Source organism: Scyliorhinus canicula, chromosome 13 (genome assembly GCF_902713615.1).
Source record: "Scyliorhinus canicula chromosome 13, sScyCan1.1, whole genome shotgun sequence".
Taxonomy (NCBI): domain Eukaryota; kingdom Metazoa; phylum Chordata; class Chondrichthyes; order Carcharhiniformes; family Scyliorhinidae; genus Scyliorhinus; species Scyliorhinus canicula.
The window spans coordinates 54,574,037-54,646,125 of NC_052158.1; the positions used below are offsets into that span (position 1 = coordinate 54,574,037).

At 45.8% G+C, this 72,089-nt stretch overlaps 1 protein-coding gene across 2 annotated transcripts; it reads right to left on the reverse strand.

Moving 5' to 3' along the window:
• Positions 1-22,200: 22,200 nt before the first annotated feature.
• amotl2a (angiomotin like 2a) lies at positions 22,201-56,733 on the reverse strand. 2 transcript variants are annotated; one of them, XM_038815546.1, is made up of 12 exons: positions 56,512-56,730; positions 51,473-52,314; positions 47,729-47,978; positions 44,072-44,216; positions 43,299-43,391; positions 34,506-34,651; positions 34,257-34,406; positions 32,891-33,081; positions 31,579-31,713; positions 28,502-28,719; positions 25,268-25,462; positions 22,201-24,891 (listed from the first exon to the last, which is right to left on the reverse strand). In XM_038815546.1, the coding sequence occupies exons 2-12, from the start codon at positions 52,288-52,290 to the stop codon at positions 24,803-24,805; spliced, it is 2,430 nt and encodes an 809-aa protein (XP_038671474.1). In that variant the 5' UTR covers positions 52,291-52,314; positions 56,512-56,730; the 3' UTR covers positions 22,201-24,802. The 2 variants fall into 2 exon arrangements, with proteins under 2 accessions (XP_038671474.1, XP_038671475.1); XM_038815547.1 differs by lacking the exon at positions 25,268-25,462 and having other exon boundaries at positions 56,512-56,733.
• Positions 56,734-72,089: the final 15,356 nt, after the last annotated feature.

Below are 72,089 nucleotides of genomic sequence, written 5' to 3' on the forward strand. Positions count from 1 at the left end.
ACCTTACTTTTTAGGACACTATGGGCAATTTAGCATGGCCAATCCACCTAAGAGATACAGGAGAACAGCTAAGGTTGTCCGCCTGGTAGCGAGTGTTGACCTTGAACTTACTTGCTTCTGGTGATGCTGGTGGATGGGTCTCTCCGCTTTGAGAGCCAAGTGCAAGAGAGCGAATCTCTCGAAGGGTTCCTTCTTATACTTGGAGGGGCTTTGCGTGCTTTTAGGCAGGCCTTAAACTTGGTCCCAATTAATTGGGCAGCTTCTCGATCATTGTTATCGGTTTTAACCAATAAAAGGGGTGGGTGCCCAGATGGCTGGGCGTGTCTTAGGTGGCCGTTGGCTTTGCTTTGTTTGTGTCTTTCTGGCGCCTGGATGTCTGTAACAGTATCAACTACCTGAGTGTTAGTCCTTTGTTCCTTGGAGATGGGCCATCAATATGCTGATCGACCCAAAGTTTCGATTCCGTCTGGTAACTGCTTCCCAAATATAGATTCAGGCACTGTGCCTGCTTGCTGTCTAGCATTGTCCACATTTCCCTACATTCTTTGTGAGCGTCCATTTTGTATTCTGGAAGTGGCCATCCCAGATGGCTACAAAAGAGCCCTTCACATGAAAGCTAAGAGCTGCAGTGACTTTGAGAGCCACTGGAAATGGATATCCTCCCAGGTCCTGCAGAATGTGACAGATTTAAGCTGTCAGATCTCTGGACAGCTGGACACTGTCTCTCACCCATCTGCAGAAAAGGTATCTTATGTACACTTAAGTATTGAGAGCTGCCAATGTACAATGTTTCTGTGAACCTTATCCCCTGTGACAAGAGGGACAGCCCCTTGCTAACGAGGATGAAGCTCCTCCCTTTGGCAAGGCTGGTGCTGCCAGCGCAATCTTCTCCATCTTACCCATCTTCTCTCCTTCGATATGCGATTATAAGAGGCAGCAATAAATCCTCCTGCTGATCCATTAGCCTCCAAAGATCCTATTTCGGTCAATGACTACCCTGACGTTGTTGGTTCAAGGGCATGCACCTATATGTCATTAAAATCCAGGCCAGCACAAGCTACGTTTCAAGATGCCTGGAGTTCAGTTACTAGTGGTGTACCGCAAGGATCTGTTTTGGGGCCACTGCTGTTTGTCATTTTTATAAATGACCTGGAAGAGGGTGTAGAAGGATGGGTTAGTAAATTTGCAGATGACACGAAGGTCGGTGGAGTTGTGGATAGTGCTGAAGGATGTTATAGGATACAGAGGGACATAAATAAGCTGCAGAGCTGGGCTGAGAGGTGGCAGATGGAGTTTAATGAGGAAAAGTGTGAGGTGGTTCACTTTGGAAGGAGTAACAGGAATGCAGAGTACTGGGCTAATGGCAAGATTCTTGGTAGTGTAGATGAACAGAGAGATCTCGGCATCCAGGTACATAAATCCCTGAAAGTTGCCACCCAGGTTAATAGGGCTGTTAAGAAGGCATATGGTGTGCTAGCCTTTATAAGCAGGGGGATTGAGTTTCGGAACCACAAGGTCATGCTGGAGTTGTACATAACTCTGGTGCGGCCGCACCTGGAGTACTGCGTGCAGTTCTGGTCACCACATTATAGGAAGGATGTGGAAGCTTTGGAAAGGGTTCAGAGGAGATTTACTAGGATGTTGCCTGGTATGGAGGGAAGGTCTTACGAGGAAAGGCTCAGGGAATTGAGGTTGTTTTCGTTAGAGAGGAGAAGGCTGAGAGGTGACTTAATAGAGATATATAAGATAGTCAGAGGGTTAGATAGGGTGGACAGTGAGAGTCTTTTTCCTCGGATGGTGATGACCAACACATAGCTTTAAATTGAGGGGTGATAGATATAGGACAGATGTCAGAGGCAGTTTCTTTACTCAGAGAGTAGTAGGGGTTTGGAACGCCCTGCCTGCAACAGTAGTAGACTCGCCAACTTTAAGGGCATTTAAGTGGTCACTGGATAGACATATGGATGAAAATGGAATAGTGTAGGTCAGATAGGCTCCAGATGGTTTCACAGGTCGGCGCAACATCGAGGGCCGAAGGGCCCGTACTGCGCTGTAATGTTCTATGTTCTATGCCCTTATGCCCACCCATCCGCCCTTTATATAACCGACTGCTGTGAGAGTGCTTTGACCAAGTGCTTGGATGTGCAGCTTTCAGGCCAGGCACTGGGATTCTCATTCACTGCACTCAAACAATACACATTTTGTAATACACATGAGGCAAGATGTTTAGTGATCCTGAGATTAATTAAGGTGGGTGGGAGGGTGGCCTACCATCTGCATCTTGTCCAGTCACCAATTTTCCTTTGACCTGATTATTGCTCTGGAGAAATTGATGAGCGCCACAATTCAGGATTACTCTCACATGAATGCTTCTTGCTCCCGATTCCCTGCATTGTCATTAAAAGGTTCCTAACATCTCTCTGCTGTATCTCTATCCTCACTTGAGAATACCCAATTCAGTTGGGTGCCCCTTTAATTGGTCCCCTAGTTTAGTATGCCATACTTCCAAACAGCCCTCAGAACCCTCACCAGCAAAGGTTTCCCTCACTTTATATTGCATTATCACTTTGGGTTGCAAGGTGATTGTACAGATCTTACTAGCAGACCTGTGTGGACACTCACTGTGTGCCTGTGGAAATCCTTCTCATTGTGCTGTACGCGCATACTATTCAAGTTTCCCTCCCTCCAAGAACAATCAAGCCTCCCCCACCTATGCTTCACCCCACTGGGATTGTGGTGGATATCCCTTTGTTATATTCCGAATCGATTGAGGTGGATGTTCCTATTCCCCATGTGGACCTTACCTCTTGAGGCTGGCTTCACTGTGAAATAATGAGGCCCACCCCCACCGTGAGACATTCAAATTCTCCGACGCTAACTTTCTCCCATTTATAAGCTGCAAATGCCTCCCCTGACTGTGAGTGTGAACAAGGAACAATACAGCTCAGGGACAGGCCCTTCAGCCCTCCAACCCTGTACGAGTCATGATACCACCTTTGGCCAAAACCCTCAGCACTTCCTAGTGCCGTATCCCTCTGTACCCATCCTATCCATGTATTTGTCGAGATGCGTTTTAGACGGCGTTAATGTATCTGCTTCCACAACCTCCCCTGGCAGCATGTTCCAGGCACTCACCACCCTCTGCGTAAAACACGCTCATCTCCTCTAAACTTTTCCCCACGGACTTCAAACCTATGCCACCTAGTGACTGACCCCTCCACCCTGGGAAAGAGTGCCTGCCAACCACTCTATCCATGCCCCTCATAATCTTATAGTGTGCCCAGTATGATTTCAGAAACCCCTGGATCGACATGCCTGATGTGATGACCATGCCCTGCATGCAACATGCTGGGTACGATTGACACTGGGCTGACATTCCTCCCCCTCCCTGCACTGGGATGAGAACAGTCTTTGCAAGGTCAGCAATGTAAACTGAGGTGCTTCTTTAACTCTGTCACCCTTCCATTCTGGCCCCCACTCACTTATGTCCCTCTGTAAGAGACTCTTCCACATTCTGGCCCAGAGAACACCACCACCGACCTCATCGTGCGTTGAATGTAGCATTGATCACTCTATCCGCACCCCCCTCGCCCCTGCGCCCGATCCCCAGGCTCCCCCAGCCCTTTTCCTTGCTTTTGAACAACCCCCCCCCCCCCCCCCCCCCCCGCCCCAACACCTGTCTGGTCGGTGGAGCTTGTCCTGTGTTACCCCCGAAAGTGAAGTGGTGCTTCACTTTCTGTCTACAAGTCTGGCATGGAGTCCAAGATGCCACACATGCTGTGTGATGCAAGAATTAGAAATAGAATTAGAATTAGAATTAGAACATTACAGCGCAGTGCAGGCCCTTCGGCCCTCGATGTTACGCCGACCTGTGAAACCAATCTAAAGCCCATCTACGCTATTCCATTATCATCCATATGTTTATCCAATGACCATTTAAATGCCCTTAATGTTGGCAAGTCCACTACTATTGCAAGGTAGGTGAACAAACCTCAAAGCCATGATTGGAGTACAGATCGTCAGCTGCATGTTGCTTATATCCAGTAGTGAAACATGTAGGTTTGATTAGACGCAACGTACCCTGGAGATCCAGTGTGAGGTGGGGGGTTGGAGGGTGAATAAGGTGAGTATTCATCATACTTACATAGTAAAATCATGTTCCCAACATGGTGCGCCAACATTAAGGTCTACAACAGACCTTTGCAACTTGTTTTCCTGCCGACGTAAAACTGATACTTTCGCTCTTGTGATATTTTCTTGCCGCCATGATGCCCGCCGTGGGCAGGAGCGGAAAATCACGGTCACAGTGTGCATGGTGCATGTTAGATACATTTTTAAAGAGGGAAGCAGGTGGAAGCAAGGTTACCACGGGAAGTGAAGAGGAAAATAAGATTTGCAGACGGTTATGAAAGTAGAATGGTAGAATGGTAGAATAGAATAGAATAGAAAACATGAAAAGGAATCCAAGAATCTTTCACCAGATTGGGGATAGCAAGCAGGTAGGAAGAGATGGAGTGAGTCCTCTTCGGAACAAAGAGGGTAATATATATTTGGAATTACACGGCAAGACTCATATAGGAACACTTTGTATTTGTGTTTACTAAGGAAGAGGGTGATGACAAAATATCGGGAGAAGCAGAGGTAGTACAATGACTGGATGGAGTGAAAGCTGATTGGCAGGGTGTACTGCAAAGGCTGGCTATACTGAGAATGGATAAGTTGCCTGGTCTGGATGGTTTGCATCCCAAGTTGTGAAAGGAAGTGAGAGTGGAGATGGTGGAGGACTTGCTAAAAATGTTCCTATCTACCCTGGATACAGGGTAAGTGAAATGAAATGAAAATCGCTTATTGTCACGAGTAGATGATAATGGAATAGTGTAGATGGGCTTTAGATTGGTTTCACAGGTCGGCGCAACATCGAGGGCCGAAGGGCCTGTACGACACTGTAATGTTCTAATTCTAATTCTTGCATCACGCAGCACGCGTGGCATCTTGGACTCCATGCCAGACTTTGCAGGCGGCGCCACACCACTTCATTCACCCGAGGAAGGAGCAGTGCTCTGAAAGCTAGTGTTTGAAACAAACATGTTGGACTTTAACCAGGTGTTGTAAGACCTGGTTAACCCAGTCAAACGCCGGCATCTCCACATCATGGTTGTTCATATGAATTTAAGAGAGCATTTGACAAAGTACCACATAAAAGGCTAGTTCACAATATTGTGATTCGCAGAATGGGAAGGTCGCTGTCAACTTAGATAAAAAAATTGGATTAAGGATAGGTGCGATTCTCCCCAAAAATTTCGAAGTTAATTTGTGGCGGGTTTATCAGGGAATTTCCCGCTGGCTCTGCCAGTGAGTTGCCTACCACTGTTCAATGGCACTTCGTCATTTTTGGGCCATGGGGAGTTTCTCACCGGTTTATCCCACACTTAGGAGGCGCAATCTTCCAGCCTATTGACACTCGGGGGCACGATCTTCCAACCTCGTGACACTCGGGGTCGTGACCTTCGTGATACTCACACTCAAGCGTAATGAGGCCAGTGATATCATTGATCCAGAAACCAACCATAACCCCTGGCTATTCACCTTCCACTCTTTCTAATGTCCTTTACCCAGGCAATACCTGTGAGAATTCTGTATCAATGGTTGAAAATGTACCTGACCCATCAAAGCCCGGATAAATATTGCATTTCTCTATTTTTCTATGCCTTCATGTGCATTAGGTGTGGCACAGTGGTTAGCACTGCTGCCTCACAACAACAGGATCCAGGGTTCAATTCTGGTCTCGGGTCACTATCTGTGTGGAGTTTGCACGTACTCCCCGTGTCTGCGTGGGTTTCCTCCATGTGCTCCGGCTTCCTCCCACAGTCTAAGATGTGCAGGTTAGATGTATTGAACTTGATCAATTGCCCATCAGTGTCCAAAGGTGGTTAGGTTACGGGGCTGTGGGGATAGGGACGGGAAGTCAACCTCGGTAGGATGCCCTTTTGGAGCATCGGTGCAGACTAGATGGACCAAATGGCCTCCTTCTGCACTGCAAGAATTCTGTGAGTAATACCTCATATCGCCATGGCTGTGCTGTGAACCAATGTTTTTCAAAGTGTGGGTTGCGACCCGTGGATGGGTTTGGGAGGGTTGGCAAGCACCAAGAAACATTCCACTAAACGTGCCCAAAATGGGACTCTGTTCCTGTCCCGTTAAATCATGACAAAAACGGCACGAAGGAACTGACTGAAGTCTGTACCTGCATTTCCCTCTCCTCCTTTGAAACTGATTCAAGTGAGATGGTGAGGACCAACCTGGCTCCCCTTTCGCATTAAAGGTAAGCCAACGTGGTGTGTGCCGCGAGGGTTGGTCAGCGAGGATCCTGATGGCCAGCTGGCTGGCAAAAGTGGGTCCCGAGAAGAAAATTGTTTGAACACGCTGCTCCAGACTGTGTCCTCCCCGCAATGTTGTCATCATCATTGGTATTCCATGTTTGAGTTCTGGAGGGTGACAGTGCCTGGCGCTCCTGACCTGCTTCATGACCACCCACTTACTGAATCCTCTACAACTGATTGGCTGCATGATGCTGGAAATGATCCTCACCCTCTACACCCTGCAGTGACTCCAGCTGTGTGAACTCAAGTTTGAGAAACTGGGCATGTGGCTATCCAGGATATGCAAACGTTGGAAATGTGCAGCCTATTGATATACTGCACGCTGCAACAATCTGCAAGGAGATAATCATCCTGATGTAAATCAGAGTTAGAACACATCAAAAGCCAGAACTGATTTTGTAATGTTATGGTTCTATCAACATATAAAACGAGAGCGGGGCTCAGGGCTGTGGGACGGCGGGGAGGAGGGTAAATCTTGACTTTATGCGATACAGAGATAAATGGCTATGAAAACAGAGGGATGTAAAATAACCAATTTACACAATCACAAAATGTCATAATTACCCCTTCGAGTGACATTTGTGTTATTTGTTTTCAATATGCTGAGCATGATGTCCAGTGCCTCAGATGAATGACATTCCTGATTCGTGACTCCACAGGGAGGTGGACAAGCCTTTGTCAGTCTGGTGTATTTTAATCTGTTTGCAATTGGTGTTGGAATGTTTGATTGAGTGAGGTATGCCATTCTCATTGTCTATCGCAGCAGGTGGTAATGGGGCCTGAGCCTTAAGTTGCTTGAAGGGAGTTTTGTAACAAAATATCTTGACATCAGATATAACGTAACGTGCCACAGAACAGGAATGTGTGGGTTTAGGCCGAGGGTTGATGCAGATCAGGTGAAAATTTGTTGTGTTGTTTGCAAAGCTGAGTGCAATGTGAGTTCTATAACCCGTGGAATGGTGGCATTTGGTAATGTTACTGGGACAGTCATCCAAATGTTCAGACTATAAATCTCCTGAGACAGTTAGTCTCACCACAGCAACTCAAAAACTTAAATTCAATTAATCACTCTGGAATTTAAAATTTAGCCTCGCTAATGGAATCTTGATGAACTTTAGGAAAGGTACCTTCAGTTGCATTCTGGCCGATATGTGACTCCAGACTGACCACAGTTGACTCTTATCGGCTCTAACAAGCCAATCGGTTGAATCAAACCGCTACAAGAGAATTGAAGCCAGGCAGATTGCCTGGCATCGACCAGGTGGGCGATTGTTGCTCTGTTTATTTGCTATAAATATGGCGGTCAATATGGTCGCCTTCCTTAATCCTAATTATGTTTACTTTCAGAGTCGCCAGGTATCTCTCGATACCGCCACAAGGTTCAAACCGAATACCGATCAAAGAACCAGTACATCAGTTAGTTAGTTCAAAGTCAATACTATTTATTTACATACAGAGTAAGATCTACTCATACACAACAGTACTACAGACTAAACTATCTCTAACGCTAACGCCTATACTTAACTTCGGGTGCCCACTTAGTCAGAGGAACAATGGCCGTTGTTCTGATCTGAGGCTGTTGGGTTTGAAGAGATACAGGACAACAGCTAAGGTCGTCCGTCTGGTAGCGAGCGTTGATCTTGAACATATTGCTTCTGGTGATGCTGGTGGATGGGTCTCTCCGCCTGAGAGCCAAATCCAAGAGAGTGAATCTCTCGAAGGGTTCCTTCTTATACTTGGAGGGGCTTTGCGCGCTTTTTGGCGGGCCTTAAACTTGGTCCCAATTAATTGGGCAGCTTCTCGATCATTGTTATCGGTTTTAACCAATAAAAGGGGTGGGTGCCCAGATGGCTGGGCGTGTCTTAGGTGGCCGTTGGCTTTGCTTTGTTTGTGTCTTTCTGGTGGATTGGCCATGCTAAATTGCCCGTAGTGTCCTAATAGTAAGGTTAAGGGGGGGGAGTTGTTGGGTTACGGGTATAGGGTGGATACGTGGGTTTGAGTAGGGTGATCATTGCTCGGCACAACATCGAGGGCCGAAGGGCCTGTTCTGTGCTGTACTGTTCTATGTTCTATGTTCTATGTACCTGAGTGTTAGTCCTTTGCTCCTTGGAGATGGGCCATCAATATGCTAATCGGCCCAGAGTTTCAATTCCGTCCGGTAACTGCTTCCCAAATATACATTCAGGCACTGTGCCTGCTTGCTGTCTAGCATTGTCCACATTTCCCTACATCTCTGTGAGCGTCCGTTTTGTGTTCTGGAGTAGAACGCTATGATCGTTGTGAAGAGTAGCTATGATCGGTTGTCTGCCGACAAACTAGTTCCTTTAACTGCCAGTAGGCGTTAAAAGAGTGGCGGCGTGGGGCCATGAAAACTTTAAGTGAACAAACAACATTCCACGTGTATAGTAACAAACATTTAAAGCAACAAACTAACATAACAAAAAGCGTGCAGGTTCCATCAGAAAGGTCATCGTAAATCTCCATTGGTTCCTTTTTGCCATCATCTGGACACCTCATTGTTCTATAGTGAACAGAGTTGCAAAGGGGTTCGTCTGGTGGGAGACAGACTCTAAGTCATCACCTTCTCCCGGTTGCCACACTCGTGACTGGAGTAGTCATACCAAAGCTGCGTGGGGTGAATTGGGGTCCATCTCATCATTCGGGATGAGTCTGTACGAATTGTCTCGGTGCTGTTTTGTTTCGAGGTTGGAGGTGGAAGGGGGCAATCCATAATCGTCGGGCGGTGGGTCAGGATCTAATGTACGTGGCCTCAAAGGGTACTGGAATCTTGTTTGGAGTCGCTGGGAGTGGGGCCTGGTGCAGGGGTGTAATCATGTTGCGGCGCTATGGGGCTGTTGCTATCGCTATCACTGTTGCTGCTGGTCGGAGGAAGGGAGAGGCGGAGTCGTGCCTCTGGGGGTGGGGTCGACGTAGTGTCTGAGGATGGGTTGGACTGGTTGGGGGAGGGTAGGAATAGGTCGTCCGTGGGCGGGGCGTGTTCATCTGCTGCTGCAAGTGAGATTTGGTGTGAATGGTTGTTCTGTGTGCCATAAGCCTTAAACTGGTTTATGTAAAACCATCCAGACTTGCCATTGGGATAGGTGATCTTATATACAGAGGGGCTGATTTTATCAGAAATGGAGTAGGGTGTTGCAAATTTGGGGGAGAGGAATGAACTGGGGTTGTATAGGACTAGCATGACCTGCTGCCCTACTGCAAACTCTGTGGCGTGTACCGTCTTGTCGAAGCAAACTTTACTTTGCTACTTGCATGTCCCAAGCCTAATAGCTGCAGCGGGCTGGGCTACTTTTACATTTTCGATAATCTGTTGTGTTGCTTTCTCATGGGTGAGGGCGGTGACTGTGGGGCTGGCCAAATCGAGTCCTAACAAATATTCTGTCTCCTTCATGGGTCCTCCGGTCATGAGGTGTGGGGGGTGTATACTGTCAACGTGGATACCGTGTTCCTTATGAACATTAGTGCAAAGGGGAGAACTGTGTCCCAGGTGCTATTGTGCTGGTGCACCATTTTCCTTAGGGTTGCTTTGAGAGTCCTATTCATTCTCTCTACTATTCCGCTTGATTGGCGGTGATATGCAATGTGGAATTTTTGTCTGATTTCGAAAATTGTGAGGACGTTTTTCATCACTCGTCCTGTAAAATGTGAGCCTTGTTCTGACTCTATGCTGCGTGTAAGACCCCATCTTGTAAAAATGTGCTGGGTTAGGATCTTTGCTGTCGCTTTAGCCGTGTTCGTTCTGGATGGAAAAGCTTCCATCCATTTGGTGAAGGTGTCGATCACCACCAAGACATACTTAAAACCATTCCTGCAGGCGGGTAGTCAATCTGCAAATTCATCCAGGGTCATTAACGGGGTGGGTGTGACTAAGCTGACCTTTCCTTGCGTATCTGTCCAGATTGTTCTGGGCGCAGATTAAACAGTTTTCAATGTAGTGCATTACATTGGATTTCAATTCGGGCCACCAGCAGAGAGGTCTGAGGTGGGCGAGGGTTGCTTCTATGCCTTGATGTCCATGGTTGTCATGGAATTGACAAATAATTTGGTTTCTGTCCTGAGTGGGGACCACATAAATACCTTCTTTTAAAATTATACCGTCATGTGTCGTCAACGTGTTCTTGTATTCATCGTAGGGGCTTGGAAGTTGCCTTTTAAAACTTCCCTGAGCTTCTCGTCTTCCTTTTGGGCCTGTGCAAAACCCTGAATGTTGGTCTGTGAGTCCTGAACCGCGTGTACTGGGGCACTCTCGGGGGGATTCCAAAAGTGACCGTGTCTGGAACCTGTCTTTGCTAGGGCGTCTGCCTGAACATTACCGTGGGGGAAGAACGATGGTGGATACGAACTTTAATAATATCATATTTCCGATCTTTAGCTGTCCTTAGAATATGCTGGAGTAATGGGGCTGAGGGTAGAGGTTTTCCATCTGCGGAAACAAAACCTCTAGATTCCCACAGGGGCAGGAATTCTATTAAACTATTACCAACATATAGACTGTCGGATTATATGTCGGCTGGGGTCGGGAATGAGTCTGGGTGCTCTACAATATACGCTACGGTCTGCTGCCTCTGAGCCTAGATGTCCTGGCAATTTCAAGGATATCTCCTCTAACACGTGTCCCTGCGCGTCCTCTACATATATGCCACAACTTTTACCATTCAAAACTGTGGAGGAGCCATCCACATAAATCCTGAGGGGTGCGTCTACGTCTGTGGGCTGGGGTTTCTGGGGTGTGCTACCTGGTTTCGGGGGAGCTGACTTTGGTACAAAGGGTCCTGTGTTGTGTTTGGTGGAGATGGTTTCATATTCATGTGGTGTGCCGGCATATGTAATGTAAATTGTCTGCGAGGAAAGTGTGTGCTTTTGTCCTCTTTACTATAAGAGAAGGGTCCACTGGTGGGCACGAATTTGGCTGACTGTGCTGTGGTTTGGTGTACCATCTAGTAGAAGTTGGGTTGGGGTGTGCTCAGTTAAAATGGTGACGGGGTTGAGCCCTGCTTTGTAGGTGAAGTATTGAACTGCCCAAAAAACTGCGAGCAGGTGCGTTTTGCAGGCAGAAAATCCTTGCTCTACTGGATCAAGCACTCGTGAGGCGTATGCTACGGGGCCTAAACAATTGTGTCTTTCTTGGAGGAGCACGGCCGAAAGGTTTTGGTTGGTGGTTGCAACTTCAATTGCGTATGGGGAGAGTGGATCTGGGACCTGTAATGTGGGGACTGTACTGAGGGCTCTTTTTAATGCATCCACGGCATCCGTGTGCTGTGGAAGCCATTCCCATGGTGCTTGCTTCTTTAGGAGTTCGGAAAGGGTCGCTCCCTTTGTGGTAAAACCGTCGATGTGATTCCTACAGTAGCCAATCAGTCCTAGAAATGACCGGAGGGCTGTGACATTATGGGGCAGGGGTGATTTGACAATGGAGTCGATGTGTTTCTGCTCGATCTCACGTTTGCCATGGGTGATGACTATTCCTGAATAAACTACTTTTTCTTGTAGAATTTGGGCCTTTTTGGGGTTCATTTTACATCCCATTTGTTGAAGGAGTCCTAATAATTTGTTGAGAAGCGAAATGTGTTCTCCCTTAGTGTCTGTCTGTAGAAGCAAGTCATCTACATACTGGACAAGGAAATCGGGGCGGGAAAATTTGGCTAATCCATTCGCCAGCTGTCGGTGGAAAATGGAGGGGGATTTGTGGAAGCCTTGTGGAAGGCACGTCGACATATATTGCTGTCCCTGGAAGGTGAAAGCAAATTTATATTGGCACGCTTTATCCAATGGAATGGACCAAAAGCCATTGCTAATGTCCAAAACCGAAAATTATTTGACTGGAGTCCCTGTTTTAACATTGTCTCATCACTCGTGGCTATCGGGTTTCCTGACGGGCCAACCAATTGGCCAACATTGTTTGTTGAGGCTATTGAACGGAGTACGGCTTGTTTGAGCGAACTCTGGATAACCTTTGAGATTTCTCCCTCTGCTTCTTGGGGAAAACCGTACTGCTTTTGTGGTCGGTACCTGAAATGTTCACTAAGCCAGCGATCTTGCCACAGACGTGCTTGTGCTGGGCAAATGTTGCTTTGTGTCACTGCAAAATGTCCCTAACCTCTCTGTTCTGACTAATGGCTTGAGGGTCGAACCAGAATACTCCAACTGCGCTAATTCTGTGTGCGTAGTCTCCAACTGTGAGCGTGGCGAGGGCTTGTGCGGCCTTTGCCATTCTCCACACACATTTGTTTACGGGGTTGAACGATAGATTGTGGGAGCTCATAAAATCTATACCTTAAATGTGTTCGGCTGTCTGGGGTAGATCGACTCGAACTACGGGGATTTTAGTTTTAATGTTCCCTGTCTGAATGGCTACAGGGGCTGTAATTGATCCTGTATCAAGTGTCCTGTGAAACCGCTGAGAGTAATGGTATCTCTGGTGGGCCATGTGTCTCGCTGAAACATTGTGGAGGAGTTGAGCGTGGTGCGGGACCCTCCTGTGTCCCAAACAAATTCTGCGGGGTGTCCCCGAACTGTGCCTGCAACTATCGGTCTTCCGGACTTGTCCCAAAGGGTGTTGCAGACCCAAGTTGGGGAGTCCGAACACCGTCAATCGGTGCCGTTCATATCTGTGTTATCAGAACAGGCGCTAATACTATGAATTGACTTGGCCCTCTTCTTATTCAGGGTGTTTGCCTGTTGGTTTTGCTGCTGTTTCTGGGGAGCATTGCACTCTCGTGCGTAGTGTCCTAATTGTCCGCAATTGTAACATTCTTGGGATTTAGTCTGCTGCGGGCTGTTACTTCCATCATTTACCCATGTGGGGTTCTGGTGCGTCCTAACTGGATGCATGTTAGCATCTGCCTGCTCTTCCTCTGCTTTACCGTAAGCTGATTTTCCCTGCATGTACTGTTCCCAAGTTCGGGATAATCTCTTTAGTACCTACTTCTCATTGTGGGCCTCGTCTGAGGGGTCGTAATTTGCGCAAGCTCTCTGTCCTGCCTCTGTCGCATGAGAGACTACGATTCGAGTCCATTTGGCCATGTTGTCTGGGGTCAAATGGGCGTGGGCTAACTCTCCGAATACTGCTGTGAAATGAATCCACAAGCATCCAGCTAACGTTGTGGGGTGCTCTGTCTTTTTCTGCCTACATTTGTTCAGGCCTTCTACGTGGTCTCCTTTGTTGTAGCCAATCGCATCTAGGATCGCTGCATGCATTTCTTGGAGGGTGCCTCCTCCTACATTTTGTGGGTTGGGAAGGGCTGCTACGACTGAGGGGCCGAGGCTTAAAACTTCGAGCTTCATTTGCTCTCTTTCATCCAGGCCGTACATGATCGCCTGTTGTTTTACTCTTGCGAAATAATGGTGTTGGTTCGCTGTGGGTAGGAACGGTGTTATTTTATTACACGGGCCCCTTAATTGAGCGACGGTCAATGGGGTGGTGTTCAGAAAGTCTGGGTCTCCATCTGTTGTGGCCCTGCGCTGTGTGGTGATAGGTTTCATGGGGTTGTACTCTGCCTGTGCAGTCGGGGGTGGGGGTGCTTTTCTCTTCTGTGGTTTGTCCTGTGTACATGTGCTATGTACATATCTGTGGGCAGTCTCATTTAACTCCTGTCAATCGTGGCCATTTTCTTGGTCTAATTGGGGCCTCTGGCGCCCCCAGGACCGGTGTTGGCGTCCACATGTCCGACACTGACATGGCTCCTCATCCATTGGTTCTGGAGAAGGCTTCCTTTGGTGAGGAACGTCCGGTGGCTACTGGCGTCGATCCGGACACCGCCCCACCCAAGGTACGGCTGTGGTGCGGGAAGACGTTTTTGGACGGAAGGGGTTGTGCCCCAAGGCGTGCACCTCCATTCCCTGTAGCCCCTGCACTCCCCATTCTGCGCTCTCTCAGGACAATACTATTGAATGGCCTGTTGAAAAGTCAATGTTGGCTCGGCTAACATCTTCCTCTGTTTGGCCGCGTTGTTAATACTGCAAACCAAATCGTTGTTTAACATTTCTGTCAAGGTCTCACCATAGTCACAGTGCTCCGCAATCCTGCTTAGCCTGGATAGAAACTCAGCAAGGGATTCTCCTGGGGTCCTCTCAGCGGTATTAAACCGGTAACACTGGACTATCGTGGACGGGGTTGGGTTAAAATGTTGCCCTATTAAGGTTACAAGTTCATCAAACGTCTTGGTGTCCGGTGCAGCTGGGTACGTAAGGCTCCTAATCACCCCAAACGTATGCGAGCCGCAGGCAGTGAGCAACATGACCACCTGGCGCTCTTTATCGGTGATGTTGTTTTCCCGGAAATGGTAACGCATCCATTGTGCATGCTGGTTCCTACTTCCCTGCGCAGTATCAAAGGCGTCCAAACGTCCATAAAGAGGCATGATGTAACAGAAAAACAACTTCCAACCTGTATCGAACAAAAATCCAGGGAAGTGGCTTCAGCAGCATAGACAGCTATTCACTGTAACCCTCGTCGCCAGTTTTGTAAGCGCCACGGAGAATCCAGCACAAGTTTGAAGAATAGAAAGAAATAACTTTATTTACAATTACACACACACACACACACACACACACACACACACACACACATATATATATATATATATATCTACAACAGCAGCAGTACTCCCTTGCTGCTCACTCTTCTCTCGCTGGTTCCATACTGGCCAGCTCTATTTATTCAGGGACTCTGCTAATGATTTCTTCGCCCCCCCTCATTGGGGAAGCTCATACTCCCAAGGGATTGTGGGATTGCCATTGGTACCCAGCCAGTGGTAAGCAGGCAGGTTATAACAATCTTAAAGGTGCTTTACGTCCATGTTCAAAAATTGAAATAACAGAAATGAAAAGGATTAACAGGAAGATTCTTACAGAAGAAGCAGGGGTAGCACTAAACATACCTAAAATTGAGATGTCAACTTGGTTAAGCTATAACACAGGACTACTTCCATGTTAAACAGTCATAGCAGTATGCTAAACAGAGGAATGTGATAACCAATGATTTGCAGTCCTGCCACATGCGGCATGAGTGATGATGGATAATTAAACAACTAATCAGAGAAGGAGGCTCAGCAAATAAAGGGGGCTCAGCAGTCCCAACAATCTTTGGCCAGAAGTGCCAAATGGATGATACATCTTGACCTCTTCTGGAGGTCCCCAGCATCACAGATATTAGTCTTATAGTTAACCAATTCGATTCAATCCACGTGATATCAAGGAACAGTTGAAAACCACTGGATGGACCCTGATAATATCCCAGTTATAGTACGGAAGACTTGTGCTCGAGAATTAGCTGTGCCCCTAACCAAGCTGTTACTGTAAAGCTAGAATATCGGCATCTGTCTAAAAATGTAGAAAATTGCCCAGGTATGTCCTCTTCAGGAAGAAGCAGGACAATCCAAACTGACCAATTACCACCCCATCATTCTACTCTCAAAAACATCAGTAAAGTGAAGGAACGCATCATCGATAGTGCTACTAAGCAGCACTTACTGAGCAAATAACTCATTTACTAATGGTCAACTCACAAGTGGTCATAGAATCTTAGAATTTATAGTGCAGAAATGGGACCATTTGGCCCATCGAGTCTGCACCGGCCCTTGGAAAGAGCACACACCTCCACCCCATCACAGTAATCCCACCAACCTTTTTGGATACTAAGAGCAATTTCGCATGGCCAATCCACCTAACCTGCGCATGCGGGAGAAAACCGGAGCACCCAGAGGAAACCCTCGCAGACACAGGGAGAAAGTACAAACTCCGTACAGAAAGTGACCCAAGCCGGGAATCGAACCTGCGACGTTGGAGCTGTGAAGCAACTGTGCTAACCACTGTGCTGTCCTGTGGTGCAGTGGGTAGTCCCCCTGCATCTGAGACAGAAGCCTAAAGTCCCACTCTAGGACTCGATGACCACAGAAGGCATGTTCAGAACATGGCCAAATAGACTGATAATCGACTTGTAAAACCTTCCAAAATACACCATTGACTGGTGGTAAAAGCAGGAGAGACACCTGGTCAGCCATCTGCAGAAGTTAACAGCAAATCACACTACTGCTCCAAACATAACCAAGGACCAACATTGCCCATGGTGCCAACACCCGTTCAGAACATTGTACCTGAAGAGAGAAAAATGCTTAATTTGGATTCTGCCAAGGCCCATCTGTCGCTTATCTCATTACAACCTTGGGCCAGCAAAAATAATTGAATTGAAGAGGTGAGGTGAGAGTGGCCATTCTTGACATCAAGGCAGCATTTGAGTGAGTATGACATCAAGGAGCCCGAGTGAAACTGGAGTCAATGGGAATCAGGGGGGGAAATACTCCACTGGCTGGAGTCATACCTGGCAAAAAGGAAGATGATTGAGGTTGTTGTAGGTCAGTCGCCTCAGCTCCAGGGCATACTGCAGAAGTTCTGCAGGGTGTCCTAGGCCCAACCATCTTCAACTACTTCATCAATGACCTTCCTTACAACGTAAGGGAGTACACCGATGATTGAATAATGCTCAGCAATATTCGCAACTCCTCACTCTGTGCTTGCATGGAGCAAGACATGGACAAGATCCAGGCACAGGCTTTTGAGTGAGAAGTATCATTTGCACTAAGTGAGGGCTTAAGTGGGTCGGTGCAGACTTGATGGGCTGAATAGCCTCCTTCTGCACTGTATGTCCTATGTATCTATGGTGGCAGTCATTAACAATCTCCAATAAGAAAGAATCAAACCATCTACCTTAGACGTTGAATGGCATTACCTTCACTGACTCCCTCACTATCAACATCCTGGGAATTACCATTGACAAGAAACTGAACTGGGTTAGCTATATTAATACTGTGGCTACAAGAGCAGGTCAGAGATCAGGAATCCAGTGGCGAATGACTCGTCCCCTGACGCCCCAAAGTTTGTCCAGCATCTGCAAGGCACAAGTCAGGAGTGTGATGGAATAATTTCTATTTGTGAGGATGAGTGCAGCTCCACTAAACCTTGATCACCACCTATCCACCATCTTAAACATGCACTCCCTCCACCACCAGTGCACAGAGGCTGCAGTGTGTACCATCTACAAGATGCACTGTAGCCCAACGCCCACAGCCTCCTTTGATAGCAACCTTCAATCCTAAAGCCTCTACCATCTAGAATGACAACGGATGCATGGGAACAACATCCCCTACAAGTTCCTTTTCATGCCACACACCATTCTGACTTGGACTTTTTCACCAATTCATCATCACTGGGTCAAAAACCCTGAAACTCCCCTCTAACACCACACTGGGTGTACCTACACCACAGGGACTGCAACAGTTCAGGAAGGTAGTTCACCACTACCTTCTCAAGGGCAAATAGAAATGCTGGTCTAGCCAGCGAAGGTCAAATCCCAAAAATGAATAAAATGACCTCAAAGAAGCATCACGATCTTTGCCCATGAGTTACATTGCCATCCTTCCGGGAACGTCCTGGTGCAGAAGCTTTCAAACCTATTTTATATAAGGAGTCTTACAACACCAGGTTAAAGTCCAACAGGTTTATTTGGAATCACTAGCTTTTGGAGTGTAGTTCCTTTATCAGGCGAGTGCTCAAGATGAAGGAGCTACGCTCCAAAAGCTAGTGATTCCAAATAAACCTGTTGGACTTTAACCTGGTGTTGTAAGACTTCTTTCTGTGGCCACCCCAGTCCAACTCCGGCATCTCCACGTCATTTTATATAATGATAACCTGCAATTGTCTTGCACCATTAGAACAAAGAAGAATACAACATAGGAACAGGCCCTTCGGCCCTCCAAGCCTGTAACGGTCTTGATACCAACCTTTGCCAAAACCCTCAGCACTTCCTTGTGCCATATCCCTCTATACCCATCCTATCCATGTGTTTGTCAAGATGCCTTTTGAACGTTGTTAATGTATCTGCTTCCACAACCTCCCCTGACAATGCGTTCCAGGCGTAAAACACCTGCCTTGCATGTCTCCTCTAAACTTTGCGCTACAGACCTTCACCCCTGGTGACTGACCCCTCCACCCTGGAAAGAGTGCCAGCCCATCCCCTCTATCCATGCCCATCATAATCTTGTAGACCTCTAGCAGGTCACCCCTCAACCTCCGTCTTTCTAATGAAAACAGTCCGAGTCTATTCAGCCTCTCAATATGGCTAACACTCTCCAGGCCACAGGCAACATCCTGGTGAACCTCCTCTGCACCTTCTTCAAAGCCTCCACATCCTTTTGGTAGTGTGGTGACCAGAATTGTGCGCAATATTCCAAGTGCGGCCTTACCAAGGTTCTATACAACTGTAGCATGCCTTGCCAGTTTTTATACTCGATGCCCTGTCCAATGAAGCCAAGCATTAGTATGCTTTATTGACTACCTTATCCACTTAATAATAATCACTTATTGACACAAGTAGGCTTCAATGAAGTTACTGTGAAAAGCCCCTAGTCGCCACGGCATGGGAATTGAACCCACGCTGCTGGCCTTGTTCTGCATTACAAGCCAGCTGTTCAGCCCACTGTGCTAAACCAGCCCTTCCAGTGGCAATTTGTGTTGTCACCTTCAAAGATCTGTGGACCTGCACACCCAGATCTCTCTGATTTTCTATATTCCTATGTATTTTACCATTTACGGTATATTTCCCCTCTATGTTAGAGCTACCAAAATGTATTAACTCACATTTGTCCAGATTAAACTCCATTTGCCATTTCTCTGCCCAAATATCCAACCACCCCATGTTCTGCTGTATCTTCTGACAATCCTCAGCACTATCTGCCACTCCACCAACCTTGGTGTCATCCACGAACTTACTAATCAAACCGGCTACATTTTCCTCCAAATCGTTTATGTGCACCACAAACATCAGAGGCCCAAGCACTGATCCCTGTCGAACACCACCAGTCACAATCTTCTATTCCGAAAAACACCCGTCTAGACATAGACGCAGAACATACATACAGTGATACAGTGCAGAAGGAGGCCATTCGGCCCATCGAGTCTGCACCGACCCACTTCCACCCTATCCCCGTAACCCAATAACCCCTCCTAACCTTTGGGCAATTTAGCATGGCCAATCCACCTAACCTGCACATCTTTGAACTGTGGGAGGAAACCGGAGCACCTGGAGGAAACCCACGCAGACACGGGGAGAACGTGCAAACACCGCACAAACAGTGACCCAAGCCGGGAATCGAACCTGGGACCCTGGCGCTGTGAAGCCACAATGCTAACCACTGTGCTACTATGTTACCCGTTGCCTTTTGTGACCGAGCCATCTGTATCCATCTTACCACTTCACCTCTGATTCTGTGTGACTTCACCTTTTGTACCGGTCTGCCATGAGGCACCTTGTCAAAGGCTTTACTGAAGTTCATGTAAACAACATTCACCACCCTCCCCTCATCAATCATTTTTGTCACCTCCTAAAAAAACTCGATCAAGTTAGTGAGGCATGACCTCCCCTTCACCTGAGGAAGGAGCAGTGCTCCGAAAGCTAGTGTTTGAAACAAACCTGTTAGACTTTAACCTGGTGTTGTAAGACTTCTTACTGTGCTCACCCAGTCCAACGCCAGCATCTCCACATCAGTATTCTGGGATAAATCCCATCCAGCCCAGGAGACCTATCTACCGTAATATATTTTAAAAGACCCGATACCTCTTCCTTTTCGATGTTAACATGATCCAGACTGTCCACACACCCTACCCAAGAATCAACTTCCACTCTTTAGTAAACACTGATGCAAAGTATTCATTTAGTACCTCGCCCATTTCCTCTGGCTCAACACATAGATTCCCCCCACTCTCCTTAAGTGGTCCAATCCTTTCCCTGGCCACCCTCTTGCTTTTTACATATGAATAAAAAGCTTTGGGATTCACCTTAATCCTACTTGCCAAGGACGTTTCATGACCCCTCCTAGTCCTCCTAATTTCCCACTTCAGTACCTTCCTACTTTCATTATACTCCTCAAGGGTTTTGACTGTTCCCACCCTTCTAGACCACACAAGTCTTTTTCTTTTTGACGAGGTTCACAATATCCCTCCTTATCCAAGGCTCCCTAAACTTCCCACACTTATCCTTCATTCTCTCAGGAACATGATTTTCCTGAATTTTAATCAGCAGTCACTTGAAAAACTCCCACATGTCTGATGTTGAATTACTATGCAATAGCCGCACCCAATCCAAATTCTTCAATTCCTGTCTAATCGTCATTTGCCTTTCCCCAGTTTAGCACCTGAACATGAGGGTTACCCTCATTGCTGTCCAAAATTACCTTAAAAGTACGGAATTGTGGCCACTACTCCCAAAATGTTCCCCTACTGAAATCTCAACCACCTGTCTCGGCTCATTCCCCAATACCAGGTCTAGCACTGCCCCTTCTCCAGTTGGACTATCCACATATTAGATCAAGAAGGCTTCCTGGATACACCTTACAAACTCTGCCCCATCCTAACCCCCTAGCACTAAGCGAGTCCCAGTCAATATAGGGGAAATTTAAATCCCCTACCATGACAACACTGTTACTTTTGTACCTATCCAATATCTCTCTACCTATCTGCCCCTGCCCCTCTATCCCTCGCTGGCAATTAGGTGGCCTGTAATAAATGGCCAACATTGCGATTGCCCCCTTCCTGTTCCTGAGCTCTACCCAGATTGCCTCATTGTTTGAACCCTCCGAGGTGTCCTCCCGCAGTACGGCTATAATGTTCTCTTTAACCAGTAATGCTACTCCCCCACTCCTTTTACATCCCCCTTTATCTCTCCTGAAACATCTATACCCTCCAACGTTCAGCTGCCAATCCTGCCCTTCCTTTAACTAAGTTTCTGTGATAGCATAACATCATAATTCCAAATACTAATAAGTGCTCTTAAGTTCATCTGCCTTACCCGCTATACTTCTGCCGATGAAACAAATACACTTCAAACCACTGCGTTTGAGCAGACAAGATGATGTTCTTCTCTTATTTTTGTTCTCTATTTCCCCTTCAGTTATTACACCTTATAAACTACCTCTCTGGTTCCTACCCCACTGCCATACTAGTTTAAATCTTCCCGACTAAGCGCAGATTTAATAGGTGTTCAGAATCAGAAGGGATGTGACAGAATAAATGAAGATAAACTGTTTCCAATGACATTATTCTCGGGTTGATAACCAAAGGCGACAGATTTAAGGGGTGAAGGTGGCATCACCGTCATGTCACTAGACACGTAATCCAGAGGCCCAGACTTATGATCTGGGACAAGGGTTCAAATCCCACAACTTCAGCTGGGTGAATTTAAATTCAGTTAATAAATCTGGAATATAAAGCTGGTCTCAGTAATGATGACCATGAAACTATTGTTGTCATAAAAATCCATCTGGTTCACTAATGTGGTATTCGGTAAGGAAATCTGCCGTCCTTATGTGAACCCAGACCCACAGCAATGTGGTTGACTCTTAAATGCCATCTGAAATGGCCGAGCAAGTCACTTGGTTCAATGGCAATTCGGAATGGGCAATAAACGCTGGCCCAGCCATCGACCCCCACATCCCAGAAAAGGGAATTGGCAAAAGAACCAAATGTGATGAGTTTTTAAAGACAGTTTTTCTATCTGGGATGCACTGTGTGAAAGGATGGTTGAGCAGATTCAGTATAACTTTCCAAAGAGAATTGAAGGAATAAGCTGCAGGGCAATGGGAGAAAGGGAGGGGAGTGGAACTATTTAGAAACTCTATGACACACGCCTGGTGAATGGCCTGCTCTTCAACCACAACTCAGAGCCCCAGCCAATGGTATTTTACATTTTGGTGTACATGCGCTTCAGTTTTTTTATTGCTTAAAGGCAAGAATCAGACAGAAAAGGATGGAGTGATAGTTACTTTTCATTTTATTCATGAAATGTGTACTGACATTCCAATACAAAAATCCCCATGTCTGAGAGTTCACATCAATAATTTCAAACGACTGCAAACCATACAGAATGCTGCAGCAATCTCAGGATATGGTGCCTTAACGCAAACCCTAGAGTTTACATTTAAATACTTATATAAGTTACTCAATAATAATGCAGTTTGTCATCTTTGGCATGAAGGTCAATGGCACTAGAATGCAGCCGGTGTCAGGTAAATATATTCATACAAAATATATTAACATTTTTTTCTTTTTTTTTTGCTTCACAATATTTTTTGTAAACTGTGTGAATGCTGTCATGAAGTAAAGGCAATGGCCAGCAATTGCACATTATTATCTGAGAAAAGATCAAAATCTAAAAAGCTTAGCAATTCCAACTAGTGAATTCTGAAGTGATTTTCCCCCTGCTGCTCAGTTCCCAGTCATTTCTGATAGGCTTGGACCCTCACCATGTATGGTGAAAATTGATACCCCGTCACACACAGGTCCCTTGGATAAAGATCCAGCAAATTACTTTCCAGCCCAAGTGTTTTGCCAGCTGGCTATCTGACCATGTGGGGCATCGCAGTCCCATACTCAGCTTACAGCTGCAGCCACACGCTTCCCGGAATGTGCTATTGGGCAGTCACCAGGGTTTGGCTGCAGCCTGGCCCAATAGCTGACAAAGGGATGAGCAGATGGTCAAATGGAGTCTTTAGTTCCACTTGGTCCACACACCAGGCTTCCAGGTTTTGTAAATGACCAATACTTGTCATAACGGCAGAAGCCAGCTGCCACAACCCTGTGCCTTGCACTAGTACTCTGCATCCTCCTGAACTGGGATTGATGGGCTGCTGTATCACCCGGGTACCGAGAGCATGGAATAAACACCGGGACACATGGCCACGGAACACATGGCCACGGAACACTGCAAATTGAGATATGCTCTTGTCAAACCCAATGATAAACTGCAGCCGAGCAGACAGGCAAAACTATAAAAGTTAAAGGCGGAAAGGATCCCCACCCCTGCAAATTCACATTTCCAGTCACTTATACATGAAATAGTGACCAGTCACATTATCAATTGTGTTGCCACCTCCTGAATCAGCTTCCACTGTCATCAATTCTAACCAGAGTGAGGGACGCAGAATCACAAGGCCTGAGGAACACACAAGTAGAATGCCACCCACAATCTGAAAACTGCAGGCTGAGTCACCACTGTACAAGCAGTGTTTCTCTAAAACGATGACAGGAGACAGGCAGGAACCCACCTCCACAGCGCGGCTCAGAAGTCTGGCTGTATTGGTATGTGAATGTTGGAGTAACAGATGGTCAAATACCCGACAGCATTGTGGCTTTTGATTAGAAAGAGCATGGGGCAGTCTGCACACTGACATATCCCATTATAATGCGCTGAAATAACTGTTTAAATATTATTACAGAGGTGTGATGGAAGTTGAAGGTGAGATGTAAATATGTCTCTATCCTGCTCACTGAACTGGAATCTATAACTGACAAATGGTTCCATGTTGTTGGGAGCATGCATTGCTGTTAAGGTGCAGCTTTCAGTTACTGTGGAGACACTTGCAGATGGCATCAGTTGGCAACAGCAATTTAATTTTTCTCTTTTAGAAAGGTTTGCCTTATTGAGGAAGGTGCAGATTGTAACACTGACTGATGCCATGCCATTGCGTGCACACAGGTCGCCACTGGCAGAATGTTATCCCAAGAAGGGCTCAGTCGTGATAGTGCCCCCTTTGTGGAAGGCAGTCCAGTGAAGCCTGATTGCGACAGACGCAGCATCAATTGGGGCTCAGACAGTGTATGCAGCCTGAAAAAGCTGCTTTGATTCACGTCCAGTAAAAACCGAATGCAAGAATCTCCCAGACACAAATAGAAATCTTGGGAACCATTCAAATCAAAATAGAATTTATGTACTCCAAATATAGCTGTTGAGCAATAGTTCCATGGAATAGGACAACTGAAGAAAATAGAAAACATACATCTAAGCAAAGGAGGAGTGAACGTGTCTACTACCAGCAGAAAACTGAAGTTAGCTTTTAAAAGATGTCTTTAACAGCAGAGTCTAAAGCTGAAACAAAAAAGGTGCGAAAAAGGTCAGATTTACAGCAGTATATGCAGTATATATTATGCATAGCACCGTCTAGTGCTATGTATTTTATTTATATATATTTATGTTGCTGTGAAGCTTTTATGCTTGGCAGTTACGTGTAAAAATACTGACTCCTCCTACGAGACCTTGTTGTCCGTCACAGAATTCAGCTTCACAGCAATTTGAATCATTTGAGTTAGTTCATGAGGGGTACACACTTGGCACAAAGAATAGCTCAGCTCTTCCCATGTGTACAACAGTCTTTATAGCAGCTTATGGATATGGTAATTTAGGCTACATCTCCCCCGACTTTCCCCAAATATAAAGTTTAGTCTCAAAGTCTTTCACGTGCAGAACTCTCATTTTCATGTTGTTCTGACATCTGGGTTGAGGGGAGAATAAGGCTTTCTAAAGAAGGAGATATTTATGTTTCACAGAAATCCTTCGTTTCCTGCCACAATAGTCCTTGTCAGATAAGAATTTCAACCATTTCGCTGTCTGACGAATCCTGGTTTCTGGTACTGCTGGGAACTATCTGAGCCGCTGGCTGCAAAGTATCTGTGAGGATGAAAAGCAAAGAAACATTCCTCGTCAAACTTTCCTTCTCTTCAACTAACACAAAGACCTTCTCCCCGGCCTCACCCTCATGCCGCCCCTCCCCCCCCCCCCCCCCCCCCTCCCTCTCAAGGGTTTCAGGATCACCTGCATCCCATCTAAACTGCATAGCTGGAATTCCTCAAGATTAATCCAATCTGCAGGGGTCTAATGTGAAGAGGCCAGAAATGGGAATCAACACAGCATCCAAGTTTGCAATCTATGGCTAGATTACTGGGCAGTGAATCACAAGCCATGTGGCCCATAGCAAAGCCCTCAATCCCCCCTTCTGTCTGACCTCCTCTAACTAAGTGACACTGGCAACCATACGGGCACTCACTTGATGAAGTCACTGGAGGTTTGATGACCCGCAGGCTGACTGCACCCTCACTATCCTGCGAGTTTCCCTGGGCTGAGACTGCAGATTCGGTCTCTCCCACTTTCTCAGTCTGCGTGCTGCCGTCTCTGCTCCCATGTTTGGAATGGGATGCCACAGGATGGGAGGTCAAACTGGCTGCCTGATCCTCTGCGAGGTCTGGAAAGATGAAGAGATTTTCAGCATTTTATTGTGCTGTAAAAACACATAATTTAAACCTTGTCTTCTGCAAACTAATGTTCCCTTTTCTTTACTGATAAAATCTTTGCTGGCTGCTTCAATATAGATTTTTGCAGATCACATGAAACAAACTCATTAACAAGGTCCAAACAGATGTACAACATTGCAGGTCAATGGATTACTTTCATAGGTGCTAGGTGATCATAAAAACTGGCACAAAGTACCAGTCAACCGCCGCAGATCCCTTGGCACTGGCTTATTTTTACTGGCAATAGTTCTTCTGAAACTGATACATTTACTGTTGTCTCAGAACATAGGAAATAAGACCATTCAGTCAATCTTGGAGGCCATTCAGTCCATCGAGCCTGCTTTGAAAATGGCTTGTCATTTTCCTCTTCCACCATTTTACCCACTATCTCCCGTTCCCTTCATATGAGTATCCAGAAATTTATTGAGTTCAGTTTTGAACATACTCAATGATTGAGCCCTCATGGCATTCCAGGATAGCGAATTCCAAATATTCACCATCCTCTGAGTGAAAGAATTCCTCCTCATCTCAGTTGTAAATGGCCTGTCCTTTATTCTGTGAGATTGTGTCCCTGGGTTCTAGACCCCTGGCCAGGAGTAAATATCGATATTTACCTCACCATACAATGCAACAGTTTTGTAGGCTTCAATGAGATCACATGACATTGGTCATGGGTATACAGACCTAGTTTCCCCAATCTCCTCTAAGGCTATCCCACCGTCCCAGGAGTTAGTCTGGTGAACCCCTGTTACACTCTCTCTAGGGTAAGTATATCCTACCTTAGATAAGGAGACTGTCTGCAATTACATTTGTTCAACCCCAGGCTTCGCCCTAACCTTTCCTCTGGGACAGACAGGATTTTAACAAAGGCCTATCACTGTAATCCCACCTAAGCTGCACATCTTTGAAAACTAAGGGGCAATTGGCATGGCCAATCCATTTAGCCTGCACATCCTTGGACTGCGGGAGGAAACCGGAGCACCCGGAGGAAACCCACGCACACACGGGGAGAAAGTGCAAACTCCACACAGATGGACACCCAAGTTGGAACTGAACCCGGGTCCCTGGCGATGTGAAACAGCAGTGCTAACCACATAATGCAAGATTAATGATCGACATGTGAATAATTAGTTTGAAAGAAGACAGGGAGAAACTGTTTCAATGGAAAGTGAGTTAATATAACCAGTAAACACTGATTTAAAGTAATTGCCCAAAATACTGGCAGAGTGCTGAGGAGAACTTTTTTTTAACGCAGTAAGTTATTCTGGTCCAGAATGTACTGCCTGAACAGGGTGGTGAAAATACCTTCCATACAGGGAAATGCAGAGTCATGGGGGTGCAGTAGGAGAACGAAACTACTTGGACATCTGGCATGGAGAGAGGACTGGCTCATTAACAAGAAATAAGAGAGTCAGGATAAATGGATCATTTTCAGGTTGGCAAACTAATGAGTGGAGTGCCACAGGGATCAGTTCTGGGGTCGTAACTATTTACAAGCTAAGTTAATAACTTGTGGCTCAGTGGGTAGTGTCCCTGCCTCTGAGCCAGGAGCTCCCACCCAGGACTTGATGGCCAAGGAAGGTGTGTTTATAACGGGGTCAAACAAATTGAATACCAACTTGCAAAATGCTTCCAATTTTCCAATGGCTGGCGGTGAGAGCAGGAGAGACTGCTCTGATGTGCCGCGCCTGATATGGAGTGGCACCCCTCAAGGTATAAACCCCTGGTGACAGATTAGCGACCTGTCCCAGGAATAACAAGCTATGGAAACAGACACAAATCTGCCTTAATGCACCATTAAGTGCATAAAGAGCATTGGAGCATTAATGACTTGGGTGAAGGGACAGACTGCATTGTCGTCAAATTTGCGGATGATATAGAGATATGGAGGTAAGCAAATTGTGAAGAGGATACAAAGAGTTTGCAAAGAGATATAGGTAGGTCAGGTGAATGGGCAAAAATTTGGCAGGTGGCATATAATGTAGTAAATTGTGAGATTGCCCATTTGATAGGAAGAATGGAAAATCAGTTAAATGGAGACAGGCTGCAGAATGTGGTAAAGAGGCAATGATGAGATCACTCTGAAGACTACTACATCCTTGTTCAGCTTACTTAAGAAGGGACATACTTGCATTAGAATGAGTTCAGAGGAGGTTCACTTGGTTGGCTTCTGGGATGAGTGGTTTGTCACTTTAGGAACGTTGGAGCAGTTTAGGCCTATGCTCATTGGCATTTCAAAGAATGAGGTGATCTTCACAGAATCATAGAATCCCTACAGTGCAAAAGGCCATTAGGCCCATCAAGTCTGCACTGACGCTCTGAAAGATCACCCTTCCTAGGCCTATTCTCCCACATTATCCCTGTAACACCATCTAATCAGCACATCCCTGGACACTAAAGGGTAATTTAGCATGGTCAGTCCGCCTAACCTGCACACCTTTGGACTGTGGGAGGAAACTGGAGCACCTGAAGGAAATGCACACAGACATGGGGAGAACGTGCAAACTCCATACAGTCAGTGTCCCAAGACTGGAATCAAACCCGGGTCCCTGGCAACGTGAGGCAGCAGTACTAACCACTGTGCCACAATGCCACCTTTACTGAAATATTTAAGACTCCGAAAGGGTTGGACAAGGTTGATACAGGAATAATCAAGAGGGAGCACAGACTAGAGGGGCACAGTTTCAGATTTAAGGTGGAGCTGAGGAGGAATTTCTTCTCAGAGGGTCACTAGGCTTTGGAATTTCTTTCCCACAGAGTGGAGGCTGGATCATTAAATATATTCCAGATCAAGTTGGACAGGTTTTTGATCCACAAGTGACTCAAAGGTCATGAGGGACAGGCAGAAAAGTGGAGTTATGGCTACAATCAGGTCAACAACGATCTTACTGAATTGGGGAACAGGCTCGATGGGCTGACTGGCTTACTCCTACTCTTATTTATGGAATGGGAAGACTTTTATGTTAAAGCAACTAAAAGCATTTATTTACCTGATATGCCTCTTGTTGCTTTGCCCAGGAACTTCTCACCACTCAGTTGGTTGATGGAGCTTGCATGGCTCACTCCTGTGGCCATTGTGATGGATGGGACTGATCTTGCAGGACGGAGAGCAGGCTGCTCGGCCTTTACCTGGTCCCTTCTCGAGCGCTGCTGGAGGACCTTGATGATGGCATCCTTCTCCAAGATTTGTGCATGCAACGCTTTAATCCTAAAAGAAAACACACACCTTTACTTACAGTCAACATTCCTTCTGATGTTTTTCTCAACTACACAGGCAATCCCTTTAAGTGCACAGACGCTTTCAGTGGATTCTCCGATCTGCCAGCTGTATTTTCTTGGCGAGCCCTCTCCGGCACCGGGGTACTTCGTTCCCGCCACCTGCCAATGGGATTTCCCATTGTGATCACCACACTCTGCCGGGAAACCCGTGGGTGTGGGTGCGCTACCAGCACAACGGAGAATCCTGCCATTAGAGTTCAAACCTTTTTTTTTGTGTGGCCATGCACATAAAGTGACATAGAGACAGAATTGTGTGATTACTTTCAGGTTGCTGTCTGGAGTACACACTCTGCCTGGGGTACGCACTCTGCCTGGGGTACGCACTCTGCCTGGGGTACGCACTCTGCCTGGGGTACGCACTCTGCCTGGGGTACGCACTCTGCCTGGGGTACGCACTCTGCCTGGGGTACGCACTCTGCCTGGGGTACGCACTCTGCCTGGGGTACGCACTCTGCCTGGGGTACGCACTCTGCCTGGGGTACGCACTCTGCCTGGGGTACGCACTCTGCCTGGGGTACGCACTCTGCCTGGGGTACGCACTCTGTCTGGTGTACGCACTCTGTCTGGTGTACGCACTCTGTCTGGTGTACGCACTCTGCCTGGGGTACGCACTCTGCCTGGGGTACGCACTCTGCCTGGTGTACGCACTCTGTCTGGTGTACACACTCTACATGTGGTACACACTCTACATGTGGTACACACTCTACATGTGGTACACACTCTACATGTGGTACACACTCTGCCTGTGGTACACACTCTGCCTGTGGTACACACTCTGCCTGTGGTACACACTCTGCCTGGGGTACACACTCTGCCTGGGGTACACACTCTGCCTGGGGTACACACTCTGCCTGGGGTACACACTCTGCCTGGGGTACACACTCTGCCTGGGGTACACACTCTGCCTGGAGTACACACTCTGCCTGGAGTACACACTCTGCCTGGGGTACACACTCTACCTGTGGTACACACTCTACCTGTGGTACACACTCTACCTGTGGTACACACTCTACCTGTGGAACACACTCTACCTGTGGAACACACTCTACCTGTGGAACACACTCTACCTGTGGAACACACTCTACCTGTGGTACACACTCTACCTGTGGTACACACTCTACCTGTGGTACACACTCTACCTGTGGAACACACTCTACCTGTGGTACACACTCTGCCTGTGGTACACACTCTACCTGTGGTACACACTCTACCTGTATAACACACTCTGCCTGGAGTACACACTCTGCCTGGAGTACACACTCTGCCTGGAGTACACACTCTGGCAGGAGAACACATTTGGCCTGGGGTACACACTTTGCCTGGGGTGTGCACCCTGAGATGTGCACTCTGCCTGGGGTACGCACTCTGCCTGGGGTACGCACTCTGCCTGGGGTACACACTCTGCCTGGGGTACACACTCTGCCTGTGGTACACACTCTGCCTGGGGTACACACTCTGCCTGGGGTACACACTCTGCCTGGGGTACACACTCTGCCTGGGGTACACACTCTGCCTGGAGTACACACTCTGCCTGGGGTACACACTCTACCTGTGGTACACACTCTACCTGTGGTACACACTCTACCTGTGGAACACACTCTACCTGTGGAACACACTCTACCTGTGGAACACACTCTACCTGTGGAACACACTCTACCTGTGGAACACACTCTACCTGTGGTACACACTCTACCTGTGGTACACACTCTACCTGTGGTACACACTCTACCTGTGGAACACACTCTACCTGTGGTACACACTCTGCCTGTGGTACACACTCTGCCTGTGGTACACACTCTACCTGTATAACACACTCTGCCTGGAGTACACACTCTGCCTGGAGTACACACTCTGCCTGGAGTACACACTCTGCCTGGAGTACACACTCTGCCTGGAGTACACACTCTGGCAGGAGAACACATTTGGCCTGGGGTACACACTTTGCCTGGGGTGTGCACCCTGAGATGTGCACTCTGCCTGGGGTACGCACTCTGCCTGGGGTACACACTCTGCCTGGGGTACACACTCTGCCTGGGGTACGCACTCTGCCTGGGGTACGCACTCTGCCTGGGGTACGCACTCTGCCTGGGGTACGCACTCTGCCTGGGGTACGCACTCTGCCTGGGGTACACACTCTGCCTGGGGTACACACTCTGCCTGGGGTACACACTCTGCCTGGGGTACACACTCTGCCTGTGGTACACACTCTGCCTGGAGTACACACTCTACCTGGAGTACACACTCTACCTGGAGTACACACTACCTGGAGTACACACTCTACCTGGAGTACACACTCTACCTGGAGTACACACTCTGCCTGGAGTACACACTCTGCCTGGAGTACACACTCTACCTGTGGTACACACTCTACCTGTGGTACACACTCTACCTGTGGTACACACTCTACCTGTATAACACACTCTGCCTGGAGTACACACTCTGCCTGGAGTACACACTCTGCCTGGAGAACAAATTTGGCCTGGGGTACACACTTTGCCTGGGGTGTGCACCCTGAGATGTGCACTCTGCCTGGGGTACACACTTTGGCTGGGATACACACTCTGCCTTTAGTGTCTCTTACCCAGGGTCAGTCCTAACCTAGCTGACAACAGCTCAGCCAACTCTAACCAGAAATGGAACTCACTAACTAGTGACTGTTCGGAAGTAACTACTCAAAGTGTGTATTTATCAGTTGGTCAGTGGAGAGATGGATACTCAGTTCTGAAGAAATTAATGAATATATAACTTAAATATATTTCAAATTAGGTTCCAAAATAAAAGGCTCTACCTGCTCTCCATCTCTTGATGATGACTGCTCACAATGACCTCTCCTCTCTCGTAGTAAACATGCTTCCCAAAGGAACCATCGTTGAAACTGCTGTTAGGGGAATGACGAGGTGAGTGATTGATGATTGTGGTGTCTCTGTAGAAATAAAAAAACTATTCATTTCTCTGGATCAGGCTGAGGGGTGACATGAATATTCTGAAAGGATCTGTTTGGGTAGACGGAGAGAAGATGTTTCCTCTGAAGGGGGAATCTTAATCCAAGGCTCAGCAATATAATATAGTCACTGATGAACCCAAAAGGGAATAAGTAGGTCATAGAGGTCTCCCTCGCAGAAAAGGCCTTTCAACTCATTGCATCTGCACTAGTCAAAAACGACCATTTAGGACAAAGGTCTTTACTCAGAGAGTGGAGAGAATATGGAACTCCAAGCAGAATTTTGTTGAGATCAGAGACTAACAACTCCTGGGCTGGAGGTGGCCTTATAGTATGAGGCTTACAGGGTGATAGATGGGTGTAGGGAGGGTTAGCAGCAAAGATAGGGTTGCTCCCAATGCCTCCCCCTTCCCAATGTCGAGTCCCTTGATTAGGCACTGAGTGCCTTTGATTGAGTGATTGTACCATCCTCTTCCCGATCTCTCCCCAATGGAGCAGACAAGCTAGCCGCATGGTTTTAGCTGTCGTGTGCACCACGTGACAACAGACCCTCCTGTTGCTGGGCTAGGATGTGGCTGTCCGGTGGTCACTAATTGCCGATTTAAGGATCTCAACTGGAGAAGGGTCAAGAAACTTAATTCTGGCAGAGGACAGAAGGTGATGGTATCCCAGTGCTTCACCATCTCTCCTAATTACTTACCTTTCTAAGCTCACTAACAGCGAGAGAGAAGATTCTGCCCTCACTAAAGCAGGGAGTAGCTAAGGTGAATAGTTTTGATATTAAGACAGGGAAAGGAATAGAAGAATATGGTGATGGGGGAGGTGAAGACGGTTTGATGGAGGCTCATGTGGAGCTGCCAATGCTGGGATGAATGGCCTGTTTCTGTGCTGTAAAAGGTTAATGTACTTCCATGTAAAATAATTCCCAGTTTTAGCAGTTAAACTTTCTACAAAAAGGAGAGAAAGACTGTTTTGAAAACTGGGACAATATAAAATAAATGGAAAAGTCAAAAAGAGGGGTTGAACTTCTCAGGCTGTCCAACTCCCAGTACAAAATATCCCCAAGTATGTGATTAATTGAGATGGAAGGAAGGAGAATTTATCCAGAGACTCAGTAATGGGGAGGATTAAAGAGAAGTTGTCCAAACATGGCACGTACCGCTGGGTAGCCGCAGTGGCAGCTGCGTCCATTGCAAACTGACGCATGGTGCTCTCTTCCAGATATTTCTGCTCCCATTTGGTCATGTCAGCTTCCAGAGCTAGGATCCGCTCTTCCTTCTCACGGAGCAGCTCCATTAGTGCCGGAGCGCTGTATTCCGAGGTCCCAGGATTCTGGGTCATTGCCTGACGCTGCCGGCAAAAAAAACAGTGTGAACTAATTTTACACATAAACAAACAAATCAATTGCTATGATAGGCTGCCATGCCAGTGGGGTACTGAGGGAGTGCTACACTGCCAGCTTTCAGATGAGATGCCCGCTCAGATGCATGTAATATGCATGGCACTACTTTGAAGAACAGCAAGAGGAATTTTCTCTGGTCTTGGCCACATTCATCTGATTACTATCACATGGCTGTATGTGGGAGCTTAATGTGTATAAACTGGCTGCTGTATGTGCTTGATTACAACCACAGAATTCCTACGGTGCAGAAAGAGGCCTTGTGGCCCATCGAGTCTTCACCGACACTCTGAAACAAACCTTACCTCGGCCCATTCCCCTGCTCCATCCCCATAAACCAGCCTAATCTGTACATCCCTGGACACTAAGGGGCAATTGATCATGGTGAATGCACCTAACCTGCACATCTTTGGACTGTGGGAGGCAACTGCAGTTGGAGGAAACCCACACAGACACGGGGAGAAAGTGAAAATTCTACTCAGTGACCCAAGGGTGGAATTGAACCCGGGTCCCTGGCGCTGTGAGGCAGCAGTGCTAACCACTGTGCCACCAATGAGTACACTTCAAAAGCCCCTCTGCAAAGTACTTTTGGATATCCTGACAATATATAAATGCAAGTTGTTCACAATCCATGCAACAAAGACATGAGTTAGACAAATTTTCATTTAAATCACTTCACAGCTCAATTTAACTTTGGGGTGATTCCATGATCTGATGATTCAAGACTTCTTTTACCCATTACATCACAAGTCATGAACCTGTCGGGTGAGATTTTCTAGTCCCACCAAAGACAACCCCCTCGCGGTGGGTTCCCCATTTGTGGGACGGGTGAGCCATACGAAGCACCGTAGACTTCGGCAGGAACGGAAGATCCTGCCGGCAGCCAATGCTGAGCCGTCCTGGAAAACACGCCGGGGGGCCGGAAAATCGGGCTCATAATGTCCCCAGGGAGCACCGCTGGACAGCAGAATTCATCTCTTGTTGATCAGTGACAATCTAGTTTTCATCAGTAAATCCACCCACTTCCACACAGAATCACTGAGGAGGAATTTAAAAGTGTAAAGACAATCTGAAAGGCACAATAAACCCGGTGCAACAGCCAGAAAGATTCAGGCTCTTCAATTACCTGTTGTGTTCGCAGACTCTTTAGTTCCTGCTCCAATCGATTCCTCAGTCGCAGTTCTAACTGTTCTCGTTTCTCACATGCTGCCTGCAGCTGAGATAATGCATGCTGCAGTTTCTCCACCTTTTCGACATATGCTCTTTTCTTCCTCAGCTGAAAGATAAATAAAAGAAACACACCCGGTTTTAAGTGGCCCCACTTTTTCGCAGTGGTCTTTAATTCAGGAATTTGGATAGAATTTGTGCTACATACCTCATCTTCCAGCCGTACTGCTTTGAACTGTGTGCTGCTGAGTGCCTGGTCAAGAAGCTCCAGACGTTTGTGCTGTTCTTCACTCCTGCTGCGCGAAAGGGTTAATTCCCTCTGGAGTTGCTCCTTTTCATGCTGTTTTTCTCGATCTGTCGGCACACAAACAGCAAGACGATCATTCCCACTTCCTTGCCCAATTTGGAAGAAGATTTTAAAACTAATGTTGCCTGGGAATTTATTGCGTTTTAAAAAAATCAACAGACAGCAAGTCAAATTAGACATCCCCTTGAAGACGTGTTAATGGACTGCAGCAAGTGTTGGACATAGCTGCATAAGTATAAAACGCCCTCAACCCAAACAATTTCTGAATGTTAAGTGGGTGAACTGCCCAGTGCCATGAAAGGAAGGACTCGAGTTATGACGACAATGCTCTGCTGGACTGGGGAGAGCAAGAGGAAGGATTCATCCCTTTGTTGTTCCAGTGGATGCTAGACCACAGCCTAACATCAAGTACAGATCCTGGCTAACTGCAAGGTGCAGGTCTGGGGTGCTCCATTACGCCCAGGCTGAGCTATGAAGATAAAATCCACCAATGATAGTCCAGTGGCACCACCAGGAGATACAGTTTCTGTGCTGACAGCATTGATCGCAGATCTGGTTCACTGTGAATGCAGCATCCATGGGCAAGGAGTCAAAAGCTCCAGATTACAGTGCCAATGTATATTGATATCTTTGACAAAGAGTCATCGGACTCGAAACGTTAGCTCTTTTCTCTCCCTACAGATGCTGCCAGACTTGCTGAGATTTTCCAGCATTTTCCCTTTCGTTTCGGATTCCAGCATCCGCAATAATTTGCTTTTATATATTGATATCTTATTCCAATGTTATGTAATGAATCAATTGCTGCAGTTTACTCATCTAGCCACCTGGTGCAGCTGTGGGGGAATATTTCACTTTTAACCCTGGCTCACTGAAATTGTGTCTAATTGTCCAGTTTTGTCATTTATTTTGAGTTGCCTCGTTTGTTTCTCTTGCGCAAAGAATGATGGAGAAATTGCATTTTTATAGCTCATGTCAAGGCTCCAGTTACAGCCAATGAAGTACTTTGGAATTGTAGCTGCTGCTATAGCGTAGGAAACGTGGCCGCCAATTTGTACACAGCAAGATCCCACAGATATTGACCATATGGTTGAGGGATAAATAGTGGCTACGGCACATCCCATCTCTTCTTTGAAATAGTGCCGTTGGTTCTTTTTCACCCACTGAAGAGGTAGATGTGCTCTCAGTTTAGTATCTCATCCAAAAGGCGGCACCTCCGACAGTGCAGCATTCCCTCAGTACAACATTGGATATTCAGCCTAGATTATAGACTCAGGTGGCTGGAATGGGATTGAAATCCACTACCTTCTGACTCAGAAGCATGAGTGCTAAATTTGTGGCCTTTCATTTCAGTGTTTGTATTTCCCACATTTTAATAATTAATGCAAAATTATTTAGGTCTTCCATTTATGGTCTGCCGTGGGGCAGCACGGTAGCATTGTGGTTAGCACAATTGCTTCACAGCTCGAGGGTCCCAGGTTCGATTCCCGGCTTGGGTCACTGTCTGTGCGGAGTGTGCACATTCTCCCCTTGTGTGCGTGGGTTTCCTTCGGGTGCTCCGGTTTCCTCCCACAGTCCAAAGATGTGCGGGTTAAGTGGACTGGCCATGCTAAATTGGCCTTAGTGTCCGAAATTGCCCTGAGTGTTGGGTGGGGTTACTGGGTTATGGGGATAGGGTGGAGGTGTGGGCTTGGGTAGGGTGCTCTTTCCAAGAGCCGGTGCAGACTCGATAGGCCGAATGGCTTCCTTCTGCACTGTAAATTCTATGATTCTATGATTTATATTTTGTGTGACCTTTGACCAGAGCTGTCCATCAGAGGATGTTTCTGATTCCCTTGGAAAACCTGCCTGCTCTTAGTAACATATCTTACCAAAACAACTCAAACTCCATCCCTCACTCTCCTACTCTCTCACTGTCACCTCATCTCTCTCACTGCTTTATCTCTTTGTCCCAACTCGGTTCCCAATGGTCCAAAGATTGACCACATTAAACAAGCTGCTTCAATAATGTAACTGCAGAAACTGGTCAAGTTTGCTTTTACTGCGGGTCCCTCCCACTCAGAGCTCAACCACCCAGAAGAACAACATCCTCAGACCACCGTCAATTCTGGACCACTCACATCCATGGGTGTGAGCAGCTCCGCCTGAGCCAGAAGGAACTGCCCACCCCTAATTGCCCTTGAACTGAGTGTAAACCTCATTGCTGTGGATCTGGCCAGACCAGGCAAAGGATGGCAGAAGGCGTTAGTGAAGCAGATGGCTTTGTACAACAATGGTTTCATGATTTCATGAGATTTTAATTCCAGATTTTTTTGACTGAATTCAAATTTCACCATCTGCTGCGGTGGCTTTGGAACCAGGGTTCCCAGAACATTACCCTGGGTAACCAGTCCATGACAGCACCACCACCTCCCCTACCTGGCTTGGAAATATATCACCTGGATATGTGTTGGAATTTACTCCCTAACAGCACTGTGAGTGTCCCTACACCACATGGAAGGCTTGAAAAGATGGCTCACCCATTCTCCACCACTACAGCCTGTGCCTGCAACATCTCAGCCTGAAACTGCCCCTAAAACTTTCCTCCTTTAAGATGCTCCAAAACCCCATTTTTGACAAATTTTGATGTCTCTTTCAATTGTTGTTTGTTGCTGCTCCTATGAAGCACCTCAGAATGACTATTACATTAAAGGTGCTGTACAAAGGCAAGTTGTTATCAGGGCAACTGGGGAATTATAATGAAGGAACACTCCTAACTCCACATCTACTTGATGGGCAACAGTCATAGGAGGCCATCCAGCTCTGATTCACAAATACACCTCTGGCTGGGCATTGTCGGGCAAGTTCTGCAATGATTCACACAGCAGTACGCTGTTTGGGCAGTGTCCCTCACTGACTGTTCACAGAACACAGCTCGACATGAAACAAATGTTGGGAACCTTATTGAGGGACAAAATGTATTCCTGCATTCGATAATTAAGGGAACAGCATCGAGTCCAGGAACACTAATCGCTGCACAGACTGTGGACACTGAAGAGATGACTCAACAACATGAAACAGTTTCCAAAAGAAAGTAAAGGCTTTAATTTACATTCAAGTTCACAATCCTGCTTTAGCAAGTTTGCAAATAATTGTGCTAAAGCATCACAAATCCTGACATTCTTTCTTGTTTAACTTAATTGTTCCAGTAAAAGCTCCATGTATTAATATCAACAGAAACCGACATTCCACATTCCTCTCCCCTCCCCTCCCCTCAAGGGAATGACGGAAAGGCCTGGGTAGGCTCCTAACTTCCTGCTATAAAGTTTAAGCATTTAACAAAGAATGTGCTTCAGGGCGGGAAGGCAGGAGGAGGGAAGCTCGACTGTTGGTGCAAGTCATGGGACACATCCCTCCTGACCTAGATACTTAACAATCACACACATTCCAACAGCAATACCTCGCAGAGCAAATCCAAATTAACACTTTCCTGGCCATGGGAGGGTGTGATTACACCTTCAAATAAATCCAAATGACATAGGCTGAGGCCACAAGAGGGTTAGAAATACAGTGAGCAACCCAGATTTTGGCGTTTTAAGAAATCCTACACCTTTCCTGATCTCAAACTGGCTTGAGGTGAAGTGAAGAGGCTATGAACACATCACAGTATGTGTTACACCAGCTCGGTATGCAGTCAAGCATTTCTGAGGAGTGATCTTTTCAATGTTCATTTGTTTTACTCTGCCTTCTTATTTACACCTCTCAGTTTTTAATATTTTAGTTTATTGTGATTTGAACAGATCCAGTGAGATACACAACTGACTATGTTTGGGATTAGTGGGACTGGGCAGTTAAAGCCCACTCCTCTTTTTTCCTATCTCCAGCATCTCAGCATTTTCCCCGAGATTGTGTAAACCAGACACCCTCAATATAACCGATCCCATTGCCTTTTCCTCAGACTTTTTTTTCTACCGATCCCCTGCCCAAATATATCACCACACATCACTCACTCACTTACTCGCTCCCTCGCACACTCACTTATGCATTCATTCACACACTCACTCACTCGGTTAAAGACACACAAACATACTCACACATATAGAGTCACACTCACGCACACAATGGATTATAACATTGACTGGCTGTTCAGTGGTCAGAAGAAAGATGAAAGTGTTCAGTAGGGCAGAGAAGGAATGCAGTTAGATCAGGGTTAATGGTGCACATTCCCTTCGTGCTATGCTCTGCTCACTGGGCATGGCAATTGTTCAACTGTGACTAACAGAATCGCACTCTGTGTCGGTTACAACCAACATTGCACAACAAGTCTGTATCTGAAAACCCAAACACAGCTGGACAGACTCCCAAAGGCCGGGGGTTGGGGGGGGGGGGGGGGGGGGGGGGGGTGGGTGCAGAGGGGTGGCAGGAACTCAGTTTGCGGTAAAGGACAGTGTTGGATGGGGATGGAGGGAAAAGTAAGATCCAAGCTCTCATTCCTGGGGTCCAGCAGTAGTGTGAAAAAGTCAGTACGGGTGATGTACATACAGCAGTGCAGGTGTTCTAACAACCCCAGGGCAGAGGAGCAATAACTGCAGGGATCGTTGTATTTAGTGGCACACTGTGCCATCAGCTGCATCCATTCGGTGAGAATGCCGAGATAACCTTACTACAATTCCAACCTATCTGGTTACATTGCTATCTTGAAACAGGACGTGTCTCACACACTCAGCTGCCTGTAATGATTCACCTACCCAAAAAAGTATTTTTGCACACATTGTTCCAGGGAAAGGCTGCTTGCTCAATTTCCTGCTTTTTATCTTCATCTGCAGGGTATGGGTCTCACCGACAAGGCTGATTATTATCCAATCCTGGTTTATCCAACAATTGACTTTCTCGGCACTTTCAAGGGCAGGTGGGTGTGGGTCTGGAGCCACATAGTGCAGATTGGGTAAGAGTGGCAGGTTTTCTTCCCTGAAGGAATAGTGAAACGTTGGAGGGCTCTTCCGGATGTACCTGGCTCGCAATGCCTCTGGATTTCGCGAGACGTCGCAATCTGTTTCCTGCCCATTGTGGGTGGTATCAGTATTTCGGAAATCTACATAATAGAGTGAGTAGCTAGTCTCACCCTAACATACAGCTCGCCTGATATACCCGAAACATCGAGATCTAATCCCTTTGCCATGGAGACCTTAGGCGAGTGCCATTCAGTGTTGGTCAACATAAACTGTGACCAGGCAAATGGCACTTTGAGCGCGGGGGGGTTCCTGGGTTGGAGGACCTCGGGTGGTTGCCCTCTAGGCAGGGTGGCACCCTTGCACTACTGGTGCAAACTGGGCACCTTGGCAATGCCATCCTGGCACACTGGAGTGCCCGAGGTCCCCCTTATAGGTAAGTTTGGGCTTCGGAATTTATGGGGGTCACATTGGGCTGATCATGAAATAAAGAACAAAGAACAAAGAAAAGTACAGAACAGGAACAGGCCCTTCGGCCCTCCAAGCCTGCGCCAACCATGCTGCCCGTCTAAACTAAAATCTTCTACACTTCCGGGGTGCGTATCCCTCTATTCCCATCCTATTCATGTATTTGTCAAGATATCCCTTAAATGTCACTATCGTCCCTGCTTCCACCACCTCCTCCGGCAGCGTGTTCCAGAAACCCACTACCCTCTGTGTAAAACACTTACCTCGTACATCTCCTCTAAACCTTGCCCCTCGCACCTTAAACCTATGCTCCCTAGTAATTGACCCTTCTACCCTGGGAAAAAGTCTCTGACTATCCACTCTGTCTATGCCCCTCATAATTTTGTAGACCTCTATCAGGTCGCCCCTCAACCTCCTTCGTTCCAGTGAGAACAAACCAAGTTTATTCAACCGTATTGGGGCGCTATTTAAAAATGGTGTCCTAATCACCTCCTGCACTGATGTGGAATAATATGTGGAAAATGGTGGTGATGGAGAAGATCACCCATGATCTTGTTGAATGGTAGAGCAGGCTCGACAGGCTGAATGGCCTCATCTTGCCCCTATTTCCTATGTGCCTATGTTGTATCTGACAGCTTGGTAACCACTTTACTGGTCCAAGCTTTTAATTTCCAGATATATTAAACTGAATTCAAATTTCCAAACTTCCGTGATGGAGTTGGAGCTCAGGCTCTCTCTGCATTGTTAACCCTTGAGGAACAATGTTGGCACAGACAAATACTGGCATTAGCTGTGCTGTTGCAGTCACCTATCAGTACACACTCCGAAAAGCAAATAAAAACTTCAAAATTAACCTTTACTGACTTTAAATATACAATTCAAATAGTAATAATAATAGCACCTCCCAATAAATCTGAAACAGGTCTCGCTTTCTAAAATTTCTGCTTTCTATTCCTGATACAGGGTGGCTGACACATCCAGATTGTGAATGTCAGCAGGAGCGCATTGCAGTGAGAAGCGTGCAAGGAGTGAAGGAGAGTGAGTAAGGAGTGAGCACTGAAGGAGGAGTGAGTTAAGGTGAGCGAGGAGTGGGCAAGGAATTCATCACAATGAGGAATGGTCACAAGTAGGGCATGAATTCCCCCCACAGCCCTATCCCAGGATACACACTTTCCAACACCACTGACTGCACAGCAATGAGGTCTGGGGTCTTCTGTCGCCCAGAGGTACTGATACTGACTGTACAAGTCCTACTGGTACCCTGGTTGAGATCGGTTAACACTGCACTTGGCAGTGTATTAGTGACCTGTGCCATCGGGAAAAGACATTGTGGGGCTGTTACATTCAAACATCTGACATCCGTGGAACGTGCAAGCGACTGACACAGGATTGTTTTCAGAAAAAACAAAACCCTCACCTCCAGTCTGTATTTATTTCAGTAAAAAGAGTTTGCACGCATTCAGAGAGTAACATTTTACGGTCAAAGTGCCATTCATATCTGTTTATCATAACTAACTGGTAACCAATCAGCTCCGCACTCACTAGTGATCTGTGTGCTAAACCAACCAACAAAAGATGCAATAGATTCCTAGTAATTTAATTTAATAATCAGTCTTTTGAGCAAAATGGGTTCTCTGTTTCAGATTTTGCACGATATCTGCCTCGCTGTTTGTTTTGGAAAGTGCAGCAGCCACAGGCTCAAACACAGCTCTCAGGAGAATGGAAGCTTTCGAAAGATTCCAATCAGCCAGTGAATGCGCCTGCTCTCTGCCTCCCTCCTGACCTTACCACAAGGACACATTAGCAAGGGCAAGAGCAAACATGTCTGCATGTGATACAGTACATGTGAGTGGTGTGTTCATAATGCTGCACAAAACTTAACCTGTCCCTTAATTCTGTCCCTGTTACTTAAGATCAATTTACTGGTGTTTGAGGATTGGCGGAGGGAGGTGCACAACAACCAGAATCACCTGAGGAATGCAAGGAATTTAAACAGCCTTTATTATCACAGGGGATAAGTGTTACAGTGCCAAGAGCAGTTTGTTTAGTCCTCGGGTTTCTCTCTCCTTAAGCTTTTGTATAACTGAACTAAACCCTGAAGAATTTACCAAGTTTGAGTCTATTTGACGTGCCATCTCTTCAGAGTGGAGTAGAGTGGTAGGGAATGACAGGAAGGGGTGGCAAGGCTACTGTTTGATAGCATTATACTTACAGCTATGAGGGTGTTTTTCATGGTAGTTTCATCTTGCTCACTGGTTGCTGGGGGAAACCACACAATGCTCCCACTAATGCTGGCACCTGGGGCCCTCTGACCTCCAACAGCCTAGCTGCTAACATCCATCAGTGATGCAGCGGTCAACATTTACCCCAGACCAAGCTGCAGGCAAGGTACAGAACCCACCTTCAGCACGCAATGTGAAGTCAAAGACCACACAGCACCACATTGCACTGACTCTGGGTAAAACCACTGGCATAAACCTAGATCCTTTACTCCATCAACTCAATCTAGTAACTAGCTGCGCTGCTCAAACCAGGAGTCTCTGAGAATCAATCTAGTGTTGTGGTAAGTGGTCTGAGCTCAGGAAGAGGGACAAGGACTAACATTAGCCTCAGCACTTGAGGAATACAGTGTGATGCGCGATCAATGAACACAGAAACGAAGGAGTAGTCCGAATCGGAGGCTTTAATCTACAAGATGTGTGCCCAGCAGCATGAGTACAGAAAGAACGATGGCTACTGGGAAATGCGGGTTCTTATACTCCGCCTCGTAGGCGGAGCTACCTTCCTCTCGACCAATGTGAAGACAACACTTGGGCCAATGGGCAGCGAGCCTTCTACACCAATAGCAGCTCGCACTCCCAGGTACCGTAGTACCTCTAGTCATACTACCACACAGTGGAAAAGCTGTCCGGGATTCCCTTTCATGGCAGCTAAAATGTGCTAGAAATATCTGGAACAGGGCTTTTTGCTTGAATGTGAATGAAGGCTGCGAACAGTAAGGTACAGAGTTCATGGAATATTCCCCACTGAAGGAGGGGCAAGGTTAGGGGTAAGATTGGTTGAGGAAAACGATGGGAGCAGGGCGTGCTGAAAGAATTCTAACCTTCCCTCAATATATGGACAGCAAATAAAACTACTTCATTGGATAAGTCATCGTAAACCTGTCTAAAAACTCAAAGAACGGTTTAAGAAAAATTAATTGATGTTATTTTTTAACCAACAGCCGCCTTCACCAAGCCAGAAGAACCTTACTTGTTTTTCTGGATTGTAGTTACATAATTTTAATGGATGATTAACTTACTTTGAGTAATCAGCTTGCTGACAATGCTTTGTCCGTCTTCTGAGATCTCACATTCTTTATTGGTCAGCAGTTTATTGGCAGAGTTGAGCTTTTCTGCAAAACAATTATTGGGCAGAAAGTGACATTAAGAATTGAACAGAATTGTAAGCTCAAAGAATCATAGTACAATAGAATTCCTACAGTGCAGAAGAGTCTACACCACCCCTCTGAAAGAGGACCCTACATCAGTCCACTACGTGATAGCTCCAATTATAACAAAGGCGATCATTCAATTAACCTGCCAATTATGATATCTATACAGCTCCTTTCACATCCTCATCTCCTTCTTACAGTATTTTAGTTGAATTATTCCTACAAAGTTCATTTGAAAGAGCACTCAGATTCCTCCATTACAGTCACTTGTTTCCAGTCTGACAAATTTAATCGTGCTCTCAATGTAATTTCTTCTTCCATTGATTCTTTCAGTTTGGTCGACTTCAACCATTTGGACTCCACAAATGGAGATGAAAAGGTGTGAGGTTCCAATGGATGGTGCAAACATTTCTTTAGAAATATATGAACGTTTATATGTCAAACAATGCTCAACCAGAATGAATTCCATTAACCCTTTAAAGATACAGTTCCCGGGCAATTTCAGTTTAGTTTAAATGTGAGCAATTCTCATATTTGCTTTAATTAAATCTTTTGATTATTTACATTGGTGAAATGGGAAACTTGGAAGATGTCTGCCATCAATTTCCTGGTTCCAGTTGGGGATTGATTTGTAAGCATACCTTTCAGATCACAGTTGAAATCGTAAAGCCTCTTGATCTCTCCTTCCAATTTGTTTCTCATTGTTTTTTCCAGTGCCTCCCGTTTTGAAGACGCCTTCATGAGGTTGTCATAGGCTTGGGAAATCCGTTGGATCTCTCTCTCCAACTGCAGGGCAAACACAGGGGTAAATTGGGATAATGAAGCAAAATAAAATGGGACACAGTAGCATGTGTAGCACTAAATTCAATCAATGACAGTATGATCAGTAAGATACTGTTATCTGAGAAGAGATAGTTGGTTGAAATTGATGCAAAGGTGCTCAGAAGTCCCATCATATTTTATTCAAGTTTTCATAGAGTGATCTTCTGCATTGTAGGGTTTCTATTCTATGATTCTATGAAGGAGGCCATTGGGCCATAGACTCTGCACCGACTTTCCATAAGAGCACCCTACCTAGGTCCACCCTCCCGCCCCATCCCCGTAACCCTGTGCATTTATCATTGTCAATCCACCTAATCTTTGGACAATCAATCATGAGCTAATTTAAAAACATTGTCCGTTTTTGAACACACATAAAATGTGGGGTTTGACAGGATTAGCTTTGGGAAAATATCAATTCCCCCACGCACTCAAAATCAGCTGGTTAAGGTCCATGGAAATAGTTGGCAAAAAATAATCAGTATCAGGGCCGGGATTCTCCCCTACCCGGCGGGGGGTCCCGGCGTACCGGAGTGGCGGAATTCTCCGCACCTTTAGGGGCTAGGGCCGCGCCGGAGTGGTTGGCGCCCCACCAACCGACACGAACAGCCTTTGGCGCCCCGCCGACCAGCACCACGGCTGGCCAAAAGGCCTTCGCCGGTCGGCATGAGTCCACGCATGCGCCGGAACGTCAGCGGCCGCTGACGTCACCCCGGCGCATGCGCGGCGGAGGGGGTCTCTTCCACCTCCGCCATGATGGAGGCCGTGGTGGCGGCAGAAGAAAAAGAGTGCCCCCACGGCACTGGCCTGCCCGCCGATCGGTGGGCCCCAATCGCGGGCCAAGCCACAGTGGGGGCACCCCCCAGGGTCAGATCGCCCCGCGCACCCCACAGGACCTCAGGGCACGCCTGCGCCACCTGATCCCGCCGGCACCAGAGGTGGTTTAAACCACGTCGGCGGGCGAGGCCTGACAGCAGCAGGACTTCGGCCCATGGGGCCGGTCGACTGGTGCGGCGTGATTCCCACCCCCGCCAATTCCCGGGTGGTGGAGAATTCCAGCCACGGCGGGGGCGGGATTTACGCCAGCCCCGGGCATGCGGGGGGTCGGAGAATTCCGCCCCAGGATCCAGACACACAATCTGCAAACCAAATCCTGCAGCCCCCAGTCATGATTTTAAGGAAATAATGGGCAAAGCTGCAATGGTACATTTCTTCAATAAAAGTGATGTGTGAACACTGCCCCTGCAGAACCCAGTAGCTGAAGGGTGAATACAGATATGTAAGCAAGAGACCACAATCAAAGTGGCAATAGGTCAGCGACAGGCTCACAACACTGATTCCGTGGGCTACATTCTCTCTGGGATAAGGGGGAATTTACCTTCAACTTATCCGACATTAAACACTTTCACAAGCAGAGGTTTTCCGCATTAATTTCACTGACTCTGATACCCCTCTGTTGCTGTGGTAAGGCTTACGTGAGTTAACACTTCTGTAGTTTCACCCAGGTAGCAATCCTTAGTTAAATGATGTGAGTGCCTCAGAGTTCAAATTTCCTCTGAGCTTATCTGACATCCTCACATACAACTGTCCAGCAGAGCTTGGTGGACAGCGATCAGAGGGGTGGAACCCAAAATGGTTTTCCGTTACCTCAATGGCACTGGGGTCAAAAGCAGACATCCTGGCACACCTCCCACCCATACTTACCTTCACCGCTCCATCAACTAACTCAACACAAACTAGCAATAACATTGGGACTTTCCCAGTTCAGTTACTCACTGGGCTTTCTGCCTGAGCCTGTTGAATACTGGTAATCCCCCCCCCCTCCCGTCTACACACAATCCTGAAACACTCTTAAACCAGGGGCAAAGCATGGACGTGCTTACATTTGGAGCCCTACCTCCCAAAAGGCTTCTATTTTTAACTTAACAAGAGTTACAGAGATGAACATGTCTCCATGCACCTGACTGAGAAGCAAATGAAAGAGAGTCTTTCATTTGAAAAAAAAAACCAGCTGATGCCTCCCTTTTCAAGTCTCAGCTAATTTCATTCCTTAACCATTACAGCTGAGGTCAGATGGGGAAATGGCACAAGTTTAAATTCATTGTACCTCTGCCAACTTTATGGTCACGGCAATTACACTCATATAATAGACACCAGATAGTGTCACAGTTCAAATGATTTAAAAAACATTTTTTATAAATTTAGAGTACCCAATTCTTTTTTTCCCAATTAAGGGGCAATTTAACATGACCAACCTACCTACTCTGCACATCTTTGGGGGCGAGACTCCATGCAGACATGGGAAGAATGTGCAAACTCCACCCGGAAAGTGCCCCATGGCCAAATTCAAATTATTTTTTTTTACCTCGGTTGTTATCATTTACTGTTCATCAGGAATTTAGTGCCTCCAAGTTGTGGGTGGGATTGGAAATCTTCCAGGAAGTTATTAAAGTAAAGTAATGAACTTATTCAGCTTTAAGGAGGAGATTCAGCAATAAAATCTCTCTCAAGTGTTATGGAGAGCATTGTCAGTCACTGACTTTGGTTGCTTGATCCTTACTTGATTCTGTTTACTGACTTCTCAGTAAAAACTTCTGCATCTAAACTACAGGTTGGCCCATAGCAGGAGCAGTCTCTCCCCACATTCCAATCTGATTCAACAGTAAACACTAGAATGAGGTTTTGTCGCCTCTTCCTCAGAGTTTACAGTTTAAGGTGCTCCCAAACGCAGGCAGTTATATTTTCAGAAACTAAAATTCTGCTGTGAGATAAATTATTTGAACTGCTCGTCCACTACCCAAGAAAAGACTCAATTTTTTGTTTTAATAAACATGGTTTAGTAGAGTATGAGTCATGTGCTGATTATAAGATGGTGGAATTCAGGTCCTTAAAAGTGCAGGAGTGAGGAACGTATTGCACAAATCTGGCCTGTTAAAACATTGCAGAACATTCCTACTGTGGGTGACAATTTGTCACTGAAAATTGATGAACGTATGAGATATAATCAATCTAACAATGCAACAGCTATCATAGTTTCAGCAGTGGAAAATGACACATGGTCACAAAGATCAGAAAAATAACAGATTATGGCACACCTGATTGGTGAATTGGACCAGAGGTTCTTGGAAAGCTACAGAAGAGCATGCAGTTAACCAAGTTCTGCAGGCAGCAGTGGTCTAGAGTTTTTGAACCTCCTATTTAATGCATCTGAAATTATTCACAACTATCTAATCCAAGGACAGCAAAGTTATAGCAGGAAATGGACATCAGCTATTTCCAAATGACAGAATATTTGCAGCAATCAGCTTCCACTGCGTCACCATTCATTACGTCTGACTTTTCTACAATTCTACAACTTGTATTGTATTTTGTTTTAACTACAAATACTTCCAAGCTGTATCCATTGGCATTGAGCTATGCTGTCAGACACTAGTTTATATACCCAGTGCTAAGTCAAAAAGATGCAGTTTCCTTCGTACCTTTTGGATTTTAGACGATTTTTCAGTGTGGCCATCGAGTTCCTTCCTCAGATTCTCATTCTCCTTCAACAGCATCTCAACCATTTGCTGGGCACGGTTTATGAGTGCCACATGATCAACCGTCACCATCTGGTTGCTGCTGTGAGGCTCGTCAGTAATCATCACTGCTTCCATTTGTGTAGAGGTTGGAGAGGACAGGAGGCTGTGTCTTTGCTGCTGGGCAGGATGAAGGGCTTGAGCTTGAGTCATCCTGAACAAAACATTGGCACAAATGGACCAGACGTCATGACAGGTTCCATTGTCTGGAATGTAACCTTGCTGCACCAACAGCTTACTGTTTGCTTCAGTATTTAACTGCAACTTCAGGTTTCTTATGTCACCACTGGCTCAGGGTCAGACAAAAGCCTTGTTTTAAAAGGAAGGTTTAATTGAACAAGAAGTATTGTTTAAATATCTCTGTTCATAAAACCCAGGTAAAAAACCTGAATAGGAGTGATTAAACTCTATACAAGCTCAATTAATCAAATCAAGTAACATTGATACAACCACTGGGGGAAATAGATCAAAAATTTCAATATGACAACAAACATTCCTTGGATTGCTTTGAGGTAAATCAGACTCTTACATCACTCACAGCAATGACTTTGCAAAGATTGTTAATCTGTTTGCAAATGTAAATGTAAAGAAATATACTGTACTAACAAGTGGAATATGTTCCACAGGCTCTTTCAAAGTTGTAAAGCAGTATTCTCAATTACAAGACATGCACAGTCTGATATTTTGTCAAATGATAGGATCGCACTGTCTCAGACCTTTCAAATCTCTCACACTGCGACTGCGGCTCAATAAAAGTCACATCTACAGAAAAGTTTTAATATTATGCAACATTAAGACTATCAGCTAGGAGTACACAAACCATCGGTGGCACAGTGGTTGGCACTGCTGCCTTACAGCTCCCAGGACCCGGGTTCAATTCCGCCCTCGGGTGACTGTGTGGAGTTTGCACTTTCTCCCGTGTCTGCGTGGGTTTTCTCCGGGTGGTCCAGTTTCCTCCCACAGTCCAAAGATGTGCAGGCTTGGTGGATTGGCTATGCTAAATTGCCCCTTCCACAAGGTTAGATGGGGTTACGGGAATGGGGTGGAGGCATGGGTTTAAGTAACGTGCTCTTTCCAAGGGCCGGTGCAGACCCAATAGGCCGAATGGTCTCCTTCTGCACTGTAAGTTCTGATGCCACAACTCTCTTTATTTATCTTACGTAATTTGTCAATGAGAATTTTTGTCTCCTGCACAAATTTGTGCAGCACGGTAGCACAAGTGGCTAGCACTAGGGCTTCACAGCGCCAGGGTCCCAGGTTCGATTTCCCGCTAGGTCATGGTCTGTGCGGAGTCTGCACGTTCTGCCAGTGTCTGAGTGGGTTTCCTCCGTGTGCTCCGGTTTCCTCCCACAGTCCAAAGACGTGCAGGTTAGGTGGATTGGCCATGCTAAATTGCCCTTAGTGTCCAAAAAGGTTAGGAGGGGTTATTGGGATAGGGTGGAAGTGAGGGCTTAAGTGGGTCGGTGCAGACTCGAAGGGCCGATTGGCCTCCTTCTGCACTGTATGTTCTATGTTTGTTCTATTCTACTGAGGCTAACCTCTCTTGTTTCCTAAATAATACTCTGAAATCATTCCCACTTTGCTCTGAGGAAAAGAGGAATAAGATTCAGAACTCTGTCTTAACAGTTGTTATTCTATTCAAGACTGTGGACATTGTAAGTCTGTTCAAGCTAATAAGTCTCCCTTGGGATGTGATCTTCCCAGTTGACATTTCCAACAGCCTACAGCTGCTATCTTTGAACGACGATGATGAGCATGATCAGAGTCTTACAGGCTCTGTATGAAGGCGGAAGATGGGCCCACAGAAGAGATTTTCTAGCACACAAAATAAAACCACTACTAGTGTAGAAATAGCTTTACAACCTCTCAATCTTGCTGATCATAAATCTCACTCCTAACAATGTCACAAATTCCTGTTGGTGAACAAGAGTGAATTACACACCTTCCTGGAATGTGACAGGACATGCTTTCACATTGCTACTTGTTTCCACCAAACCAATACTTTCAAATACCTTTCACATACTTAAAACCCAAGAAAGAAACAATTGACAGCCTATCTGGTAAACTAATATATTTATTTAACTTATAAAATCAACAGAGTAGGAAAGCAAGCAGAAAGATATGTTTTAATTTTAATTAGAATAGTTTATATGTTTAAGTAGGTTAGATTTTTGCAAATGGATGTGATAGGGTGGTGACATGTTTACCATTGGTCCAATATCAATACCTCATACACCAGACATTCTCATTCTATAGAAAACAAGTCAAGTGAATTCTTCTTCCTGGGTTTGGTTTTGTTACTCAAGATATTTACAATAACTAATTGACTATAATAGAGGTCACAAAGGAACTCTGAACTCCTCAAACAAAGAATGACAACTTCTGACAAAGGCTGTGGAATGCACAATGTAGGTCATTAAAGTTGCCAGTTTATTCCACACAGGAAGACCAGATTTCCCTTCTGAAGTTATCTCACTTGGGCACTGGGTGCAGGGGACTCGCTCAACACTACTTCTCCTCTCAATGTGTTCACCCAAACAAGTGATTAATGACCTTGGCGAGGAAGGGCATGGCAGGAAGGAGATTAGTGAAAGGAAAATCACAAGCTGATACTCATTTTCTTGTCAAGGTTGTTCTTCATGATTAGTTAAATAAATGGGTCACTGAATGGTTCGGCTGAAAATGTGTCAGTGTAATGATCCCTGTCCTTCAAATCCTTCTGTATGAGACAATGAAGTCTGCTCTTGAAAACAAACAATGTTGTGTATTCCTTCTGGTCTATGTACAAATGATCTTGCAAGTTGGTTGAGACAGGGCATGGCATATTAGTAACTGATCATTATTAGTAATTAATTTCTAGAGTATTAGTCCTGAAATTCACTATGCCCCAAACATTCCGAAATTGATTGTTCATGGATCAGGTACTTATAAATTGTAATTATTCTAACTGTGGGATCTCCCTACTCCACACCCTCTGCCTGTGGCTGAAATTGTTCTCATTTGATTTTACCTTCTCTGTTCAAGCTCATAGTTAAAGAAGAATGCTGATTGTGAAATCAAACCCAGCAAGCAATTTGAGGAGATTCAGCATTTTCACTAAACCTAGACTCTCCCATACAATGGCTAACAATTGTGTCTCACCCTGTAGTTCTCTGTTGCTGGAGCTAATGATTGGATTGCAATGCAGCTCCCTAAATACTGATAACAGAGCATCTCCCGTGGGCATTCTTCAGGTGAGAGTCTTTACTGGTGGTCCTAAGCTATTTGACTGTGAGGATGTCACAGTTGAAACATTTATGGGAGCGAGAATAGGCCATTCAGCCCCTTGATCCTGCTCCGCCATTTAATAAGATCAGGACTGAGCCTGGTGCATTCTCATCCATTGCCCATTAATATGCACACACTCCATCACATATATCTGGACAGTGACGGGGAAAAGGACGGCAGGCTGATTCCTTCGTATCATCTCCCCCATCCCTGAACAGCACTGCATCAGGGATAATCAAGGCTTTGGACCCTCCTGATCTCCATAGCTCAGTGATGCTTTGCAGTCCAATTACCAACTGACCCACCATAGGTAGTCTGTGGTAGAGAGAGTTGAAGAATTTCAGATGGTTTGATGTGTGAGATTGTATTAAACATATATACCTGTCCGCTTGTATTTGGTTGCAGTAACCATAGCCACCAGGCACATTCTGCTGACAGTTGAAGTATGGCGCAGCAGACTCATTATAAAAGTGACCATGTTGTTGGGAACGGCTGAACATTGGAGCTTCTGACTTCATACGGAAAGGGTATTCTGGGGGAGGACCACGGGGCTCTGTGGAATGATAGGACATCTGATATCCTGCAGGAACTGGCTGCTTCTGATGTTTGGATAGCTGAGGGAAACTTTGCGAGGAGCTCATCATCATCTGGCCTTTGGCTCCATTCCTCTCCAGAGAAAGCTGCATGAGTCTCTCACTGAGAGACCGCACATGCCCATGTTTCAACTCTTTGAGGATATCATCTTGAAGGCTCTGGTCAGGACACGCATTGTGCATCTCTAACTTCTCTTCAGTGGAAGCATTCTGGATTGTGCCAGCAACCATGTAAGACCCCATGCCCCCAGCCTGCTGGTTCCTCTGCACTGCCAGGAGTTGAGACTGGGCTTTGGCTTCTTCATAGGTAGGAAGTTCTTCTCCATTGAACTGAAGTTGCTGTAAGCGATGCAGCAGGTTTTCTGAATGCATATGGTCACCCTGATGCTCTTGGCCCTGTGGTTCCTGTCGTGTGGAATGCTGTACGATTTGACACTCCTCCTGAGTGAGACTCTCCAAAGAGGAGCGAGGGCTGCCCATCCCTCCCCTCATTGCCTGTTGTTGGATAGCCAACAGTGTGCGGGTATCCGTAAGATTCCCATAACGTAGCTGCTCCTGGATCAGTCTGTGGAGGACAGTACCAGACGAGTCTTCTGCTGTTCTCATTGTCTTTCAGTGAATGGATAGATCCTAAAAGACAAAAACAGGGCAATGAGTTTCAGGCATTCACACGCTCACACAAATACAATCTCACACACACTGATCCACACACACACACTGACACACACTGAAACACACACTCATACACTGAAACAAACATTCACAGACATTACACACTCGCACACACTGACACTAATGCACTCACACCAACACATGCGCACAGACACACAAAGACACAGACACACACATATATACTGACACACAGACACAATCACAGACACATAAATTCATTCAGACACACTCACACAAAAATGCTGACACACAAATACTCATACACGTACTGACACACACACACGGGCATACAGGCGCACACATGCGAACACAGACACACACGCACTCAGACAGGTATAGGCATAAACAGTAAAATCATTCAGTCGAATAGCTATATATTTCATAGAATCTTACAAACAGAATAAGGCAGCTGTTTGGTCCATTGAACCTATGCTGTCTCTTTGAACAAGTCTTTAGTCTTGCTTCCCCTCCTCTTTCCTTATTTCCCAGATTTATTTTTCCATTTCAACTATTTATCCAATTCCCTTTTGAAAGTCCATTATTAAGCTGCTTCCCCTTCAGGCAGATAATAACAATTCACTACACCCCAGTATTCTCCAGAATGCTGGTTGTGTCCTCTGGTTATCGACCCTCCACCCAACACTGAAAACTCCAGATCTACTTCAACAAAACCCTGCATGAGTTTGGACAGGTATCACCCCCCCCCCTCCCAAATCATGGGCAGCATGGTGGAATAGTGCTTAGCACTGCTGCCTCCCCGTGCCAGGGACCAAGGTTCCATTCTGGCCATGGGTGACTGTGTGGAGGTTCTTCCCGTGTCTGCGTGGGTTTCCTCCGGGTGCTCCGATTTCCTCCCACACAGTCCAAAGATGTGCTGGTTTGGTGGATTGGCCATGCTAAATTGCTCCTCAGGTGGGCCTACTGGGATAGGGTGGGGGTGTGGGCCTGGGTAGGGTGCTCTTTCAAGGGTTGGTACAGACTTGATGGGCCGAATGGCTTTCTGCACTGAAGGGATTCTATAATTCAGTCTTTCACAGAGAACAATCCCAGGTTCCTCAATCTCTCTCCATAACCAAATACTTTCACCCTTGTTGCAATATTCCAGACAAGCTCTCTATATCCTTTCCATGGCCTTAATATCCGTAATCAACACATTCAAATTAGTTTTTGAAACTAGAGTAAGCATTGCTAAAGTTACAAAATTAAGTGTGATCATTGAACCCTGCGAGAGAGCAAGGCCGGACTATACACAACCTCCCTCCTTCTCGCTGCAAATCCTCACCCTGCTTCCAAGAAAATGACAGAGGATACAATTTAGCAGCACTCGCCCTGTCACACTCTGTTCCTGAGTCTCCCCTAGCCCAATAACTGCCCTGGGAACCGTCTCCTTAGTGATAGCACGTCAGCCTGGCAAAAACAGCCAGCCAGACTCGCGGTAGGTATTTTACCAATCACAAGATATTGACGGGAATTTGAGGAATGTAAGGCATTAAAGGGTAAGTATGAAATGAAGGAGGGTTAAGGGTTTGTTGGGAAGCTGAGCAAACATCAGCCTGAATATTTACTGTTTCCGCAATCAACCATGAAAACTAAAGAATACTGCAATTAAAACCATCCGCATTTAATCTTGGATGGCAAATCGTTAACTATAGAGAACATAGAACATACAGGGCAGAAGGAGGCCATTCGGCCCATCGAGTCTGCACCGACCCACTTAAGTCCTCACTTCCACCCTATCCCCCTAACCCAATAACCCCTCCCAACCTTTTTGGACATAAAGGGCAATTTAGCATGGCCAATCCACCTAACCTGCACATCTTTGGACTGTGGGAGGAAACCAGAGCACCCGGAGGAAACCCACGCAGACACGGGGAGAACGTGCTGACTCCGCACAGACAGTGACCCAAGCCGGGAATCGAACCTAGGACCCTGGCGCTGTGAAGCCACAGTGCTAGACACTTGTGCTACCGTGCTATCATAACAGAACAACTCTTAATAAAGCTGGCGACAGACTGTAAGTAGGTGGAAAACTGATTGTGCACTTTTAAATCGCGCTAATCAGGAATCCTTGGGAAATATATATTTAAACAATGTTTTTTTTTAATTTTGAGAGAACGATTCCAAAACCATACATAGGATGATGGCATGTTGCAATCCCCCAGGACTGCAGGCACTATGAGGGAATGCTGAAACAAATAATGGGACAGCCAAGTCTAAATCATTGAGAGAGAAAAATCAGAAAATTGTGTGTGTGTGTGTGGGATGGAGTGACGGCGAGGGGGGGGGGGGGGGGGGGGGGGGGGGGAGGGGAGATCCCAGCTTTATTCCTGACAAATCCTTTAATGTTTGTCTGCTTCCAATATTTCTGTGGTTTGGACAACACGTAACTCCCATGGTGTTTAAAATGGCAAGTGAATGACCATTTCCTCACCATCCGAATACACATTCAAATGAACAGGATTGTTCCCAAAATTCACTTGCAGAATGGAAAAGGCAGATCTGCAGCAAATAACAATAGATCGCGAATAAAAAAAACATGTTCTTTGATATTGGGGGAGCATCTCTTCTCGGTGGTGTCTGATTATCCCATGAATGGGGCCACTGGGAAAACACACCAGCCTCACAAATGGAACCGCATTCCTAAAGCTTTCCAAAAACAATAGCCCATTCAACTACCTGTAACATCCTCGGGCACAGCACACATTCCGAAGTGAAATGTGAAAACATCTCCCCTTGCACTACTCAATTTGAGAACCTGCCAGTTTAACTGTCCAGATTTAATCCATCTCGTCGGATTTAAATAGTGCGAATGTTTTATAATCTGGCACTTTTACCAGCAGGGTGAATATTACAATCTGAAATTTTTTTACAAACACAGGGGATTATCACAATTTGTCATCTTTCCTCACACGGGGGGGAATATTTAATCTCTGTTCTTTCACATAGGGGGGATATTACAATCTGTAATCTTTACTAACACGGGGAATATTACAATCTGTAATCTTTATTAATTTAGGGGGAATATTACAATCTTTAATCTCTACCAACACATAGTGAATATTACAATCTGTACTCTTTACTAACATGGGTGTATATTACAATCTGTACTCTTTACTAACATGGGTGTATATTACAATCTGTACTCTTTACTAACATGGGTGTATATTACAATCTGTAATGTTTACTTGCGCAGGGGGAAATAATCACAATCTGTAATCTTTACTAACACGTGGTGAATATTATAATCTGTACTCATTATTAACACGGGGGATATTAAAAACTAATGTTTACTTACACAGTGGAAGATTACAATCTGTAACCTTTACTCATACCGTATGATTTTAACGTTCTGTAATCTTTATTTACGGGGAGAATATTACAATCTGTAATTGTTGCGAACACCGCGTCAATATTTCATTCTGTGGTCTTCACTAACACCAGGGGACTATTACACCCTGTAATCATTAATCGCACAGGGTGAATATTACACTCTGAAATCTTTACAAACGCATGTTGAATATTACAGCCTGTAATCTTTATTAACACGAGGGAATATTACAATTTGCAATCTTTACTAACAGGGGGAACATAATACTCTAATCTTTATGAAGGCCAAGGGAAATGTTACAATCTGTAACATTTACAAACACAGGTTGAATATTACACTCTATAATCTTTACCAACACGGAGAAATATTACAATCTGTAATCTTTACGAACACATGGGTATATTACAATCTGTAATCTTTACAAACACAGGTTGAATATTACAATCTGTAATCTTTACTAACACGGGGCAATGTTTCCTTCACTGGCTCCTTTTTGTTAACACATTCTCGCTGAGTGACATCATTCCCCAGTGGGTAGTTTGATGGGGTGATGTGGGGAGCCGGGGATAGAGGAATTGACCAAGGAAGACTTATGTCAAGCTAAAATCTCTGAAATGCAGCAATCTCCATCAGCGCTGAGTGTAAATCATTTATGTTACCTCCAGGAAATGGACACGAGAAGCCTGATGGAATATTCGTAACAGTTCGAAGTTTCACCAAGTGCAATGCGAATTATTTGAGTTCGGCATTGGGACAATAAAGCTAATGAACACAGGGTGAGATCTGTGCGTGAGGCTGAGTCGGACACAGAGAAATATGAAACTGACCTGAAATTGCAATTTCCTATCATGAAGCGAGTGGCGGATTGGAGTGAATACGCCGAGTAATCCTCAGGGTCCGGATTCCGTGCCCGATGTCCCCCCAGTAGGCAGAATGTGGAGCGAGGAGCTGTGATCCTGAGCTGCCTGTGTGCCTGTCTGCCTGCTGTGGAATGGCTGGATCCCAGCAACAGCAATCGATGCAGCAGCGACAGGAATGTGAGGAATGCGTGTTTCTCGGTTTATCAAAGGCAGCCAGCCAACCAGCAACCAGGATCCCTGCTCACTGAGGCACAGCAAGACTCAACCTGCAGAGGGCAGGCAGGCAATTAACAATCTCTCAAAACCCCAGCACACATCCACATACACCTCGCCTGGACATCCTCCTAAACCAGTCAAATCCAGCCAGGGTCTCTGGAACAAGGATCAACCATTCAGGGTTCAATAGCATTTTCCCCACAAAGTTCAGTGGAAATCTAAAACTCTCTTTCTCAAAAGACTGGAGTCAATTACATATTTCAGCTCCCCCCCCCTCCCCCTCTCCACCCCCCCCCGAGATCGGTAATTTTTTGTAGCTGATGAATATCACTGAATATGTAACAAACAGGCGGGTATAATCCCTTTGCCATCCCGATGGCGGATACGATTTGAAGGGCTGAATGACCCGCTCCAATTGTTTGGTGAAATATTCAGTGTGATTTCATGCATAGCAAATTTGTTTTGCATTTCATATTGTCTGCCATTTGCCACTGCGAACTCTCCCGTCAGAACTGTGCAAACCTTGCTGCCTTTATGGGCACATTCTGCAGCTTCAGTCTAAGTTTAAATCCCCTCTCCTTTAAAACTAAATCCCAAACTGCGTGTACCAGGAAACCTGATCCAAGATTAACCCGCTAAACACCAAGAAATGCTCTCAGCAAACCCAATAAATTCCAACGTTTAAACATCAACAGTTCATGAATGTAGAAAAAATAGGAGCAGGAGGCCATTCGGCCATTGAAGCCGCCATTCATTATGATCATGACTTAAGTGCTATATCTAACTGCTTCTTGAAACTATACAATGTTTTGAACTCAACTACTTCCTGTGGTAGTGAATTCCACAGGCTCATCACTCTCTGGGTGAAGAAATTGCTCCTCATCTCTGTCCGAAATGGTCTATACCGTATCCTCAGACGATGACACCTGGTTCTGGACACACCTACCATCGGGAACACCCTTCCTGCATCTACTCTGTCCAGTCCTGTTTGCATTTTATAGGTTTCTATGCTATCCACTCTCATTCTTCTGAGCTCCAGTGAATACAATCCTAACTGATTCAATCTCTCCTCATACATCAGGACTGCCATCCGTGGAATCAGTCAGGTAAACCTTCGCTGCACTCCCTTTATAGCTAGAACATCCGTCCTCAGATAAGGAGACCAAAACTGCACACAATATTCCAGGTGTGGCCTCACCAAGGCCCTGTATAATTGCAGCAAGACATCCCAGCTTCTGTACTCTAATCCTCTTGCAATGAAGACCAACATACCATTTGCATTCTTTACCACTTGCTGTAGTTGCATGCTTACCTTCAATGACTGGTGTACGAGGCCTCCCAGGTCTCATTGCATGTTCCCCAACTCCTAATTTATGGCCATTCAGAATTGTGAACTTCAGGGAAAGGATTGTGTTTTTTTAATTTTTTGATGAGATGCGAGTGTGGCTGGCTTGGCCATTTCAGAGGACATTTAAGGGTCAAGCACATTAGAACATAGAACGATACAGCGCAGTACAGGCCCTTCGGCCCACGATGTTGCACCGACATAGGAAGTCAAAAACTAAAGGCCATCGAACCTACACTATGCCATTATCATCCATATGCTTATCCAATAAACTTTTAAATGCAGGTAGGGCATTCCACGGCCTCACCACTCTTTGCGTAAAAAACCTACCTCTGACGTCTGTCCTATATCTATTGCCCCTCAATTTAAGGCTATGTCCCCTCGTGCTAGCCATCTCCATCCGCGGGAGAAGGCTCTCACTGTCCACCCTATCTAACCCTCTGATCATTTTGTATGCCTCTATTAAGTCACCTCTTAACCTTCTTCTCTCTAACGAAAACAACCTCAAGTCCATCAGCCTTTCCTCATAAGATTTTCCCTCCATACCAGGCAACATCCTGGTAAATCTCCTCTGCACCCGTTCCAAAGCTTCCACGTCCTTCCTATAATGAGGCGACCAGAACTGTACGCAATACTCCAAATGCGGCCGTACCAGAGTTTTGTACAGCTGAAATATGACCTCATGGCTCCGGAACTCAATCCCTCTACCAATAAAGGCCAACACACCATAGGCCTTCTTCACAACCCTATCAACCTGGGTGGCAACTTTCAGGGATCTATGTACATGGACACCGAGATCCCTCTGCTCATCCACACTGCTAAGAATTTTATCATTAGCCAAATATTCCGCATTCTTGTTATTCATTCCAAAGTGAATCACCTCACACTTCTCTACATTAAACTCCATTTGCCACCTCTCAGCCCAGCTCTGCAGCTTATCTATGTCCCTCTGTAACCTGCAACATCCTTCCACACTGTCTACAGCTCCACCGACTTTAGTGTCGTCTGCAAATTTACTCACCCAACCTTCTGTGCCCTCCTCTAGGTCATTTATTTTTACAAACAGCAACGGCCCCAGAACAGATCCTTGTGGTACGCCACTCGTAACTGAACTCCATTCTGAACATTTGCCATCAACTACCACCCTCTGCCTTCTTTCAACTAGCCACTTTCTGATCCACATCTCTACATCACCCTCAATCCCCAGCCTCCGTATTTTCTGCAATAGACGACCGTGGGGAACCTTATCAAACGCTTTACTGAAATCCATACACACCACATCAACTGCTCTACCCTTGTCTACCTGTTCAGTCACCTTCTCAAAGAACTCGATAAGGTTTGTGAGGCATGACCTACCCTTCACAAAACCATGCTGACTATCCCTAATCATATTATTCCTATCTAGATGATTATAAATTGTATCTCTTATAATCCTCTCCAAGACTTTACCCACAACAGACGTGAGGCTCACCGGCCTATAGTAACTGGGGTTATCTCTACTCCCCTTCTTGAACAAAGGGACCACATTTGCTATCCTCCAGTCCTCTGGCACTATTCCTGTAGCCAATGATGACATAAAAATCAAAGCCAAAGGCTCAGCAATCTCTTCCCTGGCTTCCCAGAGAATCCTAGGATAAATCCCATCAGGCCCCGGGGACTTATCTATTTATACCTTGTCCAGAATTGCCAACACTTCTTCCCTACGCAACTCAATGCCATCTATTCTAATAGCCTGGGTTTCAGCATTCTCCTCCACACATTATCTTTTTCCTGAGTGAATACTGACGAAAAGTATTCATTTAGTATCTCACTTATCTCCTCAGCCTCCACACACAACTTCCCACCACTGTCCTTGACTGGCCCTACTCTTACCTGAGTCATTCTTTTATTCCTGACATACCTATAGAAAGCTTTTGGGTTTTCCTTGATCCTACCTGCCAAAGACTTCTCATGTCCCCTCCTTGCTCGTCTTAGCTCTCTCTTTAGAACCTTCCTCGCTTCCTTGTAACTATCAAGCGCCCCAACTGAAACTTCACGCCTCATCTTCACATAGGCCGCCTTCTTCCTCTTAACAAGAGATTCCACTTCTTTGGTAAACCACGGTTCCCTCGCTCGACCCCTTCCTCCCTGCCTGACTGGTACGTACTTATCAAGAACATGCAATAGCTGTTCCTTGAACAAGTTCCACATATCCAGTGTGCCCAACCCTTGCAGCCTACTTCTCCAACCTACACATCCTAAGTCATGTCTAATGGCATCACAATTGCCCTTCCCCCAGCTATAACTCTTGCCCTGCGGGGTATACTTATCCCTTTCCATCATTAACGTAAAGGTCACCGAATTGTGGTCACTGTTTCCAAAGTGCTCACCTACCTCCAGATCTAACACCTGGCCTGGTTCATTACCCAAAACCAAATCCAATGTGGCCTCGCCTCTTGTTGGCCTGTCAACATATTGTGTCAGGAAACCCTCCTGCACACATTGTACAAAGAACAACCCATCTAATGTACTCGAACAATATCTTTTCCAGTCAATATTTGGAAAGTTAAAGTCTCCCATAACAACTACCCTGTTACTTTCGCTCTTTTCCAGAATCATCTTCGCCATCCTTTCCTCTACATCCCTAGAACTATTAGGTGGCCTATAGAAAACTCCCAGCGGTGTGACCTCTCCTTTCCTGTTTCTAACCTCAGCCCATACTACCTCGGAAGAAGAGTCCCCATCTAGCATCCTTTCCGCCACCGTAATACTGTCCTTGACTAGCAGCGCCACACCTCCCCCTTTTTTGCCCCCTTCTCTGAACTTACTAAAACACCTAAACCCCGGAACCTGCAACAACCATTCCTGTCCCTGCTCTATCCATGTCTCTGAAATGGCCACAACATCGAAGTCCCAGGTACCAACCCATGCTGCCAGTTCCCCTACCTTATTTCGTATACTCCTGGCATTGAAGTAGACACACTTCAAACCACCTACCTGAACACTGGCACCCTCCTGCGAAGTCAAATCTGTGCTCCTGACCTCTATACTCTCAATCTCCCGTACCCCAAAACTACAATCCAGGTTCCCATGCCCCTGCTGAATTAGTTTAAACCCCCCCAAAGAGCACTAACAAATCTCCCCCCCAGGATATTGGTGCCGCTCAGGTTCAGATGTAGACCATCCTGTCTATAGAGGTCCCACCTTCCCCAGAAAGAGCCCCAGTTATCCGGAAATCTGAATCCCTCCCGTCTGCACCATCCCTGTAGCCACGTGTTTAATTGCTCTCTCTCCCTATTCCTCATCTCACTATCACGTGGCACGGGCAACAACCCAGAGATAACAACTCTGTTTGTTCTCGCTCTGAGCTTCCATCCTAGCTCCCCATTGCTGTGGATCTGGAGTCACAGGTAGGCGAGACAAGGTGAGGTTGGCAGATTGCCTTTCCTAAAGGACATTAGTACCTGATGGGCGTTTGCAACAATCAATGATAGTTGATTCCCGGTTCGATTCCCGGCTGGGTCACTGTCTGTGTGGAGTCTGCACGTCCTTCCCGTGTGTGCGTGGGTTTCCTCCGGGTGCTCCGGTTTCCTCCCACAGTCCAAAGATGTGCGGGTTAGGTGGATTGGCCATGCTAAATTGCCCGTAGTGTAAGGTTAATGGGGGGATTGTTGGGTTACGGGTATACGGGTTACGTGGGTTTAAGTAGGGTGATCATTGCTCGGCACAACATCGAGGGCCGAAGGGCCTGTTCTGTGCTGTACTGTTCTATGTTCTATGTTCATGATCAGCATTACCGAGACTAGCTTTCAATTCCAGATTTTCTGTTTTATTTGCCTAGGGGTTAGGAGTTATAGCGTGATTAAAATTAAGGTTCTCAAACCAGGGTGATTAATTTGAATGAAATATTGTCACCCAGCCTTGAACACCAGAATGCAGGTTCAGTCGATCAGCAGTTAGAAGGGGGCAGAGCTAGAGTTAGAGGGTGAGGGGAGGGGGGGTGGGGATTGCGTTGCAAAGGTTTTGACCAGATTTGAATAACTAGTCAATACTGACATGTAAACTGGAACAAGTGACTCCGAGATCACAGATCCAAGCTATGTCATATCCTAGGCACAATGGCAGACTCCAATGTGGTTTGTGTCACTCATAGTACCTTGCATCTATATCACACATTAAATATTTATCAGATGTATTGTCGAACACAATTTCACATGATCCATATAAGGAGATCGCATGTCAGATAACCGAAGCTTTAGTCAAAGTGGAGCAACTTAAAGGGGGTAAATTAAGTTGCGGAACGTAGGGCCTAGGTTACCAATGGTGGAAACATTGGGCCTTGATCCTGTGGAGTGGCAACAGAGCTGTATCAGAGCCACACCTTTCTCAGGCTGGGTGAGTACAATGCAGCACCTTCCTGAGGTCAGGTGTCAGTAGGGGGGTGAGGTTGGGTGGGTGGCAGTGTGGTCGGGGGCGTGGTCAGTTTGGGGGGGGGTCAGGGCAGTGATGTGAGGAGTCCAATGGGGGTGGCGTTGGGGCCATTGCTGGGGCTGGGGGGAAGGGGAGGGGTGGGGGGCGGGTAGGTGGATTGAGGCCTGTATGTCAGGGTTGGTGACTGAGTCAGAGATTGTTTTAGTTCTCTTAATTTTTCCTGGGTAACTCACTGTTGAATAGTCAGGACCATCCAAAGTTTGTGATTTATATTGTACTTTCAGATGGTTCCCAGTGCAAGGCAAGTGACTAATGGAAGTTTGAACTTCCCAAGCTATTTCTGTGCAATCGTTACCTGGGCACCTCCCAGCTCATATTTGAGGGACCCCAGTTACAATGTACCAGAGATCAGAGTTTATGGGCCATTAATTACTTTATTAATGACTTGGATGAGGGAGTTGAAGGGTGGGTCAGTAAATTTGCAGATGATACGAAGATTGGTGGAGTTGTGGATAGTGAGGAGGGCTGTTGTCGGCTGCAAAGAGACATAGATAGGATGCAGAGCTGGGCTGAGAAGTGGCAGATGGCGTTTAGCCCTGACAAGTATGAGGTGTCCATTTTGGAAGGACAAATATGAATGTGGAATACAGGGTTAATGGTAGGGTTCTTGGCAATGTAGAGGAGCAGAGAGATCTTGGGGTATATGTTCATAGATCTTTGAAAGTTGCCATTCAAGTGGATAGAGCTGTGAAGAAGGCCTACGGTGTGTTAGCGTTCATTAGCAGAGGGATTGAATTTAAGAGCCGTGAGGTGATGATGCAGCTGTACAAAACCTTGGTCAGGCCATATTTGGAGTACTGTGTGCAATTCTGGTCACCTCATTTTAGGAAGGATGTGGAAGCTTTGGAAAAGGTGCAAAGGAGATTTACCAGGATGTTGCCTGGAATGGAGAGTAGGTCTTACGAGGAAAGGTTGAGGGTGCTAGGCCTTTTCTCATTACAACGGAGAAGGATGAGGGAGACTTGATAGAGGTTTATAAGATGATCAGGGGAATAGATAGAGTAGACAGTCAGATACTTTTTTCCCGGGTGGAACAAACCATTACAAGGGGACATAAATTTAAAGTAAATGGTTTAAGATATAAGGGGGATGTCAGAGGTAGGTTCTTTACCCAGAGGGTAGTGGGGGCATGGAATGCACTGCCTGTGGAAGTAGTTGAGTCGGAAACATTAGGAACCTTCAAGTGGCTATTGGATAGGTACATGGATTATGGTAGAATAATGGAGTGTAGATTAATTTCTTCTTAAGGGCAGCACGGTAGCATTGTGGATAGCACAATTGCTTCACAGCTCCAGGGTCCCAGGTTCAATTTCGGCTTGGGTCACTGTCTGTGCGGAGTCTGCACATCCTCCCCGTGTGTGCGTGGGTTTCCTCCGGGTGCTCCGGTTTCCTCCCACAGTCCAAAGATGTGCAGGTTGGGTGGATTGGCCATGCTAAATTGTCCTTAGTGTCCAAAATTCTATGATCTATGATTAACGTAGGACAAAAGTTCGGCACAACATCGTGGGCCGAAGGGCCTGATCTGTGCTGTATTTCTCTATGTTCTATGTTCATAGTGATACTCAAAAGGGCAGCATTAGAACAATACGTATAAAATGGAGGATTGTGGAGCTGGAGGAGATAACAGAGAAAGGGAGGGGTGAGGTAGGGAGAAATTTGAATAAAAAACTGAGAGTTTTCTAATTGAGGCATTGCCCAACCAGTCAACAAGTACAGGGAATAGGAATGATGTGTTGTGTTACCAAAATAATAATCACTCACAGGGAATCGGGTAAACATGTTGTGGGTTCATTTATTAAGACTAGGAACATGAAAACAGTTATGTATGGGTAGAAAGTATCAGAAATGGGCAAAAGTGCTCTGCTCAAAGCACAATGAAACAAAGAATCCATCACATGGGACCTTTCATAATGATACCTCTTAAAACAGTGTTTTTCAAACACTTTTTCTCAAGACCCAACCAGCTGACCGTTTGGACCCACGCCGGCTGACCTTTGCAGCCCACGCCAGCCGACCTTCGCGACCCCTGCCGATCAATGTTCGGGACATATAATTTTTGCTTATCTTTAATGTGGGCTGCTTGGTTCTCAGATCCAAACTTTGTGCATATCATAGGCGCAATGGCAGACTCCAATGTGGTTTGTGTCACTTTTAGAATTTGCATCTATATCACACTTTTAATGTTTCTCAGGTGTATTGTCCATCAGAATTTCACATGATCCACATAAGGAGAGAGCATGTTAGATGACCAAAGGTTTGGTCAAAGAGGAGCATCTTAAAGGGGTAAATGAAGTTACGGAGCTTAGGGCCGAGGTTACCAATGGTGGAAACATTTGCTTTGATAATTTACTTTTTCATTCAAGATTACATTTCTGCTAAGAACATCAGCTGAAAATTTAAGTTCTCGCTGTACCCTTTGAAAGTAATCAAGAGGTTTGTCATCAAACTCGCCATGACTTTGAAGTTTTGAGGGTTGTAAAATTTAATTTGCCAGTACTTCCTGGCATATAACACATATGGGCTTTGCATCCTGATTTGCATTGGCACAATTCATAAAGCTTTGCCTCAAGAAATTATCTTTTTACAGCTTTGCTCCAATTTCAGTTTTTCTTTGTTGGCTGTTCACCAGAGGCCCTGTAGCTCTGTACAGAACAAACACAAGCACTGCTTTGTCCTACCGTGGACTGTCCTGAGCAGCTCTCTCCAGCAGATTCAGTTGTGAGTTCCTGACCAGGACGCACACTACATGTTTGAGTCTCTAGCCCGCTCTTCCTTATAATAAAACGATCCATCTTCAGTTCTTCACAGTCCTTTGGCCAAGCTTACTCACAGCTAAAAGATGGAGGAATCACTACTCTGATTTTGCGGCAAAAGCACAAATGTACAGTGTATGTACGTACATAGACGTCAGTGTATGTACGTACAGAGACGTCAGTGTACGTACGGACATAGACGTCAGCGTACGTACGTACAGAGACGTCAGTGTATGTACGTACAGAGACGTCAGTGTATTTACATACAGAGATGTCAGTGTATTTACGTACATAGACGTCAGTGTATGTACGTACATAGACGTCAGTGTATGTATGGACATAGACGTCAGTGTATGTACGTACAGAGCTGTCAGTGTATGTATGTACAGAGCCGTCAGTGTACGTACATAGTCGTCAGTGTATGTACGTACAGAGACGTCAGTGTATGTATGTACAGAGACGTCAGTGTATGTACAGAGCCGTCAGTGTATGTACGTACATAGTCGTCAGCGTATGTACGTACAGAGACGTCAGTGTATGTATGTATAGAGACGTCAGTGTATGTATGTACAGAGATGTCAGTATATGTACGTACAGAGACGTCAGTGTATGTACAGATACGTCAGTGTATGTACGTACATAGTCGTCAGTGGATGTACGTACAGAGACGTCAGTGTATGTATGTATAGAGACGTCAGTGTATGTACGTACATATACGTCAGTGTATGTACAGAACGTCAGTGTATGTACGTACAGAGGCGTCAGTGTATTTACATACAGAGACGTCAGTGTACGTACGGACATAGACGTCAGTGTATTTACATACAGAGACGTCAGTGTATGTACGTACAGAGACGTCAGTGTATGTACGTACATAGATGTCAGTGTACGTACGGACATAGATGACAGTGTACGTACGGACATAGACGTCAGTGTATGTACGTACAGAGACGTCAGTGTATTTACATACAGAGACGTCAGTGTATGTACGTACATATACGTCAGTGTATGTACAGAACGTCAGTGTATGTACGTACAGAGACGTCAGTGTATTTACATACAGAGACGTCAGTGTATGTACGTACAGAGACGTCAGTGTATGTACGTACATAGATGTCAGTGTACGTACGGACATAGATGACAGTGTACGTACGGACATAGACGTCAGTGTATGTACGTACAGAGACGTCAGTGTATTTACATACAGAGACGTCAGTGTATGTACGGATATAGACGTCAGTGTATGTACGTACATAGACGTCAGTGTATTTACATACAGAGACGTCAATGTATGTACTGATATAGACGTCAGTGTATGTACGTTCAGAGACGTCAGTGTATTTACATACAGAGACATCAGTGTATGTATGGATATAGACGTCAGTGTATGTACGTACATAGACGTCAGTGTATTTACATACCGAGACGTCAGTGTATGTACTTGCATAGACGTCAGTGTATGTACGGACATAGAAGTCAGTGTATGTACGTACATAGACGTCAGTGTATGTACGTACATAGACGTCAGTGTATGTACGTACATAGATGTCAGTGTATGTACGTACATAGACGTCAGTGTATGTACGGACATAGATGTCAGTGTATGTACATACAGAGCCGTCAGTGTCTGTACGTACAGAGCCGTCAGTGTATGTACGTACATAGTCGTCAGTGGATGTACGTACAGAGACGTCAGTGTATGTACGTACAGAGATGTCAGTATATGTACGTACAGAGACGTCAGTGTATGTATGTATAGAGACGTCAGTGTATGTACAGAGACGTCAGTGTATGTACGTCCAGAGACATCAGTGTATGTACAGAGACGTCAGTGTATGTACGTACAGAGACGTCAGTGTATGTACAGAGACGTCAGTGTATGTACGTCCAGAGACGTCAGTGTATGTATGTACAGAGACGTCAGTATATGTACGTACATATACGTCAGTGTATGTACGGACATAGAAGTCAGTGTATGTACGTACATAGACGTCAGTGTATGTACGGACATAGACGTCAGTGTATGTACGTACATAGATGTCAGTGTATGTACGTACATAGACGTCAGTGTATTTACATACAGAGACATCAGTGTATGTATGGATATAGACGTCAGTGTATGTACGTACATAGACGTCAGTGTATTTACATACCGAGACGTCAGTGTATGTACGTGCATAGACGTCAGTGTATGTACGGACATAGAAGTCAGTGTATGTACGTACATAGACGTCAGTGTATGTACGTACATAGACGTCAGTGTATGTACGTACATAGATGTCAGTGTATGTACGTACATAGACGTCAGTGTATGTACGGACATAGATGTCAGTGTATGTACATACAGAGCCGTCAGTGTCTGTACGTACAGAGCCGTCAGTGTGTATGTACAGAGCCGTCAGTGTATGTACGTACATAGACGTCAGTGTATGTACGTACAGAGACGTCAGTGTATGTACGTACAGAGACGTCAGTGTATGTACGTACAGAGCCATCAGTGTATGTATGTACAGAGCCGTCAGTGTATGTACATAGTCGTCAGTGTATGTACGTACAGAGACGTCAGTGTATGTATGTACAGAGACGTCAGTGTATGTATGTACAGAGCCGTCAGTGTACGTACATAGTCGTCAGTGTATGTATGTACATAGACGTCAGTGTATTTACATACAGAGACATCAGTGTATGTATGGATATAGACGTGTATGTCAGTATATGTACGTACAGAGACGTCAGTGTATGTACAGATACGTCAGTGTATGTACGTACATAGTCGTCAGTGGATGTACGTACAGAGACGTCAGTGTATGTATGTATAGAGACGTCAGTATTTGTACGTACATATACGTCAGTGTATGTACAGATACGTCAGTGTATGTACGTACATAGTCGTCAGTGGATGTACGTACAGAGACGTCAGTGTATGTACGTACAGAGATGTCAGTATATGTACGTACAGAGACGTCAGTGTATGTATGTATAGAGACGTCAGTGTATGTACAGAGACGTCAGTGTATGTACGTCCAGAGACATCAGTGTATGTACAGAGACGTCAGTGTATGTACGTACAGAGACGTCAGTGTATGTACAGAGACGTCAGTGTATGTACGTCCAGAGACGTCAGTGTATGTATGTACAGAGACGTCAGTGTATGTACGTACATATACGTCAGTGTATGTACGTACAGAGACGTCAGTGTATGTACGTACATATACGTCAGTGTATGTACGTATAGAGACGTCAGTGTATGTACGTACATATACGTCAGTGTATGTACGTACAGAGACATCAGTGTATGTACGTACAGAGATGTCAGTGTATGTACGTCCAGAGACGTCAGTTTATGTATGTACAGAGACGTCAGTGTATGTATGTACAGAGACGTCAGTGTATGTATGTACAGAGACGTCAGTGTATGTACGTACAGACGTCAGTGTATGTACGTGCAGAGACGTCTGTGTATGTACGTACAGAGACGTCAGTGTATGTACGTACAGAGACGTCAGTGTATGTACGTACAGAGACGTCAGTGTATGTACGTACAGAGAAGTCAGTGTATGTACAGAGACGTCAGTGTATGTATGTACAGAGATTTCAGTGTATGTACGTACAGAGACGTCAGTGTATGTACGTGCAGAGACGTAAGTGTATGTACGTACAGAGACGTCAGTGTATGTACGTGCAGAGACGTCTGTGTATGTACGTACAGAGGCGTCAGTGTATGTACGTGCAGAGACGTCTGTGTATGTACGTACAGAGACGTCAGTTTATGTACGTACAGAGACGTCAGTGTATGTGCGTACAGAGACATCAGTGCATGTACGTACAGAGACGTCAGTGTATGCATGTACAGAGATGTCAGTGCATGTACAGAGCCGTCAGTATATGTGCGTACAGAGACGTCAGTGCATGTACGTACAGAGACGTCAGTGTATGCATGTACAGAGACGTCTGTGTATGTATGTACAGAGATGTCAGTGTATGTATGTACAGAGACGTCAGTGTATGTATGTACAGAGACGTCAGTGTATGTACGTACAGAGACGTCAGTGTATGTACGTGCAGAGACGTCTGTGTATGTACGTACAGAGACGTCAGTGTATGTACGTACAGAGACGTCAGTGTATGTACGTACAGAGACGTCAGTGTATGTACGTACAGAGAAGTCAGTGTATGTACAGAGACGTCAGTGTATGTATGTACAGAGATTTCAGTGTATGTACGTACAGAGACGTCAGTGTATGTACGTACAGAGACGTCAGTGTATGTACGTACAGAGCCATCAGTGTATGTATGTACAGAGCCGTCAGTGTATGTACATAGTCGTCAGTGTATGTACGTACAGAGACGTCAGTGTATGTATGTACAGAGACGTCAGTGTATGTATGTACAGAGCCGTCAGTGTACGTACATAGTCGTCAGTGTATGTATGTACATAGACGTCAGTGTATTTACATACAGAGACATCAGTGTATGTATGGATATAGACGTGTATGTCAGTATATGTACGTACAGAGACGTCAGTGTATGTACAGATACGTCAGTGTATGTACGTACATAGTCGTCAGTGGATGTACGTACAGAGACGTCAGTGTATGTATGTATAGAGACGTCAGTATTTGTACGTACATATACGTCAGTGTATGTACAGATACGTCAGTGTATGTACGTACATAGTCGTCAGTGGATGTACGTACAGAGACGTCAGTGTATGTACGTACAGAGATGTCAGTATATGTACGTACAGAGACGTCAGTGTATGTATGTATAGAGACGTCAGTGTATGTACAGAGACGTCAGTGTATGTACGTCCAGAGACATCAGTGTATGTACAGAGACGTCAGTGTATGTACGTACAGAGACGTCAGTGTATGTACAGAGACGTCAGTGTATGTACGTCCAGAGACGTCAGTGTATGTATGTACAGAGACGTCAGTGTATGTACGTACATATACGTCAGTGTATGTACGTACAGAGACGTCAGTGTATGTACGTACATATACGTCAGTGTATGTACGTATAGAGACGTCAGTGTATGTACGTACATATACGTCAGTGTATGTACGTACAGAGACGTCAGTGTATGTACGTACAGAGATGTCAGTGTATGTACGTCCAGAGACGTCAGTTTATGTATGTACAGAGACGTCAGTGTATGTATGTACAGAGACGTCAGTGTATGTATGTACAGAGACGTCAGTGTATGTACGTACAGACGTCAGTGTATGTACGTGCAGAGACGTCTGTGTATGTACGTACAGAGACGTCAGTGTATGTACGTACAGAGACGTCAGTGTATGTACGTACAGAGACGTCAGTGTATGTACGTACAGAGAAGTCAGTGTATGTACAGAGACGTCAGTGTATGTATGTACAGAGATTTCAGTGTATGTACGTACAGAGACGTCAGTGTATGTACGTGCAGAGACGTAAGTGTATGTACGTACAGAGACGTCAGTGTATGTACGTGCAGAGACGTCTGTGTATGTACGTACAGAGACGTCAGTGTATGTACGTGCAGAGACGTCTGTGTATGTACGTACAGAGACGTCAGTGTATGTACGTACAGAGACGTCAGTGTATGTACGTACAGAGACGTCAGTGTATGTACGTACAGAGAAGTCAGTGTATGTACAGAGACGTCAGTGTATGTATGTACAGAGATTTCAGTGTATGTACGTACAGAGACGTCAGTGTATGTACGTGCAGAGACGTCAGTGTATGTACGTACAGAGACGTCAGTGTATGTACGTGCAGAGACGTCTGTGTATGTACGTACAGAGACGTCAGTGTATGTACGTGCAGAGACGTCTGTGTATGTACGGACAGAGACGTCAGTTTATGTACGTACAGAGACGTCAGTGTATGTGCGTACAGAGACATCAGTGCATGTACGTACAGAGACGTCAGTGTATGCATGTACAGAGACGTCAGTGCATGTACAGAGCCGTCAGTGTATGTGCGTACAGAGACGTCAGTGCATGTACGTACAGAGACGTCAGTGTATGCATGTACAGAGACGTCAGTGTATGTACAGAGACGTCAGTATACGTACAGAGACGTCGGTGTATGTGGCGGTGTGTGAAATGATCTTTGCCGCCACTTCTGACCGGAAGTCTGCATCGTTCCATTCAAAAGCACGTTGTGGCCACAATTCTCAATTTAAAACCCAGTTTCTGCCATTATGGGCTTCTCCTGTTATCGGTAATGCCGCAGAAACACCGCGACCGATTGCTTCGCGACCTCCTTGACATGCGTCCATGACAGGTTACTACATTTTATTCCTTTATTAGTTTGTGGATGCGACTGTCACTGGCTACACCAGCATTTGTTGTCCATCCCTAATTGCCTTTGAGACATGGCACTGCAGACCATGTGCTGTAGGTACACCCACAGTGCTGTTAGGGAGGCAATTCTGGAATTTTGACACAGTGATAGAGAAGGAATGGCGATATATTTCCAAGTCAGGATGACAAATGGCTTGGAGGGGAACTGCCAGACGGTAATGTTCCCAGTCGCCAGCTGCCCTTGTCTTCTAGGTGGTAGAGGTCACAGGTTTGGAAGGTGCTTTCGAAGGAGCCTTGGTGAGTTGTTGCAATGCTTCATGTAGATGGGCCACAGTGCTGCTACTGTGCATCAGTGGTGAAGGGAGTGAATGTTGAAGGTGGTAGATTGGTGCCAACCAAGCGGCTGCTTTGTCCTGGATGGTGTCGAGCATGTTGGAGCTGTACTCAAACAGGCAAGTGGAGAATATTCCATCA

Bases quoted from the DNA above. Each gene is read 5' to 3' on its own strand.
- amotl2a (XM_038815546.1), bottom strand. From the start codon at position 52,290: ATGAGAACAGCAGAAGACTCGTCTGGTACTGTCCTCCACAGACTGATC. The intron at 43,392-44,071 runs GTATGCTTACAA...ATTGTTTTGCAG, and splicing joins TTTCAACTGTGATCTGAAAG to AAAAGCTCAACTCTGCCAAT. The intron at 34,407-34,505 runs GTATGTAGCACA...TTTATCTTTCAG, and splicing joins CAGTACGGCTGGAAGATGAG to CTGAGGAAGAAAAGAGCATA.